This window comes from Drosophila hydei, unplaced genomic scaffold, assembly GCF_003285905.1.
Source record: "Drosophila hydei strain 15085-1641.00,03,60 unplaced genomic scaffold, DhydRS2 tig00000001-arrow-pilon, whole genome shotgun sequence".
NCBI lineage: Eukaryota > Metazoa > Arthropoda > Insecta > Diptera > Drosophilidae > Drosophila > Drosophila hydei.
In genome coordinates, this window is record NW_022045643.1 from 15,669,465 (window position 1) to 15,741,553 (window position 72,089).

Genomic DNA, 72,089 nt, shown 5'->3' on the forward strand with positions numbered 1-72,089 from the left:
AATTGTTTTTGACACTTTTAAATTGAAGGCGGTAAAATAATTATACTGAACAATGTTTTAGTTGTAAATATTCTTTTGCTTATAACATCCTCAATTTTGTGTCTACCTTTTTATAATGAAGCAATTTGGTTTTGGTAAATACGAATAGCGTGTTACAGGCTTTTTTTTTTGGTCAACTACGGTTAGATACTTATAGCAATAAAGCTGATTTTTATATTATTTTTTATGTTAAGGTCTTTTATTTTAGACGGCATTACATTTTGGTACATGTTTCAGCATAAGTTCTTAAAATAGTGGCTTATATAATTTCTATAAATAACAATATTTATGTATAATTTTCAACTTGCTCAGTATTGAAACTAAAGCAAGTGTTTTCCAGTTTTTAAATAAAGCAGTCGAAAACATCTGCGTACGACTTATACACTGTTCACAAAATAAAAAATTAGTTTTATGCATTGTCTTGCGGCTGAATATTTTAAGTGCCTATTGAAGCCACATGCTTAAAACTTTATATATTTAAAAGTATATATAATTCGGTGTTTTTTATGGTCACGCCTAGCATAAGAATCTTATATTCCACAATTTTATGACGGACTTAAAATCTTCTAATGGTATACAAAAAAAGAAAAGTTTCTAGATATTAATTTGATCGATATTATTTTGTGTCTTTGTTCATTTGAAAATTGTTTTCTAAAGTCTCACAATTAAAGACAGTGCACCTGCGAAGAGATTATGGATCAGTTGGTTGCACTCAACTACCCTGTCTTTTTTTGTCTTCCGTACAAATAATATTATTTGAATGCTAAACAATTCGTTTGTGTATTAAATTTAATACAAAAATGTATGTTTTATTTATATAGTGTCGTTTTTTTTTTCAAATCGACAATTTAAGTTGTTTATCACTTGTTAATTTTTGTTTTGTTTTATTTTTACTATTTTGAAGATTGAACTTAATGTATTTAAAAATATTTTAATAAATTAATTTGTGTTGCTTTCCTTGTTACATTTAAGTTAAATGATCTGAAGAACTACGAAATTTCTACTTACTTATGGGCGTGACAATTATTATATAGTAATTATATGCATTTACCACATTTGAAGATTACTTAATAATTCTTTTTGTTTAGTTAAGCGCTTGTTTATTGGTGTTTATTTTAACTTATTTTTATGAAAAACCCTTATAGTGTACAAAGAAAAATATCAGAAAAATGGCATAGGCTGTTGGAAATGTTATTCTAGCAATGACATCAATCGTTTTAGCCACGCGTATCGGATGCGGCGGCTCCTTTTTGCGCATCTGAACAAAACAGGTCTGAAAAGAAATAATAAATTACTTAGTTAACGTTTTTGAATAAAAATTAAGTATTATGTTCTTACTTCTGTGGCACACCCATTATTGGCCGAATGGGTACATGGGCTATTACTGCTGCCACACGTTGTGCATGCCACAATCTCATTTGGTGCTCCGACATCGCGTCGTTTTTCGCCCTGATACAAGGAATTGAAATACAAGAAAATAATGAATTTCATAAAGGTTGGTAGATAAAATTATTTTAATTTAATATATATATATATATATATATATATATATATATATATATTTCATAACATTAATTTTAGCTTCATTTGGATACAAATAATTGCGAAACACAGTTTAAGCTTGATATCTTTTATTTCATAAATAAACCACATTACAAGATTGATATGAACATCTGCCGAGGCACATATGTATTATTTTTATGTAAGAAAGAATACTATAGATTTATCTATAATGTATATGGGCCTACCATATTGGATGTGGTACATCGGAAATAAATGGGTCATCCTAGTTTTCGAGTTTTGGGACAGACTGTGGAACCCTCAAAGTTGTAGAATATACAGTTGCTATTACTATTAAATATGTAATAGTGAACGGAAATAAACAGAACAGTTTTTGAAATAAATATTGATCCTAAGGATCTGGGAAAGAAATATTTATTTCCACAGTCTAGGAATACAAACTTTGGGGTGTGCTCGAGTTTAAGTGTATAAATCTTTACTTGACTTTTTAAAAACTAAATATATGGCTTATATAATTCAGTATACTTACGGGCTGTTTTATTTTATTTTTATTGGGAGCAGCATTGGAGAAATTGAATTAGAGTATGGCATATTTATTGCTTTACATTTATTTATCGTATTATGGTTCATTATTATTATAAGCCCTTGCAGATGGGTGACTTATATGCACACATATGAAACACATTTCTACAGTATACCATATACATACACTTGATATATTATAAAATCAAAATGTGATTGATTAACTATAGTCTTTATTAATTCATCGCTTAGTTGAAAGTAGTGTATAAAATATTACATATATATATATATAATATTACATATATATATTTATATTAGGCATTCTCAGACAAAATTATGATATATACGAGGGTTGCCTTTTATACATTGTGCTTGATAATGAAATTATAGTATTATCCAATAATTTGTTCCTTTAGTTTTCAAAAACAACATTGTTGTGTCAGCCGATACATTAGAGCTCGGAATGTCTTGGTGAATGTTTCCTGGTTGTTTCTTATTCAATGATTCTTGCGGTTGGTTTATCTTAATTCTTCGAAAATATAATAGAATATATTCTGGGTCCACTTACGATCTTACGTTAGCAATTCACGCGCAGCATTGATTTTTTCTGACACAACAACAAACTTCACGAAATATATTCTGCAAGGATCGTTGGCTTCAACGCCATTAAAAATAAATTTAAAAATTACTCAAAAATGTAAAGCAATGCTGGAAAACAAAACTAAGCACACTTAGTGAAAATATTCACTATATAAATATCAACGCTCGTATTTATCTAAAAAATGGAGTTTTCTGAAATTGTGCTAATAAGAAAAATATATCACAGCTCTGCAAGGGTATTCAACCTTCGGTTCACCAAAGACAAATCTTTTTTGAATTATAAGCTATTAATATAGCTGCTATTACTATAGCTATTACTATAGTAAATTTAAATAATTTTAATAAATTACGGTTTTTCTACATGGCATGAGAATTTTACTGCTGGCTTATGAAGTTTATGAATAGAATTTTTATGAAATATGTTATTTAAAAATCATTAAACTTGAGGGTGGAAATTGCTATTGTACAAAATAGTTTTTGAAGCAATGAAAGTCAATATTAAAAACGTGCTAAAAACATTGGTTTTGCGAGTGCACAAAGCGAGGGTTGCGTATAGGGTCTTTATTTATACCCTCGGATCCATTAAAATAGTTAAAAAATATTCTTGTTCTAAGTTGCAACTTAATGTAATTGGCAAAAGGAGGAGTGACCGGTCCCTATATATATTTTTCTATACCTCAATTTTAACAAAAAAATTCAATAGAAAAAATTACTTGCGAATAAATAGTTAAGTACAAACACTATGGATAAAAAGGATGTTCATTTGTTTTCCAATTAAAAACCTCTGCATTACAGTTAAGTATATAACACGCAGGATTTCGATATTAGAAATTTAAAATTAAATTGAGAAAAAACATGTATTACTTCAGATAAGTATCTTATAATTTTTAAACGTCTTTCTGTCCTACACATCTGCGGTCCCTCTGTTTTACTAATGTTAGCAATAAATTGAACTTAATTTTTAGAATACATTTATACGGTTTGCATATCTTTTTTAACTAAAATAATACTGTCTAGTTATTTAGTTGATTAAAGCTACTTATTTAGATAAATCAAATAATAGTAATATATATATCTCGAAGTTATGAATAGATGCTGGTAAGCAAAAAATAGAAATTATTAGTTATACATTATAAATTTTTGTTTGTATATGCATATATAAGTGTATATTAAACGTTTCTCTTCTTTTGTGTCTTAAGAGCTAGGGCCTCCAAATTTTGTATTTACGTATATCTTATGCATTTTTGATTTTTGTGTTATTTTGGATATCTGCTCCCAATTTCCCCAAATTCTTAAAACTTAAGTTCAGTTGAAAATAGGGCCATTTTGTGAAGGCGTTTGTATCTCAACCAAGAAATAGGATGTGTAGATCATATGCTAAAAATTTCATTAAAATTCATTAAGTAAAACAGAAGTTATTAAACAAAACGTTTGACCAATTTGCAAAAGCACATTTTTCCTATACGTGTGCATTCTTTTCTATTCGAAGAATCGAAATTGCGATTGAACTGTGCTGAATTATTAGCTGCTTGTTGACTTAACTTCAAATTTGCAACTCTATTTGCAGGCGATGCAATGTCTGCGTTGGTAGAGGAGACGCTCGTAAGCGATTAGTCCCTGGGTTTGAGCCTAGCGGCGATGGGACATTTTTTATTGTTTTATTTTTTAATTATGAAGTGGCGGTGTTTGTGAGTTCGAAGCTTGGTGTCGTAATGTCGATTTTTATTTGTTTTTTTTTTTTTGTTTTTTTGAATACTCGATACAAACTACGGAAAATATTAAAAAACGCAGATAGGACTGAGATCGGGGTATTTCATAGTCGACTTGTTCAATTATAATCTCTATTGATGTATAAATTAAATATTATTATTATTATATTATTATGTTCCTATTACGTTCTTTTTGTTAAGTTATACCCTTTTTACCATAGAAAATGATTTAAGCCGAATTAAATACTTATTTGATTTACTAATTTTCCTGTGCATGCCTGTTTCATAGTTATGGGATGTTGTAGTAAATAGTCAGATATATAACTTGGGAAAATATAACGGGATCAATATATAATGATCAATATTAATTATTTCATCCTGAAGATCAATGCTTGTCTTTTCGCTTTTTATGATATCTATAGTTAACTTATCTGTTAGTGTAATATTCTTCCAAAAAATATTTGCGACAATATATAAATAATCAATTAGAAATAATTGTTTCATAGTCAAGTACTTTGAAGAATACTTCAAATTGATCGGTGAAATCGAGTTTTATTATTAATCCATTAGCTACTTTTCTCTTTTATGTTTTTTATATAATGCAGGGAATTCACCATAAATTATGATTTCACAAAATGAGTTTTTCGCTCTTCTGCTCAAGTGATTTTGATTGTTTGTTAGTAGAAGAAATTGATTTTCCTATGAAGTTTATTTTTATCAAATTTGTATTTTAATTTTTTTGAATTAAAGCATATTTTAATAACATTTGTATCAAATTTTTTTCTATCTGCATGTACATAAGTATAGAAAATATATATGTCGTATCCACGTTTTAAGGCCCAGTAGAAAGTTATGTAGAGACAATAATAAGGGAAGAAAAATTCTAAAAGACACTTTAGAATGTTTCGGCTTGGCAACCGGCAATTACTCACATTTTCTACTGTAGCTTCAGCTTCAGCTTTAGCTACCGCCGTTTTCATCCTGTTTATCATTTCTGATTCCATATCCGTCACGTATGTGCTGTTTGGTGAATTAGAGCGGGAAGATTTTTTGCGGGGTGGCTTCAATGGCAAATTTAATTGTCGTTTGTTATCAGATATTTCGAGAATTGGTAAAGGTTGCCCTTGCGGTTGTTCCTTTTCTTCTTCTACATCATTTTCGTCTATTCGTACAACCAATGCTGGTGTGCTTGTCGCAATAGAGCTGCGTAACAAGGGTTTTTCTTTCATATCTTCAAGCTTAATATTTGTTACAGTCAAATTCGTCCTGGTTTTATCCATTGCTGGTTCATCATAAATATGATCGGTATTCAACATAGCCAATGTCGATGATTTCGATGACGCGCTCTTTGTGGCTTGATGGCCGCTCTTATTTTTGATCGAACGTGCCCGCAAATTTTGAACTGCTGCACCAATGATTCCACCATGCGCTTCCTGCCACCGCATACCGCTTAGAAATTCAGTCTCCGGTTGCCCAATCTCGGTGCTCGCTGCGGACTTGGAGGTGGCTATGCTCATTGGAAGCGGGGTATTGGTCATCTCTGATGTGCCAACCGTACTTGCCTTTTCGTTAAAAGACGATAAAGCAGCGTAAAATTCTCTTTCGATTACTTCCTATATTTGTATATTTTGATGGGACAGTTGGGTGCTACAATTGATTTGCGAACATTGAGAGAGGAAATATTGATGTTGAGATTGAGATTGGAGAGAAAGTTGGAGAATGATTTTAGTTGGGAATTGTTTGCAGCATATACGATTTTTCAATTAGTTGCATTACTGAAACATTCAGGTTAGTTTTGATAGTTCTCAATGGCTGAGCCGATTTTAAAACAAGCTATTGTAAGTAGGAAAAGTGGAATTATGAATATATATATTTGTATTTGAGGAAACTCAATTGATATGATTTAGATCTATAATATCATATCTGTTAATTGCTCACAAATATAAAAAGTTGTCCGTTATGAGAAAAATTGTAAAACGAATGCTAATATAAGCGAACTACCTACAGAAATGTACGAAAACTTATTGAGACCCACTAATAGTTATTAAATTCGTAACAGATATACTGTTATTATATAGTAATTGGTATTCTGATTTGTTTGTTTTTTCGGACATATATCCCATAAAAAAAGGTGGGATAGGTAATTGACTGTGAAATTTGTTTTGTTAGCATAAGAAAGAAAAAGCAGTCGGTGAAAAATATACGCTAGGTTATACATATATACAAAAGCTATGTGTGCACTGAACTATTTAATATTTAACAAATATAAAAAATCAACTTTTATTAGTAATGTATTTGGCTACTTTTGAATCACATAAACAATGTAAGACGTACAATTTAAACAAAATACTGACTATTTCAGCGCATAAGGTATTTGAGGTAAAAGAAAATATTGTTGGTATTAAAAGTCTATATACTCTAAAATATTTATTTAACATTTCAAAAATGATTAATGTTAAGCATATTATTAGGTTTTGGCAGTTGGCATATCAGTAGCTTGTGGGTACATGGAAAACAACACAAATATTTGAGTACAAATATCCTACGTAAATAATCAATTTAATGTTGCAATAATTAATTTATTGCTCATTTTAAATATTTTACTTATTATTTTAAGTAGTACCGTAAGAAAAATGAAAATGTTTTGAAATGTGCACATTTTTTTGGACACTTTCTTTTAACATTTTTCCCAATTGTAAGTGATCTTAAAGTGTGTTTTTATTTTATTTTTATTTTTTTTTTACTCAATTATTACTTTGACTCTAGTTTTACCGTTTGCGAATTCTTACTGTTGTTGCTATTATTGTAATAATTATTTGTTAATATTTATGACCAGTTTGGTTGTTATTGATTTTGAACCACCGAGTGTCATTTTAAGAGTATCTTGATTGTTGGTTATGGAAAAAAATTACAAAATTAAAACAAAACTTAATGAAAACTTTAAAGAAATGATATGCCATAAAAAACTTAAAAATGCGGCTATTAAAGCATGCTCCTACGTAAAAATAATGTATTTTGATTATTGCCTTATAATTCAATTTTATTATTTCGCTTAAAATAAATAACCCGTACCATGTACATATGTATTTTATAAGCATTAAGAATTTGAAATAATCTAAAATAATAATTCTTGTATGCATTTAGTATAAAAGCAAAATTCACATGCCATTTGTTAGATTTGCTTTAACTTCATGAAATTTGAATTTCGTGTAATAGGTAGAAGTGCGATTAAAATTATGTATATATAAATTTTTTAATGTAAATGTAATTGTAATTGTAAATGTAAATGTAAATGTAAACGTTAATGTTAATGTTAATGTTAATGTTAATGTTAATGTTAATGTTAATGTTAATGTTAATGTTAATGTTAATGTTAATGTTAATGTTAATGTTAATGTTAATGTTAATGTTAATGTTAATGTTAATGTTAATGTTAATGTTAATGTTAATGTTAATGTTAATGTTAATGTTAATGTTAATGTTAATGTTAATGTTAATGTTAATGTTAATGTTAATGTTAATGTTAATGTTAATGTTAATGTTAATGTTAATGTTAATGTTAATGTTAATGTTAATGTTAATGTTAATGTTAATGTTAATGTTAATGTTAATGTTAATGTTAATGTTAATGTTAATGTTAATGTTAATGTTAATGTTAATGTTAATGTTAATGTTAATGTTAATGTTAATGTTAATGTTAATGTTAATGTTAATGTTAATGTTAATGTTAATGTTAATGTTAATGTTAATGTTAATGTTAATGTTAATGTTAATGTTAATGTTAATGTTAATGTTAATGTTAATGTTAATGTTAATGTTAATGTTAATGTTAATGTTAATGTTAATGTTAATGTTAATGTTAATGTTAATGTTAATGTTAATGTTAATGTTAATGTTAATGTTAATTTTAATGTTAATGTTAATTTTAATGTTAATGTTAATGTTAATGTTAATGTTAATTTTAATGTTAATGTTAATGTTAATTTTAATGTTAATGTTAATGTTAATTTTAATGTTAATGTTAATGTTAATGTTAATGTTAATGTTAATGTTAATATTAATGTTAATGTTAATGTTAATGTGAATGTGAATGTGAATGTTGATTTGTCAATGTTGATTTGTCAATGTTGATTTGTTTAAAGTATCTGCGTTTCAAATATGATTGATTGGTGGTTAATAGCTTACCAAAGGACTTGCAAGAATAACTCCGATCCTGCTTAGTACTGCTGGAAGTCGCTGCAAAAATGTACACAAAATAATGTTCATACTCAAAACACACTTTAAGTTTATTTGTTGTTGTTGATTTTAGTTTAGATTGCGCTCATTCTGCTACATTATATGCACAGCTCAATTGCTGTTATGTACGATTTTACATAGCACATAAATTGGGAACAATGTTTAATATGTATTTGGACGAAAAGTTTCTTAAAATATTTTCAATATATAATTAAATGAAATGTAATTAAAATCATTAAAATTATTTTACTTAAAAACTTTAAAAATTCTATAAATTTAATTTGAGACAAATATTTGTTTGACATTAATACAGTATATTTTCACGAATAAAGGCTGAGTATCAAATGAATGATCAACATTTTTTAAACATAGTTCAGAAAATATATAAGTTTTAAACAAAAATGGGAAAAAACAACAGTATTAATGTTATTCAAACATGCTAAATGAGATGTGTATCTTTGTACTTATATAAGCATTCATACATTTCTGTATACGCTGATTAACACAATATGACTTTTTTATTTTTAGTATGAATATTTGTTTTTATTTTGTACACAAATCAATTAAAAGATGATCATGCAACATTTGTGTCTTCTTATTTTAGCTTTAATTACAAAATAAGGAACTAATTAAAATGTAATACCTTTATTAATAATCTAATTTAATTAAATATACCTCTTTCTAATTAAATATATATATATATATATATATTTATTTTTGTATAATGTTAAAGCGTTTTAGACACACCAGCTCAATTTGTAACATACAACAATTATCAAAAGGAAAAACTTTTTTATGGATGATTTATTTAAAATCTGTGTTACATTCGTGTGAGTTTCAAACACAGGAGTGATTACTGCAGCGGTTAGAGTGTAGTTGCATGGAAGTGTAATGTAACAATTAGTGAGGATGAGTTATGATGAATGGATTAGCGTTGATGCGCTCTTATGAGTGGCATTCTGTTTGGTGTGTAAATAAATGCACAGGACTTAGTTTAGAGGAGTGTGAGGTTAACCCACATCTTTTAAGAAGCAAGAATAAACAATAAGCACAAAAATAAATTATAAATGTTTTTGAAACCTAACGATTTTTGATTTTTTTGTTCAGGACTCAGAAGTTGTATTCAAAGTGCAAATTGATTACTGTAGCATAAATACAAGGTGAGTTTTTAAGCGAGTATTTATATGTGATATGTAAAAAATTACCATATAGAGATGAAAGTAATAATTGGGCTAGTTTATTTTAGAGTTAAGAGTTATGTAGAAATAGAAGATGATAGTAAAAATATACACATATCATTTGGCTTTAAGCATAGAAGGAAAAAACTTAATGAATTCGTTTGATTTTTGTTGTATAACTTTAGTCGAATAGTGCTTAGATGGTTTTGGAATCCTTTTAAAGGATAGTAAATTTTGTTTTTTTTTTTTAATTGAAGATTCGTTGTTGAAAATTTATTATTATGAATTAAGTATCTAGGTTTTTCTTATCAAATCAACTCATTCATAATGGATTTAATATTTCGAAAAATTTAAATAGTAAGTACACAAATCCTCAAGAGTATGTTATATTCAACGAAATTTAAATTGCATTTTATTCGAAATGAGTCTGTGTGCATGGTATGCTTCGATAAGGTAAAATAGATAATTATTGACATGAAATGCATAATAAATGATCCACTATCCTTCTTTTACCAATCGACGTTTTATTTAGGACAGTTTGAATAATAATTTACCTGTGTTACGGGGTTTTCTCCGGGGCGATAGACGACATTGTGCAGCGGTCGCTTGCGTCCCACATAATTGACACAAACAAATTCCAGTAAAGAGGCGTAAATGAAGCACATGCAAACGCCGTCCCACACGTTCATTGCTGTTAAATTGGAGACTACGGGTAAGGTGCTGCGGAAACCATTCGAGGTAGTGAAGAAATTCAACATTGTTGTCACGCCTAGATTATGTTGTTACAAGTAGTTGGGTATCCCAAATCGAATAAAATGAGAAGAAGAAGAAAGAATCTTGCATTACGTTTTTAAAACTCATTTACCATCCATCATGTTGCATATTTTTATATGCTACCTAATGGAGTAAATATGTACTTTTGGGGCTCTTTTGTTGCAGTTGGGAATTTGTGTTTTTTATTTGATTATTGCAACTTATTTTATAAATAGTTTTGATATAAAAATATATGAGCGAAAGTTCAAATTTAATTGCAGGGGCACATTGCGGATGTACAATGCGTGTTAAATTGTAAATAGCCACTATGTACGAGAATATCGAATATCTTTATTATATTTTTATTTAATAAAATTAAAAGAAATTATACATTCTCTTGCAAAAACTTTTAGCGATCAACCAGCAATATTACATCATATTAATGATGTAACAATTTATTCGCTTATCTACTTCGAACCAGTAACACAAAAAATAGACTTAAGTACTCATTTCCTAACAACTTTTGGAGTGTTCCTAGTTAAAAGTGTCCGTGATGACGATAGACACTTACCTTATTTACAGATCCGTGAGGCCGTAATTGTTTCTTTTACTTACTTATATGTATAAACTATATACACGTATATGCATAAAGTGTGTTATACGTTGTCTATACTATTGTCTTTTTTTTTGTCTTTTACTTTTATTGTTAAAGAAAAAACTAGGTTTGTACCGTAAACATATTGAATTATATACATGTTGCGGCTGATCTTCCCTTATAATATAAATATACTTTATCTTCGTACCAACCGTCCGCTGTCTTATCAATTTGATCTGCAATTGTACTTGTGTTAATCTTTAAACACTCGAACTTTAACAAAGTGAAGACCTATGCGTAAAATGTTAAGCTATCCATCATAAATAAATAAGCCTTAATTCCAGCTGATATGGAAACCCTTGTTGAAGCTATCATTTTTAAATCGTGAAAGACATTATTCGCCATTCAGCATACGGTTAACTTTACAATTATAGTGTTTTTTGGCAAGGTCTTAGCTTTCGAATACATTGTCATTATGTTAAAGCATACCCTGTAGTGTACTTTTAATGAATACAGAGATTTAGCATATTTTGGATTTTCGATGTCTCATAGTCGAGCAAATACTAAAGAGGAGGTTCAAAGTTTGAAGTAAGTAATGGAAACATAATAGGAGGGCCTAGACTCAATTTTTGAAGACCATATCGTAAACTCAATATTTTTTAGTACGTCCCGATGCTACTTGAAAATTAAGATACATATTTTCAGTATGAAAATTAAGACGTCCTATTGAAAAAGGGAACAAAAGGGATCACTTGATGATTGGTGTTGAACACAAGGGAGATTTGACTTATTTAGAGTAGCACGGCAAAACAGAAAGCAAAAGCATCCATTTTCTCCTCCTGTACAACGGAAGTAAAATCAAAACTATTATCTCGGCAAGCTGTAAATATTAATAAGCTCGTATATATAATGAAAATAACATATCAGATGTACTGTCAATTTTCAGCTCGACTTTAACGATCGAGCTAAATACATGTGCCATTTTAATGTAGGCAGTCGCCTGTTTTTAACTGATATTGATGACATTTTGTAGGTCTAATAAAAACGACAATTACAAATCTAACAAAATTGGCTAATTTATGTTGGTTTTTAAATGCATACATCTCCAGACATCTGTTCCTTGAACGCTCAAATATAATAAAAATATTTATTTATATATATGACTAAGAGGTCCTATTTCAGAGTTTCACATGACCATGCTACATTTTAACATTTTCATTATTATTTGTGGGAAAAGTATGAGGGTACGGATGCGCACACAGACACTCTCAATCCCTTGCACATATTTGAGCATTGTTAAGCGGAACTTTTGCTGCCCGTTTGAATTACAAAAGCTTACAATTTGAAGTCACTCGTACTGCACGAACATATTTGCATATATGTATAACTGTCGGATGTCTCGCAAATCAGTAGTTTGAAGTGTAGAATGACTGTTAAATAAGCTCATAATGGAAATAGAGAATGAATTGTTGATCATTGCTTAAAGAGCAATCTGAAAGGAATTGAATTTCTGATTGGATGTATGATAAAAAAAAAACTGTAGTGTCTACACTATATCAAAATAGGATAAAAGGGTTCGAGTTGTCAATGAAGGGGCGTTGTTGGCACGGAAGGTTCAGTGTGCAGGGCCTGACCCCTCCATTCGAATGATCGGAGTACAATCAAAATCAAAATTGATTTGTCTAGGCATATTATCACTCGCTTCAAAGTCACTAAAGGGCTGACTTAAAATATGTTTTATTTTTAAAAGCTGAGATTTGACAGAATAATATATTTTGGAAATACTCATTTGTTTTTCCAAGCAATTAGGACAAAATCAACATATTTCTCCACTTACATTACATTATGTTATAACTAACAAAAACTCGATTGTTAACAGTAAATTGTCATATTAGCAACTAGGATAATGCAATAACGACAAAAATAGCGAATTTCTGTTCATACGAAAATCATACAACGACCAAGAGATATAACAAGCACTCAACGAAAGAATGTCTTGCAAAAGTTGGAAATAGCTTTAAAATACCAAAACAACTCGTATTTCATAATCCAATAACATGTTTGACAAAAAAAATAAATAAGTAACAAGTAATTGGGGGTGCCCGAATAAGTTGATATCTTAAGTGCCGTCCGATCAGCGTTTTTCAATATTTTGCATAGTTTGTATCTACAAAGAAAAACTGATATTAGGATGCGTATGGTAGACGTTGGGTCATCAATCAACGTTAACACGCACCGATTGATTTTTTTAAGCAAAATTTGGTTTGCTCATGCTATAAAGTGTTTCTTGCCCTTACCACTGTTTAATAATATAATATATATCTTATAATATCTTTACATACATACATATAGACGAGACTGTGCATCTATATGTGGATTCAAGCTATGGAGTTTATTAAAATCGCAGATTGTTTGGGGCATGTATGTATATATCGATGTTAGAGTACAACGGTTAAAATTTTTCAATGCTCTCAAGCAGCCTTTTTGACGTCATTAGTAGATGGCCGTCTATACCATGTTCATGCTTAAATATTTTTCAGCGGACGAAGACGTCACTACTTCGACTCCTTCGCCTGCAAATATGATCGATCATTTGAAACAAATATATGTATAACAGAAGTCTGATCCGACTTATCTTTTAAATTTAAATTTGTATCACAAGTAAGCCGGATAATAAATAAATTTTAAATTACAAATCTGTTTGATTTTGGTTACTATAGAAACGATCAACAGATTGTTATGATTTTTTATTGCAATTTCAGTTTCTTTCAAATAAATTTTTTATTTTAACTTACTAAATAATTTATCTTTTCCTTGAGGACATTTAAGAGGACTTATAAGCAATAATATTGAATTGAAAGGGTAAGCGCACATTGTAAAGTTTAATGCCTGACTTTTAGTGTAGCTAGTGCAATAATTTGTTAATATGTATAATCGATAAATAAAAAGACCAAGTAGTGCAGATAGGATATACATATACTAGATAACAGACCAAACTTTTAACTTAATCGAAAATCTAAGCGTCGAGCTTCAAACTATTATAATCAATACTTTGAATAGATTGCAAGCTTTTTGATATACTCTTGGGTAAGGGATAACTTCAATATTTATTAATATTTGCTGGAATTTCACTAGCAAAAGAACGTCTAAAATGTTGTAAAATTAGTAATTGGAAGTACATGATATATAATTATTTTCATATGAATTTCTGATATATTATTGATTTGGCTTAATTTTTAATGGATTTGTGTTTTTTGCAGTAAAAATTTGGTATTTGGTTTACGTACCGATCATAACCCGTGCTGGTACTGCATTCCACTCTAGCCAAAATGTGATAAACGACGAGGTGACCAATATAATGCCAGGTATGAAAACGGTTGTAAAATAATATGCACGATCACGGGTAAATGTCATTTCGACCTGTAGGCAACTGTAATTTCCTTAAAGTACAATGCCAAAATCATTGAATTTGGACCACACATTATAAATAATACACAATTGTAAGCATCTGTTAACTCAGATCAATCATAGACGAAACAGAGACACAGACAGTAATATATACAGATTTATACAGATGTTACCTCTCCTATCAAAGGTCTAAATATTTTCATTCTAAGTAGTACTTCCATTATAAAAAAAAAACATACCAATAAATAAAAATAAAAAAGTGTGTGATTCAGGTTTCTGATGGATTCAGTTCTGGTCGGTTTTGTATAAGAACGGTTGCTAGAATAGGCATATTTATATATATGTATATATATATAAATTCAGAAACCATGCATCAAACCCATAAAGCAATATATTCTTAAGGGGAAGTGTCGCATACTTTTTTTGGCAGTGTTAACGCTTGAAGTAAATGTCTCTAAATTCAATTTGTTTTTTTTTTTTGCTGATATAAAAATGTGTTTTCAAATGCAAACTACTTCAAACAGCGAAAGTTAAATTACAAATTGTAGCTTAATCAAATTAAGATATGATTATAAATTGCGGCAGTAAAATTTTTGTAAGTCTATCGCTACAAAGGCGAAATAAATTAATTTTAAAAGGATTAAAATTGGTTTACTTTTTTGGTGAAAATAGCAAGGATAAATTTATGTATTGTATATAGTTGATATTTTAAATGATATTTGTTTTATACTGGTATTTTTTATATGGTTTTCGTTACCTATCATTGATCTAGCAGGCACTGCATTCCATTCTAGCCAGAATGTTATAAAAGATGACGTCACCAATATAATGCCAGGTATAAAAACGGTGGTAAAATAGAACGCACGATCTCTCGTAAAGATTAAATCGACCCTAAGGCAGCTGTAGTTCCCTATTCGATTTTAGATAATATTTATATTTGTTTTTTTTATGATTTTTTAGTAGTAAGAGGTAGCCAAGTGTTGTTATTATAACAATTATTTTTTTGTTAGGAGTAGACAAAGATAAGACCATTAGATATGCAAAACAATGTATTTATTGATAATACAAATTTATAATTTCTAAACAAATATTGCAATAATTAAGCTTCGAACTGCATTCTAAATTTAAAAGGATCTAAAAAACTAAAGTTATTTCTTCAAATTGTAATTTTAGCTCAAAAAAAAAACAGTTAAAGAATAGGCTAATATGATAAACCTTGATTCTAATTAAAATTGCTGCTAAAAATGAACACATAAAATCATACAGATAACAAACATACAGGATTAAGGCTTGCTCATGGGTAAACTTACCTCTCCAACTATTTTGATCACAGGCTGTTGTTTGATTTTTAATCAAATATGCATTTAATGTTGTCAATGAGGGGCTTTTTCGTAATGTGTCCTCATCATTTTTCCAAACATATTTAATTTGTGCTTCTTCATAAGAAACTGGCAGCCAGACACAAGGACAATGAAAATATAGGGGGAGAATTAGATAAGTAGTAATTGAAAAATTACGTCTAAACTAATGTTATTGAGAATCATTAATAATAATAACTTAGTTTATTTTTAGTGGCTAACTTAATCGTTAATGCTAATATAATGATTCGAAATGCATAGTAAAGTTAGTGAAGGGAAAAGTAAATTCATTATTCAGTTCGACAAAATTACTTTTAGGTATTCTAATATTCTCTTGGTTCTCAATAATGTTGTGCTTTAAAGCGGACCAATTGGAATATTTTGACAGAGCACATCTACATAGTGAAGTAACTCTAATCTTTGAACAGGGTAAATGCAGTTGAAAAGCCTTATCCATTCAAGAATCATAGGCCTGAAGACTGGTTAGTAGTTCTACTCTCGCGTCCCAGTGTAGCTTGTCTCTTCACATGCATTGTAATATTGCTCTGAACAAAAGTTTTTCTTTCGAGGTGTTAGTTCGCAAAGTGTATCAAAACAATTATTAATTTTAAGTATTTTCGAAGAAGAAGATTGGATCGCGAACTTCAATTGAATTTCCACCTGTGATCACGTCGTCCACGTAAAAATCTCCCAAGATAGTTTTATGCCCCAATGGATATGACGATGATTCATCCATAACTAATGACATCATCAGAGGAATCTTGCCATAAAATGAACTGAAGCATGGAATCAGGCGTTCCGATTCTTGCAAATCAATAGATGTCACCTGTAAGTGCAATGGAAAGTGTGGGAAAACAAGAGTAGCCTTGTCATAATCACCAGAAGAGGTGACTACATAACCGTTGAGCTGTTAACCATTGGTTTTACGAATTCGAAGTTGATTTTTTAATCTAAGATTACGTGGCACGAGAAAAACGTTACAGCTCGGGTTTTGGTCAGTATTATAACAGTAGCTATAAGCACATTATCAGACGGACTGAATGATGTATAGTTTGAAACCATTGTAGTGGTATACATTGGTTTTGCTTTTAGACCTTCATGTGACACAATATATGCCAATATGTCTATTGATAACGGACTGTAATGCAATAGATTGTGAGGCTTCGACTGGTACACTGTTCGCCAGCTTCCATCTGGAGTTGAAGGTGTTTAAATCAGCATCATTTAATAGGGGACGCAGATGCTGGAGCTTCGCGTTGGAGTTCAAATCCATGTCCTTATCAATAACTGTTCTGGTCATTGATTAGAAGTGTTCTCACTTAGTTATGTTTCTACTGAATTTCGGCAACTCCAGGTGCGACAAACTTGAACGATTAGCCATAACGAGCCTTGGATAACCATTAAGTGGTTGGTCAATTGCCGAGTTCGCGCTTGTCTGGACTCTATTAAAATTTGATTGTAGTTTGCTCAGGTCGCATGCATCCATCTGTTGTAGCCTATCAATTTCCACTTCAGTACAATTACACTGAGGTTATTTCAACTGATCAATTCCCATTCAAATTACAATGTTTATGTATAATTTAATGCAGCTTGTACATTAGTTATGTACATATATATACTTATGTACATATTTATGACGTATTTATGTACGTATTTATACCGACACAGCTGTTTTTGGTATCATGCGCTATCTATGCAGAAGTCAAAAGATCTTCGGGGTCACCGAAATGTTTTAAATTGCAGAGGCAACTCTGACTCCAATGATTTACGAAGGTTAAATTAAAGGCTTTACTTAGTATAATATGATTATTGTTTATTGATATGTTGTGATAAGATTGGAAGTTTTAAAGAGAAACACACCAGAATATTATGTGAATGAGTGGACTATGAGTAAATGCGCGCGACACATTGAAAGAGACAATAAATTTAAGATAGCTAATTAGAAGAGTTTGGATAAATTTGCAGGTTAAGTACCGTATTACAGTTAAGTACCATTGAAAGCTTACAATAGACGATTAAGATATATATAGAATTGTGCCGCTTATACAAAAATGTATAAAAGAAATAAAATTTATAGAAAAAAGTCATACTTACTGCTTTCCATTGAGAACGAGCACTTCGGATCATCGAATGGGAATATATGCAGACTTCCCTGACAAGACAGTATTAAGTGTCGTCTGTAATATTTGAAACAAATTAATTAAGCTTTTTAATATTTACGGTTATTTATGTATTCTCATATATTGTGTTGGTGTTACAATAATAAGACAACGTTACTAAATGTTGCTCATCTGCGGACTTCCTGTCGGAATCCCCATCCCTGGTAATTCAAGTTGATAGTAAATTGAGCAACTAACGCACAATAGTGAGCTAATGTATGCAGCGATCTCAGAAAATAGTAAGATTGAATTCTGGACGGCGATATCGGACTACGAAAAAAAAAAACAAATAATTCGGAGTTCATTACACCTGGAGTGACAGATGTAGCATTCTAGGAGCTCAATACGTAGGTTTGATATGGAATGGCAATGGGTTCTAAGCCAATGCTGCAATGGCACCCGTCTCGTTAAAAACCTGGCAGGCGCCCAAGTACGTTCAAAGCTTGTTTTGGCGTTTGTTTCTTTTAATTTTAGATAGGTTTTTAATCTGTGCAGAATCCTGGCTGACTGACTGGATTCGTGATATTTTCTTTTATTTACTCATTTATTCATTAAATAATATATACAAGGAAATCATAATAATATTCCCAAAAAGATGGGAATATTTTGTTTGCCAGCTGGTTAGCTTTGCCTCAATTCACAACTTTATTTTAAATAACTATAAAACAAAAAATGAATAATAATAACAGTTTAAAAAGTAAAAGGAATAGATTAATACAAAAGACTAAAATGAGATATAAGAAGAAAAAATACCGGAAAATCATTAACCCATTTAAGAACATGTTCACTTTCACAGATGGCCACTGTTAGTGATTTCCCACAGATGATCTGAAAGCTTTTATTAAGGCGGATAGTTGGTAGGTGTAGGAAAAAAAATTAAGTCTCCATAAAATAAAGATCAATATTACCAATAATCAAATCATGTAAGAAAACAATATCTAGGATTTGAGTCGATGAGTAAACCAAAATCTCAGACAGATGCCTTATAAGGAGATATTGTTAATTGTATAATTATTATTTATATAATTAACAATACATATTTATCATACGATTATTTATATAATTAACAATACATATTTATCATACGATTAGAGCAGTATAAATGTAACTGGTCAGCCACACACTAAACTTGCAAGGAATTTAGATCATTTCATAGGCGCATGGATTAGGATACGAGAGACAAAGTTTTACGTCATCGGCAAACATAAATATCTTAGAATGGGAAATACAGCCAGGAAGATTGTTTGTAAAATGAGTTGAAAGTAATGGTCCCTGATGGCTACCCTGAGCTACGCCCGACGAAACGAAGACATGTTTCAAAATAGCTGTTCTCAGTAAACCTCTTTAAGTTCTACCATTTAGATAGGGTAAAATCCAGAATAAAAGCTCAAGAGAGATTTCCAATTAACCAAGCATTTGATTTATTGTCAAGGCGCACTGAGTCGAATGCTTTACTGATATTAGTATATATAGCATCAATTGCATTTTATTTAAAAAACTGTCGTTGCCTAGAGTGAGTTCCAATAAATTAGCTTAAGTGAAACGATTCTGAGGAAAACCATGCTGACAAAGTGAAACAATCGATTTGTAAAAATTTTTCAAAGTTGATGTTATTCTGTTTTTTTAAATAACTTTGGAATAGCAGATAGTTTTTGAAAATATCTGACCAGTTTTTTATGTAAATTAATGCTGACACACTCTTTCCAAATCAAAGTGAAAACATATGCTTCAAGGGATAAGTTAAACAGATTCAATATGGGATGGTATAGACATCTACAGGAGAAAAAGGGGATTGGAAAAAATTAGGAAAAAAGAACCGAGGAATCATGATAAATACAAGAGTTATCTAATCCAAGGAATAATGGGGAAGGTAATCCATAAGACTTACGCCTCAAGTTTACAAAAGATTGAAATTGCTTCACATCGCGCACAAACTGAATTTCAAAAATTGAAATTTGACTTGACAAGGAAATGTTTAGATCAGTAAGCAACTAGACTTTTTAAAACATTTAGATTTAATGTCTTATACTCTTCTAGAATGTTTTATACTCTCTTATACTCCTCATGCATATACTATCCTTTAAATCTAGCTTATCTATTGATGCTAGTATTTTCCTGACTTATTTTTGATCTGGATCAGCGCAGTCGCCTGCAACGTATCTTGTCCTTTATTTTCTTTTAGACAGTTGCTCCTGACGGCCTCTTTTTTATTTGCATCCTCGTGAAGCAAATTGTTGTAGCTTTGGTGAATTGATTGCATGTTCATTTGTAGTTTATTGCCAGTTTTTCTGAATTTCTCTAGCCTTTTTTACATGTTGCTCGTAAAGTTGCATGACTTCCGTAGAGAGTCGTCGCAACAAAATCTGCACGAATAGAACGTCAGCTTCATTACCAAATTGACATTTATCTTTGATGCTAAAAATACATTATGTTGCTGTGTCCAAGAACTTGCCAATATAGCCTGTTCGTCGGCAGTTCCATGTCCACCAGTTGGTTAACGGCGTAGCACTTGCATATAAGTTCCAGCGCTGAATTGTAGCTAGCAGACGAGTCAATTAATAAATGGTTTGCAACCATTTTTGCTTCTCCTTTAAGGCATGATTTCAGCTAGTTCAGCTTCCTTGTGTCGCTGATATCTTTCCTGTTGTGAATCACCTCGGAGAATATTTCGAAGAACGTTGGCCACTTTTTGGGACTACCATTGAAGTGAGTAGGACCACTTTCGGTAGCTGTGGAACATCTTCTTGTATATTTTGCAAGTCAAGTCCATAAAGTAAAATAGAAATTATTAATTAAAACGTTTGGTTAATTTTCAAAAGCACATGTCGAGCAGCACCAAACGTTCGAATTTTTCTAGACGAGTGCACACATACATTCAAATTCTATTCGAAGAATCGAAATTGCGATTGAATTTTGCTTGAAGTGTCAGCTACTTAAGTGCTACTTAAGCTGAGATTTTCTCTTAAGAGATTTTTCACAAAAGTACTGCAGAGGTGGTGTTGGCGACGCTCATTGTCGACAAGATCTGGGTTTGATGCCAGGCGGAGAATGGACGTTCTATTTTATTTTATTTTATTTTTTAATTATGAAGTGTCAGTATTGATAGAGCTTTTATACAAATATATGTAACAGGCAGAAGGAGGCGTGGCAGACCCCATAAAGTATACATATTATTGATCAGGACGACAAGTCGAGTCGATTGAGCCCTGTCCGTCTGTCCGTATGTGTGAACGCGTCGGCCTCAACTTCCATAAGAGCTAGAGACTTGAAATTTATTTGTAGGTGCATGTATAGCACGCGCATTTCGAGTTTATTTCAAATATTCAACTATTCGGACTTAATTGTTATCGAATAAAAACATGATTGAAACTGCAAATTTCCCTAAATTCTTAAAATTGATATGTAAAGGCGTTTGAATCTCTCCCCAGCCAATAGAATATAAAGAGCATATGCTAAAAATTTAAAATCCATTAAGTAAAACAAAACGCTTGGCCAATTTGCAAAAGCACACGTCAGCAGCGCCACGCGCACGCATTTTTCTTATATGCGTGCATTCTTTTCTATTCGAAGAATCGATATTGCAATTGAATTGTGCTGAATTATTAGCTGCTACTTAACTTCAAATTTGCAACTTTTACACAAGCAGTGCTGTGTCTGCGTTGGTAGAGGCGGCGCTCGTTAGCGATTAGTCCCTGGGTTCAATCCTCGCGGCGATGAGACATTTTTTATTGTTTTATTTTTTGTTGTAATTATGATGTGGTGGGTGCGAATCTTGGTGAGGTAATTTCAGTTTTTATTTGTATTTTTTTTAATACTCGATACAAACTACGGAAAATATTTAAAAATTCAGATAGGACTGGGATCAGGGTATCTCCTAGTCGGGCACCCCGATCAGATGTTTCTTACTTGTTTACTTATGAAGTGGCGGTGTTGGTAGAGTTGATGCGCGTTGCGTAAAAAATGGGGGGGCTCGAGTCTTGGTGTCGTAATGTAGATTTTTATTTGTTTATTTTTTTTGAATACTCGATAGAAACTACGGAAAATTTAAAAAAGCGCAGGTAGGGTTGGGAACAGGGTATCTTTTTGTCGGGCACTCCGACTAGAGTTTTCATTCCTGTTTTCATTAAAACTGTTTCAGAAGGAATCATTTTTATGTGTGTAATTTCAAATGTTCACTACACTATTCGAATAATGAAGACTGAAAACATTAAAATATACAGTATCTGTGTATGTTCTACAAGAATATAATTGATGGTTTCTGTAAATCTTAAAGCTTTGCATATGGTTACTAGCCTGAAAAAAATGAAGGATATTAATAAAAAAATAATATTTCAAGATGGCCAGCATACAATATACAAGTATATTTTTGGAATTTCAAGTTTGTAGATTTTGCGGTTTTCGAGAATGCTCAGGTGGACATAACTAAATAGATTTAGTCTGTCGACCTGATTAAAAATATATACTTCATATGGTCTGCTTTTTTTTCTTCCGAGTTGTTCCGAAAATAATTTTCTGCTCAATCATATAAATGAACAAATGCTTAACAATTCGAAGCAATCTGTATTCATTGGAACAGTGAAGTGGATGTATTGAATTCGCTACTAATACGGGATCCATCAGATTTTGTTGGCTCTAGGTAGTTTTGTTACATTTTCAATGAAGCTTAAGTTTATAGAGTTTCATGTTTTTTTTTATTAGGTACTTTACTGCGTGAATGGAATAATTCGCATAATGATCTATATTTTTAATGTTGATCAAGAGTATGAATAACGTATGCAAAAATACATTACACGCCAAAATAATTCTGATTATCAAATGCTGTTTAGTTGAATGGGCTTCGATGTCGAGAAAAAAGACTTAATTATCCAACATTTGAAGTGTTATGTAAATTCGATGTTATTACAATAAAGAATAATGACTAAATAATCTAAATCATTGAAATATGTATGTCACATCCCAAACTAATTCGTAAACAGAAATGTAGAAGTGTAATGTAGAGCTCAACTATATTTGAAGATACTAAAATTTAAAGATTGTGGAATGGTCAGCATATATACTGTTATTAGGTTAACATTTTTTGGATTGATTACCAAGTGACTATGATAATTAAGGAATTTGACATTCTTTCTAATTTCGTTATAAGGCATTTGCATTCTGCCCGAGAGAATTTGCCATTGACAGTTGGCTTACTCTAGATGCTTTGTGAAGCGTAAAACTAATTAGCGACATATTCGTAAGTGTCGTTGTTCAGGCATGAACATACTGTAGTATGTTTAATAACGTATTCATAATACCCGAAGCAATATAGAGTATTCTACATATAGATGCGTCATATGCCTAACATATGATAGTGTATACTAAATACGCATATAGTGACATTTGTCCCTACGCATAAACATAGGGCGAGCGCAAAGATAAACAAATGTAATATGATCAGCCACTTATGGTCAGACCACAGCTGCGCGGAAGATGCCGCGTACGCACTTTGCCTAAGGTCTATGCCACTTGCCTAATGTTTATGCCATATGCATATAAGTATATACAAGCTATATATATGAAGCTACACAACGGGAGAGCATAGTATGTCTCCCGCTTGGAGCTCCACTCATTACATAATGTACTTAGGCTAAGAGATGAAATACGCATGAGCCAGGGTATAAGAATTCTTGCTCAGACGAATAAAGATCATTACACAACTGAACACCACCACAGTTATTTGTAGTCACACTTGCTCAGACGAATAAAGATCATTACACAACTGAACACCACCACAGTTATATGTATTCACAGTCGTTATAATAATACATAAATTATAATACAGTATACTTATGCTACTGCTTTTAGAGCTTCAATTGGGACAAGACCACTTGATTTTAGAATATTGAAATTGGCAAACTAGGGAACGGCGATAATGTTTCTTTGCACCGAACTTCTTTTATATTCTGAGATTTACTCACATTATCCGTAAAATTGCAAGTCTTGTGAGGTTTTTTAAGAGTTCGTGCCTAAATGAAGCCTGAGTGACGTTCACTGACTACGAATATACTTCGATCTTACTGCTAAAGCACGTAAACTAAGGTAATCTCGATTAATCCGTTGTTGTGTATTGTAATATTGTATTACAAGTTGATTAGATAACGATGAAGGCTTGATACTAAAATTCCAATTTTTTTAGCTGTGAGTATCAAATCATCGCTTGTTAAAAATAAAACCCTTAAGGGTTCATTTAGAGCATTTAAAATTTATAAAGCAATGGTGAGTCACAAATACTATACAACAATTGATTATTGTACCCTTGCATGAATTGGATAGAGTATATTGATTTTGGGCACAATATATCTAGCTGTCTGCCTGACAGCAAGTCGCAAGACCCCGTTTTATAACATCAATAATATTCCTTATTTTCAATAATAGCATAAAGTGCAAAGCATGATATTGAAAGCTTGTACTTTTAATGTTAGTCAAATGTTTAAAGTTAGGAAATAAACTTAACTGGTGAAATACTCAATAAAGCTGATTCGACAACTATTGCCAACCTGGTTTTAAAATATGAAACTATTAACCCATATGATTTCTTCCATGTAATTGCCTTTAACGAATTAACTCAAATTTACTTACTACGTAATCAGCATCGGAGTATGAATCAATTTTCATTAATTATAGGCTTACCAACAATGCCAAAGTAGCCAGTTTATTTTATCACTTCAATAGCTGTGATGAATTAAAATTTGGCATGATACTGTCTTGTGGCACATCACCTAGAGTTCTAAGCTAAATTGTGATATGTTCTACTGTGTGAGGAATATAAGTTTGATATTATCTACTAATATATATTTTTTTGAGTTTATTTAAATATTCGATTTTAAGTTCAATAACTAGATTTAATTGTTTGTGTTTAGATGGCTATGAAACGCCGCATAATAATGAATTTAAGTAAACTGTGAAATTATTCAAATTACTATAACACACCTCATTGCGTATGTAATGGTCCCGTTTCGAAATATTCTTAAAGCGAAATGCATTGGTATGATGGGATCCTTGAAATCGCCATGCATAATGAAATATGTGTCAGGCGTCCAGATACTATCATGATGATGCAAAGCATTTAAGAAATCGTAGTGAGACTTATTGCCATATTGCAAGCGTGGATCGTTCCATTGCTGATTCAGTAGAAACTCCACTTCATATTTCTGCAAAAAATTAGCATTTGAGTATTACATAAAGTATATAAATATAACCCTCCTTCTTACCAAGCTGCTCTCATCGGGTGATGCCAAGCTTAAAAGCAACACATTAACATTAACCGTCAGCGTGCCTATAAAAATAATAAAGTTGGTTAAAAATTTATTGAATATTATTTTAAAAAAATATATATTCGATTTTCTTAATATTTGTGTGAAAGAAGGTGCTAATTATTATAAGATTTAATTTTTGAATAAAATCACAAAAACGAATTTGTTCAATAAATACTAGAAAATTAATATATAAGCTGAATAAATAATATAGTGATAATATAAATAAATTAATTTGTGAAGTGTTTTGTTAAAAAGTTTTCTAGATCTTGTGATTTGTATTTGAGGTTTCACCAACCGCGATTATGTGTTCTCCGTTCGTTATGATTTGTGGCCATGTCGGGCGATTGCAAACCACAGCAAAAGTCCTCATCTGTAAGATTTAATGAACATGATTTACATGCGGCGATTATAATAATATGAGCTAGATCAAGTACACAGCAATTTGAAAGACAAAAAAGTAAAGTATAATATTTTATTAACCTATTTAATGAAATTTTTTCTTAATTTAGAAAACATAAACTTTTTGTCGTTGGGATCTTCCGGCTATTATTCATTTTACAGTGAAATTTCAGCACAAAAATTGAAACTGCGAGATCAGAGTTTAAGGTTTCTTGAAAATGTAAAACAAATTGAAATAAAGATTATAAGGCAATGGAATATTCTTTTTTACGAATAAAACGATTATGTTGAGATTTTCATTAAGCAAGTCTCAATATTTATGCGATATTACGGTTTTCAGAATGCTTTTTTTTTTAATTTGTATACCCTGATCCCATTATAAATGGGAAATCAGCGTATAATTGTTTTTTGCAATTGTATGTAAAAGGCCGAAGAAGGCGTGTCAGATGCCACAAAGTATATATATTCTTGATCAGGACAACAAGCCAAGTCGATTGAGCCCTGTCTGTCTGTCTATCTGTACGTCTGTGTGAGCCCATCGACTAGAATTTTTTTGTTTTAAGTTTGTTTCAATCAATCAATATCTCTTCCCGTATTATTGTTATCGAATAAACATAACCGAAATGTAATTTTTAAATTACATCTCGTACGGCTTAAGAGCCAAAGGCTCAAAATTTTGTATTTTTATATTTAAGTTCAGTTGAAAATAGGGTCAATATGTGAAGGAGTTTGGAATTTTTCTAAGCTGACAATTACTCACATCGAATATGTAGATCATGTGCTCAAAATTTCATTAAAATCAATTAAGTAAAATGGCCAATTTGCAAAAGCACCTGGCAAAAAGCGTGAAGCGTACGCATTTTTATACCCGAATCCCATTGAAAATGAGATCAATATTCAATATTCGATAACTATTCCCGATTTATTGTTATCGATTAAACACATAATCAAAATTCAGTTATTAAATTATATCTCGTACGACTTAAGAGCTGGAACCTCCAAATTTTGTATTAAGTTGTATGTATATTTAATAAATTTTTTATTTTTATTGGATTTTGGATATCGCTTCCAAATTTCCCCAAATTCTTGAAACTTAAGTTCAGTTGAAAATAGAGCTAATATAAGCCAACAGAATATATTGATAGTATGTTGAAAAGTTCATTAAAATCCATTAAGTAAAACATAAGTTATTAAGCAAAACTTTTGACCAATTTACAGAAAAACATGTCAAGGAGCATCAAGCGCACGCATTTACATACATTGCACACATACATTCAAATGTATGTATTCTTTTCTATTTCAAGAATCGAAACTGCGATTAATTATCAGCTGCTACTTAAATTAAAATTTGCAGCGTGTTACTCAAGCAGTGCAGTGGTGGTGTTGGTAGAAGCGGTGCTCGTAGGGGACAATCTCTCGATGTTTTTTTATTGAAGTCGCGGAGTTGATGCGTTGCGAATCGTGGTCTCGTAGTGTCTGTATTTATTTTTTAATTCTCTCTACAAACTACTGAAAATATTATAAAACGCAGATAGGACTGGGATCAGGGTATCTCCTAATCGGACACCCCCGACTAGAACTTTCTTACTTGTTTTTGTAAAAAAGATGTGATCGTTGATAGATCAATTTTAAATTGTTTTGCAACCTAGGTTTTTTATTTCATTATATATGATTCACATTACTCATGCGAACGTTTATTTGACATTTTAACAGAACGAAATAACACTTAAAAAAATCATTAAAGAGAAAACAATGAAGAAAAACGATATAAAGGCTGCAAAAATGTTTGCAAAAAAATTACTGCAGCTTAAATGTCATCAAATTTCGCTTTGCGTTACGAATTATAAGAGGTTTTAAAACTAAATTATAATTTTTGATAAGTCAATATTGTTTACGTGAAACACAATACTTTGAATTAATGAGGCATAAATAGATTTTTTACGAAGTAATGCATTTTTCCAATGGGACAGAAGATTGTAAGAATTATTCAAATTTTCTATTGTATATAATTGAAGACCAGCTGATATATATTGTTGTACACAACTTGTAGATGTAGGTCTCTGCGATAAATACACAGATATTTAATATTTAAAAATTATTAAAAAATTCATTAGGGTAGGTAAAGTTAACATTCATTTTCCTAAAATAAAATAAATAAGCGCAAAGTTCAGGATACTTTGAAGTCGAACTCTCCTAACTAGAGCAATCCGACTTTTTTTTATACCCTGGTCCCGTTTAAAATGAGAAATTAGGGTCTAATTATTGTGTTAAATATATGTAATACCTTGTGCTGGCCGACCCTATAAAGTAAATATATTCTTGATCAGGACAAGCAGAGTCGATGACCGTGTTCCTTTGTCCTTCTGAGTGTCTGTCGACCCGTATGAACCCAGCGATTTTGTAAACCTCAAAATCTGGACTTCAAATATTTGTACTTAGAACAAAAGTTATTCAATATATACTATTATAGCAAAACACATACTACAGTATGCAACCCAAGCACAGTCGCAACGCAAACTTTGTCTGATCTTCTGAACGTAGCGATCCCGTTAGCTACAAAACATTTTAAATATATTTTTATTTTGATTATGAAAGTGCGAGTTCAAATTATTATATAATCGCATGCTGGATACAAGCTATGGAGCATATTTAAAAATGTAGATTACTCCAGGTTCACGATAGGTTCAACTCCGAACCTCACGACTTGACCTTTCTTACTTGTTTCTAAACATATTCAATAACAAATAAAAATATAATCACCATAGTAAATAAGATTGTAAGATGATTATGTGTAGTACAATCATCTTTTTCAATCGCAGATTTTCGCAACTTTTAATAAAAGCATTAAGATCTATTCTTAAGAAATCTTTTCTTAAGCATTGTCACAAGTCATAAATATTGAAAAAGATTTTTACACATAAATGCCCAATTTATATCTTGTTCGGAAACATCAATATATTGTTTTAAATCATGTCTAGAAAGAAACTCAATTACATTCTAGTTTCACGTAAGCTTAGCTTTAGAACCCCATTTATAGTTAGTTGGAAATGTGTGTGTTTGATTCTTAATGGCAAAATTCGTAGAGTTTCTTACCATTGACAGGCGGCAGTAATCGTTTATCATAGCGTTTTTTCTCAAGTAATAAATCCAAAATCTCTTTATCTGAACTGGACTCGTCGAATCTGCATGTAAAGAATTAAATGTAAATTGTTATTAAGCATAGTACGTAATTTTAACTCCATTGTTAGAATTGTTAGAATATTTGAACCACGAAAATTAATTTAATAAGATTGTAGTATCTTTAATAATGATATGAATATAAGCTAGAAGGTAAGGTGCATGCTATTTCAATTATTTTATAAGTCCCCATTATCAAAGCACAAAGGAATGAACAACAAGTAGCTGACTGATTATTTTATATTTTTTATACGGCTTAGTATCAGTTTGTCCATGTGAAATATATATATTGTTTTTTAGCACTTTCAAGTGTAATACATATACATATATATAAAGATTATTAAGTCCCATGAAACCCGGAGAATTGCCATAATTAGTGCCCTTAGCGATCAGTGACAACATAAAAGTCTCAATAAATTCCAACGATATTCAATTAAGTTCTACTTTCAAGTACGTCCGACTATTATATTATAATCTTAATATTACTATTACTATTACTTATATTTCTGAGTTATATTCTTCTGAAGTATCCCAATGTGTTAATAAATGTAGAATTTGTTAAAATAAAATGAAATTAAATTTGCTGATATGATGCGAAGACTTGAATACGCACGATAACGACTTGCAGAAAAAGCTATTTAGCTTTTACAAAATCTGTTTTAGCTTCGATAAATCTAGTTAACTCTTTAATTACCCTAGTGACAGTCAAAGAAATAAACAGTAGTTGCTGTTGAGCAAAACAGTAGGTATGTAAAATTTATTTCGATTATGTTATTTATATTTTCTTAGTTTTCATAATTAGTTAGTAACTATAATTATGTTGTTAGTTACTAATTTTCTATTTTTTTCAAGTGCAAAACTTACTTTGACCAATCGATGCTGTGAATGAAAGAATTTTAGAAGAATGTAAATATAATTATATATTTTGGAGTAAAATGGCTACAGGTAGTACATTGCTATATAAAGATTCAGATATATAAATATATATATATATATATATATATATATATATATATATATATATATATATATATATAGATATATATAGGGTATTTTCAGACTTATAAAGCTAGATATATATATACAGTGACTAAAAGTAATAAGTACCTAATGTCTTCCCAGGCTAATGGTAAAATCACTTACATAGGATGCTTATCGATGGCAACTGTCTCCGATTGTGTGGATGCGGCCGTCGATGGCGTCGTCAGATAGCACAACATCAGTATAACACTGGAAGCCGCATAGAAGCTGAATGATTGGCTATATTGCTTATAATGCTGTGCCAGATACTGATATCCGGCAGCTAAGGTGGTGCTCAGAGTGGATATAATTGCGGCTGACATAGTTACGGGTACTACACCTCTGGCAATATTGCTTATACATAAAGTTAGATAGGTAAATGATCGCTCCATACCTCCATTGTCTACCTTATTCTCTTGTATTTGGCGCCGTAAGCTTTGCTCTTCTGAAGCATTTGCTATGTCAGCCTGAATGTGGCAGGTGGGTATTCCAGCCAGTGATGATTCTGCAGTAATCTCATTACATTTGCCTGAGCAGCTGCCACATCCTCCGGACGACGTATAATTCTGATACCAACGACAGCGTCGGAATCCCCACTGCTCATTTTTTTTAATTTTTTGGCTGTGGCTGTAGCAATTGGAGCAATTTGTTTGCAAAGAGCTTGGCTGCGTCTGAATATTGATTGTAAAAATGGCTTTGCGTGTAGCCAACGCGCCCTTGTTGTCATGCGCTATTTGAAAAAACGATTGTTGTTGTTCCGCTAAAAGCACTTGAACTGCTGCTTTCAAATGCTCAGCGGTTGCTTTTGCCGCTTGAGTTTTATGGCTTTGTTGATAGTTATCCTTGATTTCGATGTCCTCCTCCAACATTGACGTTTTGGCAGAAAAATTGTTATGTATTTCCTTCGTTGTACTGTGCTTGTGCTGATCTCTTGCTGATTTAAAGTCCCAGCCCATGGTATGAGAACTGTAAGTAAATTAATACAGTTGATAAGCTATACAAAACACTACTATTATTAAGAAATTATTTTTCATGTTTTTAATATAAAAATATTTTGTATATTAATTGCATCATGAATGACCTCCCGACATTAAATCTGAATATATCTCTCTTTTTTGGGTCACAAAAAATACATAAATTAGATTGATAGAATTTTTATAGATATGTGTTTTTGTGCCAAACAGTGACAAGCATCTACTAGCACATAGTTTGTTATTTGCGTATAATATATAATTAATTTCAGCACTACTTTAGCCCATCTAAATGCTTTTACTCTTCTCCAGTTTTGTATAAAATCAAACTAATATTGACATTATCAGAAACAAGAAAGAATGCTCTAACCGGGGTATATATGAATGTATTTAAGCAAATAGTTTGTAAATTTAGAAAAATATTGACACATCACCTTGGCATTAAGCATCACCTCTACCAACTCTTAAAAAAGTTGCCCTAAACTAAACTAAATTAGCAACTGAAAATTCAAATCACATTCGCAATTGTAATTCTTCGTAAGAAAAAATTCACGAATTTTAATGTATTTATTCATATGTAATGCAAAAATTGTGTATGCTTGGCGCTGTTTGTCATGTGATGGTGCTAATTGGCCAAACGATTTGTTTCATAACTTAACATAATCTCAGCTTAGTAAATGCAAACTTTTTCACATATTGTATATGTTTTCATTCTAAAGTATTTTGTGAAATATAACAAAAATTGCAAGTATATAAAATACACATAAAACTAAATTCAACGTACAAGATATAATTTAATAATAGCATTTCTGTAAAGGTGTTAGACTATAAGAAAACACGGGAATACTTATCGCTTATTTTAAAAAAGTTCTGACATTTATATGTTCAAACATGACCGAAATGCAGTTATTAAATTATTTACCGCACGGCTTAAGAGCTAGAGCCCCCAAATTTTGTATTTAGTTGTATATATATTTTTTCAAAATTTCCCCTAATCCTTAAAATTTAAGTTGGTAATAGGGCCATTATGTAACGGAGCTTGCATTATTACTAATAAAATAGAATATTAAGTAAAACAGAAGCTATTAAACAAAACATTTTGATCAATTTGCAAAAGCACGTGGCAAGCAGTGCCCACGCTGGGCACTGGGCATTAATTTTTCCTATACATTCAAATGTATGTATTCTTTTTATCCGAAAAATCGAAATTGAATTGTGCTTTAAATGTCAGCTACTACTTAAGTTGAGATTTGCAACTTGTTGCGAAAGCTTCAAAATTATTGAACCTATTTGGAAAATTATTTTACCAATAGAATCCTGTATTATCCCTGATAAACATAGGTAATAGAACATTTTGAAAAGCGTTAGGGTCCGTATGAAAACTTCGATAGGGATGTCAACTGTAACTTAATATTCAAATTCTTAAATTTCTAGCTCTACATTATTGTAATATATAGACTTTTGTGTAGTTTGTATCGAGTATAAAAAAAAAAACAAAAAAATCTACATTACGACACCAAGATACGAACGCGACATTTTTTACGCAACGCGCATCAACTCTACCAACACCGCCACTTCATAATTAAACAAGTAAAAAACCCCTGGTCTGGGTGCTCGACTAGAAGATACCCTGATCCCAGTCCTATCTGAAATTTTCAATATTTTCCGTTGTTTGTATAGAGTATTCAAAGAAAAAAGAAATAAAAGTCGACATGACGCCAAGAACCCACAATTTCTACGCAACGCGCATCAACTCTACACCGCCACTTTATAATTAAAAAATTTAAACAATACAAAATGTTCCATCACTACCAGGCTCGCCCCAGGGATTAACCGCTTACGAGCGCTGCTTCTACCAACGCAGCTACTGCACCGCTTGCCAGAAGCAGTTAAGTAGCAGCTGATAATTCAAGCAGTATTCAATCGCAATTTCGATTCTTCGAATAGAAAAGAATACATGCATTTGAATGCATGTGTGCACACCTATAAGAAAAATGCATGTGCTTGGCGCTGCTTGACATGTGCTTTTGCGAATTGGCCACGCGTTCTGTTTTACTTAATGGATTTTAATGAAATTTTCAGCATATGCTCTACATATTGGCTTGGTAGAGATACAAACGCCTTCACATAATGGCCCTATTTCCAACTGAACTTAAAAGTTTAAGAATTTGTGGAAATTTGGAACAGGTATCAAAAAATCGACCAAAAACCAAAATTGTATAAGCTATACATAAAACTAAGTACAAAATTTGGAGACTCCAGCTCCTTAGGCGTACGAGATATAATTTATGAACTGCATTTTGATTGTTTTTATTCGATAACAATTAAATTGGAATAGTTATCGAATATAAAAAAATTTAAGTCGCTGAGATCGACGCGTTCACACATGCGGACAGACAGACGGACAGGGCTCAATCGACTCGGCTTGTCGTCCTGATTAAAAATGTATATATACTTTATGGGGTTGCCACGCCTCCTTCTACCTTTTGTATACATTTGCACAAAACCATTATACTCTGACTTCCCATTAGCAATGGGATCAGGGTATAAAATGATAACGTATTAAAATTGTATACCGACAATAGATATATATATATATTATTTATTATTACAATTTTTCATATGAGCTTAGGAGCTTAAATAGTTTTTTAGACTCTTAATTTATTTATAATTATTAATATTTATTCAGACATTACATATAAATAATTAACTTATATAGTATTATACTCTAGATTAATTATTAGATATATTTCATAGTTTCAGGCGTACAAACTAACAAAAAGAACTCAAGTATCTCACCGACCAATATATAATATGAAATTTGTCTTCTACTGTTTGACACTATTGAGTTTAGAAAATAAAAAGAGAGGGTATACATCTGTATGAACAAGAAACTGAGATGACATATAATGCCTCGTCCAGGAACTATGCCATGAGTTGTATTTATGAGATAAAGAATATAAATACACAGTATGTTCAATACATAAAAGGACTTTTTTTTTAACTCATGGAACATGTAACGCCATGTAATGAATGTTGAAAACATTGGAAAGGTACAGGTCGCACCTTTCAAGCTCCAACTTCACTCAACTTCATGTAAATCATCTGGCAGGTAAAAATTTGCGCGCTTTTTAATGACAGTATGTTTTGGGCTTGTGTCGTAAAATTTCAATGGAACAAAGAGAAAATACTTAATTTGTTTTAAACTTGGAAAAACATTTGATGTAAAAAGCGTATGGTGATAATTGTTTAGCTCGTTCAAAAGTTCATAAGTGGTTTAACAATTTAAAAATGTACGTGAAGAAACCAAAAAAATACGGTATCAGAATTCCAGAATCTAGGCAATGTTGATCACGCTCTACGATTTCAAGGGTATGTAGACAAGAAACTTGTTCCAGAAGGTCAAACTGTTAATGGAGAATACTATTTACAAGTTTAACATCGTTTGTGGTCAAGAATTGTTCGTGTTAGACAGGAATATCCAGAGAGGAAACAGATATCTTGACTCATGTGACTATTTTCTGTTCCCTAAACTAAAAACTGCCATGAAAGGACCGTTTTAAGATGATATTCTGTAACACAGGTATTAAAGAACATTCCTTTGGATGACATGATAAAGTCTATTCATAAATGAGTTGATCATTCCAAAGGTGTTATAGAGTAAATAGAGACTACTTCGAATAAAAAAAGCCTTTCAAACATATTATTATTTATTGAAAATACTGTGTATGTGCATGGTGGTTTAGTTTGTCATGAAGAACTGAAAATAAATCTAATATCTTCTTATAATATGTATTAAGCGACACCTCCCAGTAACAAAATAAAAAAAAAATTATAAATTTTTCCTTTCATGGAAATTTAGTTATATACAATATGTCAAATGGAAGAAAATTTTAAAAATCAGTTGATGCGCTTTTCGTTGAGTTGAATAAAAGTAAGGAAATTAATAGGAAAGTAGTTTTAAATTCTCTTCCGATTATAGCAATATAAGTTATTTTTTCTCAAAAATATCAAAAATATATTTATGATGGATACAGGACCTACATCGTATTTCTTAGTTTTGCACTCAGTACTTAAGTCCTCTTGCGCAGACAAATATACACACCCTCAATGCAACGTTACTTTCAAACAAGTGGAAGCCTCTTTTTAGCGCACAGGGCACAGAAAACGAGGACAAAGGCGAGACGACAACCATTTAAACTAATCTTCAACCAGTTTATTTATATATTTCGAGAGACACTCATATTAGCAATGCTATCCTCGAATAGTTACATAATACATACAAGCTTATTTAGCCCATAACTACGAGAGGATAAGCGGCTAGCTTACACTTTTCAGAATTTGCTTACACAAAAAAGATGCATGTGCAGGTCTTTTAACATACATATACTTGGTTTGTTTTAAATTGTTTTTGCGTTTTCAATGAATTTTTCCTATACATGCGCATGCGTTACATTCAAATTCGTGCCTCGCAAAACAGCTCTAAGCGTTCAAAGTTTTCCTATACATGTGCAACACTCACAATCAAATGCGTACATTCTCTTCATTCCAAGAATCGCAATTGCGATTAAATTGTGTTTGAATTGTCAGCTGTTACTTTAGTTTAGCTCTGCAACTATTACCGAGGAATTCTGTGTTTAACTTCAGTAAATATAATTATTTAAAATATAATTATTTAAAAATATAATTAAATAAATAACTACAATATTATTATTTATTTATTTATTTATTATTATTTGAAATTTACATTATATATACGTTAATAACTAACTGGGAGAGTAGAAAATTGGGTAAAATTGAATCTAAATCGTAAAGTTTATGCTCTATCAATGCCTCTTAAGAGTGTGGTAAATGAGTATTACGCATTTTTCAGCACTCGAATGTAAAATGATACAAAAAACAACTTGATCAAATTTAGATTTAATAAGAATGAAGGCATTTTTATATAAATATTAGAGAAGTTATATATATGCATAGCAAAGCACATATGTATACATATACATGCATATACGCACGTATAAGTAAGTCACCGCTCTGTATATACGATATATATAGTACTTTTTTCATCCCAGAAACCTACATAGTATGTTTTTGTTTTATTCAGTCTACACTAAAAAATAAAACAAGTTTAAATTTTCATCGCTATAAACGTAATGCGTTTATGCATCAGAAAATGTAACAGGTAAATTAAGGTGTGTCTGATCCCATAAAATCGATATAAATTCAATTTGGCAATTTAAATACGCTGATCTCGCATATAATAAGATTAGGTGGCTACGGTGGTTTTCCTATAGCATACAATATAACATTTATTTTAAATTTGAAATAACTGTCTCGATCATATTAAAGCTCTTTCGCACTAAAAGAAATAGAAACATCGAAAAGATTATACTAATGATGACCCAAGTTACGGGGTTTCAGATGTTACTGGTTGTACCCAGAATCCATTGAAAACTAGAATTCAAAATAATATGAACTTGTAAAATAAAAGACGTGTCAAACGGCATAAAAATATCTATGTGTCTGACTGAGAAACCTTGCCATAGAATATGTAGATCATACAGTGGACAATTTTTAAATCCGTTAAGTAACTCGAAAATTATTAAGCAAAACATTTGGTCAATTAGCAATAACACGGGGTCAAGCGTACGTAATTTTCCTGAATTCTTTTGCATTCAATTGCAATTAAATTGTCAGTTGCTTTTTTAGTTAAGACTTGCAACTTCTAGCCCAAACAGTGAAATAGCGTTGTTGGATACCAATTCCTTCAGATACTCTATCTGAAGGAATTGGTATCCAACATATCCTTCCCTCCGGCATCCCCACTTATAATATACATATACTATTTCTGATATCATACTTTTCTACAAACGAACATAGCAGCATACACTCAATTATTAATACTGTTCAAAACAGTATGTATTTTATAAAGACGGTATATATTTGTTGCGACTACTAAATTATTGAAATGCATAGAATTCTTGAATAGCAAAAAGGAAGTCTGCAAATATGCAACAAATTTTCCGCGTTTGTAAGCTCAAAGCACATCAAATGCTCTTAAAATTTTTGCTGAGCAGGCACAGGCAATGTGACACGCAATGTGAGCTAAATTAGGCTGACTCATAACGCAGTCCATTCGACAAAAGTAGTTTCAACGATTTGACTGGCTGACTGGCTGATTGGCTGACTGACTCGTACCTGGCTAGGTCTCTACACATCGCTTGTGGCTTTTAGTTCATTGCGTGTAGCTTGGTATTAACGTAATGTGGGTCACCAGTAAGTTACGCCTTGTATAGTTAGTAGCCCTGCCTAGCCAAAATTCTCAGTTAGACCATGTAATGAGTTGGCTTTTGAATTCCCTACAATACTACTGTAGCGTTTTTTTCTCATTGAGTACACTTCACTTCACTAAACTTTATGTACTTTCAAGGCTGACATCCAAAACATTTTTAAATAATCTGCGAAGAGTTCATATTCTTTTATATAGTTTACAAGCAACACATTCTTCGAGATGTTTATATGTTTGCTTTTAATCCGTTTTCCAAACTCTCAATTGTACAAAATCTATGTATACATCTCCGGATCTTGCAGAATATGTTACCATCGTTTGAGTTATTTAAGCTACGCTTAAAAAAGAAATCAGTTATTCAGTTTTCATTGATAACAACGAAATACGTTCATACAGACGGACATGACTAGACCACCACAGCTCGTCGTTCCAATCAAGAATATAAATTTTAAGATTAAATACTTGAATATTGGTTTAAATATATATAAGATCACTAGTTAGGAAACCTCTTTTGTTTAGATTGGAGCATATAGTTAAAGAGTTAATCTAATTAATACGTTTTACATAGTATTGAATTAAAACATCATAACAATCCAATGTGTTGTAAGTGTATTTCATTATTGGCACGGTTTCTTGCTTAGTTTATTGCGAATGATGCAAATTATAAATATATTTTTAGGTTCGGTGAGGCATAATACACATACATAATGTTAACGCATATATAAATCTGTTAAAGATTGTACAATTGACAAGTAAATAAAATAAATTGCCCTCTATTATTTTTTTATCGAACGTTTATCAAAGGGAGTAGAATGCCAACCGAAAAGGTCCATTGAAAATCATGAATTGTATTAATTTATGTTTAGTATTCAAATCACTTGGTAATAGTGTTGTTAATTAAAGTTATTGTTTTTTTGATGTTCTGTTTGATCTTTTTAGTCTATTTGACAATATTTCAAATCGTTTAATTTGCGGTATTTCACTTTTCGGTATTTTGAAATTTTCCCAACAACTATTTTGTCGGTGCTTACGATGGCTGCTCAAAATTTTAGCTATTTCGTATTTGTAATATAATTCTTGTTGTTTTTGCAGATAATGTAGTAGACGTTGTCGTTATAGTTGATGAGGTGTTCGCCTGGCCCCTGCTTTTCAGACTGCACCTTGACACTCATATTAACAAATAAAAAAAAAGTACATCTAAAAATAAAAATTGCGCGACGGCAATGAAAATTGATTTATAAGAGGGTTGTTCGTTGTCTATGGTGGACTTCAATACACGGTAATTATTTTATTTATATTTAAGTGATTTATAAGTAATAATCAGAAACTTTACAATATATAAGTTTCATTCATAATAAACTTATCAGTAAACTTTATTGCATTATAAAATTTAGGATTATAATATTGATTTAAAAATCAATTAATTGCTTTTATTTGCGTTTTGGTTTTAAAAACAATTGTATTTCTTTATTATTATCACATTGTTATATGTATATATCAATGAATGTTGATTAATAGAAAAAACTTCACTTTTTGTTGCCAGGGTTCTATACCGAAATACACTTTACATAATTCTATGACAGCATTCGTACGTAACAACAAAATCAAATAACCCAACTTTAGAGCAAACTTTAGCAATTCAAAACACAAGAAAATTTTTTAATTATTTAGTTGATTCGATTTTTCTTAAATAATTTCTTTACACTTTGTAAGGCTTCGATAAAACATTTAAATTTACATATACATGTCGTACATGTATGAATACACATTATATATGGCTAACGTGTCGTATTTTGTTAATTTTAAATTATTCCGTTGATCCGATTTTTGCATTAAATAATTTATTTACACTTTGTAAGGCTTCGGCTAAACATCTAAGCTTATATATACATGTTGTACATGTATGCTTATAAATTATATATGTCTACCGTGTCTTATTTTGTTGATATCCTTTAAATTAACTCTCTTATAAAGTATTCCGCGTGGAAGGAGAGAAAGAGAGTTTTATTGCGCTTATTGTTTTGACTACTGTGTTAACAGTTGAATGTTAATACCATATATCACTAAAATTTTGTGTCCGTTTTGCAGTGCTGTTGTGTTGCTAACTCGACCCGAACTGAGAGTCAAATTGGCAAAAATTTTCATTTAATGCAGCTGCCACACGCATTAATTTCGGAGAACCAGACACGGCGAACTTAGCTCCCTCTCTTAGTCAGACTTCGGCAACTAATTTTTACTCTAAAGCTCAGAGCAGGTCCTCTCGCCAAGCTTTGCAATAAAAGCTTTGTATTATATTTGATTTTCATGAAGTGCATACGCTCTCTTATTTGAGGAAAACGTTGCCTCTATTTTTTATCTGCTCTCTTTGTGGAAAACAGCCGATTTGCGTATGTAGCTACCTTCCCCAATATTTAATTGGTGCTCTACAATGAAACATGGCAACAAATGACGTAATTTTTTAATGGTGCTTCATTATCGTATCACAGAACAAAGCATTAAGCTTTAAATATAAAAGAAAACCCACCATACTTACGCTTCTGTTTCAACAATTTAAACACACTTTACATTATCGGTCCAAAAATGAATTGGTATTTTTAAGGCACACAACAAAAAAACACAACCCTTTTTACTTTCCCTTAATGCATTATTTACAACATCGCAGCCTGATATCCAATCATATCCCATTTATAAAACATACTGAAGTTTGCAAGCATCAAGCTTAGTCTTTTACATAAGATCATAATATTTGACCGAGCATAATATTCGGTCTCCAAGAAAAGCTTTAAAACTGAAAAACATCTTCATATTTGGACGGACATATGATTATCTATATCGATTCGGATATTTCTAGTGAATTTGTGATTGCTTATATCGTTATTCTAATCTAACATTAAGAAAAAGAATACTGTTGAATGCAAAAAAGTTCTTAACATTCTCATGCATAGTTCCGAAAATAAAGAAAGTCGTAAAGGTCCACCATAATTTTGACTTTGTGACATTTACACCGCAACCACAAGGCTGTCCAAATTTATTCTGTAATTTAATATATACATTTACATATTATTTGTCTGGGAGTCCTTGTTTACCAGTCTTCATAAAATTTTAAGATGTTTACTAGAACATTTTACAAACTTATCTATATTTGGTTACTTCTTTACCCAATTAAATAAACATATACATTATGTTGAAATTTAATTTACCTAATTATATTAATTTATCTAAGTAACAATTGTTAAAAAAAAAGAAATACAGCTCTCATTATTTGTATTTTCAGTTCAGTTTTAAACTTATTGGATTTGCCATATCGAATTAGTGCTTTCGGTCGACTTTATTCATTATCTCTTATTCTTTCTCCATATAGAAAGAAAATATATATATGATACAAAAAGTATGCTAAACCGCATAAATAACCTCAAAAAATCAAAAGGGCTGTGGACCCGTTAGTAAAAAAAACTTAATAAAAATATTTGTTGAAAAATATTTGCAGTGCAAAACTGTAACATTTGACTTTTTTTACTCTTTGCTATTGTATTTCTCTTATGGCTAATCAATTCAGATAAAAGAGCCAAATATTTCACTAACAAAACAAGACTATGATCATAATGATGCATAAAGTAGAAAAGATAATACAGACCGTTGAAGTGAGAACATTGCTCGTCAGTGTATGTATATGCATTAAAGTTTTGGATTTCAATAAAAGAGGATGGAGAGTGAACTATATTTTTTTTCCACTTTAACATTTATAATGAATTGACAATGCTTAAACACTAAGTCAAAATCGGTAAGGTCAAGTAATAACTTAAAATTTGTCTGGTACAAAAGAAATGTCAACTGTTGTATTGACAACTTCAGCACTAACGAGTAAGAAAGCTCTAGTCGGAGTGCCCAACTAGGAGTTTTCCTAGTTATTTCCTATTAAAAGAAAAACAAAAATAAAGTCGTTACATTACGACACCATGATTCCATCCAACCAACCCAAAACTTCTCGGCAACGAACACTGCCTAACTTACTTACACCGTCACAGCCTTGCTTTTGCAATAATAATAACAATTCAAACATTATTCCAAAGCAATTTCGATTTTTCGAATAGTAAAGAATGTATAGGAAAAATGCACACGTTTGCTGCTGCTTGCCACGTACATTTGCAAATTGGTAAAACGGTCTATTTAATAACTTCGATTTTACTTAATGGATTTTAATGAAACTTTTAGCACATGATCAACATGGAGTAATTGTCCGCCTAGAAAAAATGATACTGAAATACTGAGCTTAAATTTAAGAATTTTGGGGAAATTGGTATCAAAACAAAAAAAACAAAAATAAAAACTGTAAAAAATATAAATATAAATATAAAATTTGTGGGCTCTAGCTTTTAAGCTATACAAGATATAATTTAATAACTGAATTTTTAATCAATAATAATAAAAATGGGAATAGTTATCGATTTTTAAAAACAGACTTGATATGTGCGTACTATAGACGTATAAAATAAATATAGACCTATAAAAAATTTTAGTCCTCGCTCTGATTCTGAGATTGACGCGTTCAAGCATACAGACAGACGTAATGAGCTTAATCGACTCGGCTTGTCGTCCTGATACTTTTTCAATGTGATCAGGGCATTATAAAAACACAAAATATTAAGTAAATTACAATTGGCGAGTAAAAGCAAAATCCTTAATCTAAAATAAAACTCAAACAGTTTTGTTTATAATGCTTGTTCTGTAATCCTGTTTGACATGACATTGTAGGAGGGAAATCTATATAGGGTATCTTCACTAAAGTAAAACAAAGTTCATGGAAGGGTTGGCTAAAGACAGCGTGAGACAATCATAATTGGTGAAACAGATTTGACTTGCTTGGACTGTCTATCGCAACCGTGAGTGCTGAGAAAAATAAATCTCTTCTTCTTCATCTGGATCTCAACCGAGAAACCTAGAAGAGTTTGTTATAGGAAAAAACATCTTCCCTCACAATTTCTGCTCGCTTTTTTATTGCTTTGGAAAAAGACAGAACTTAATTTGGATTTGGAAAGACTTCTCCATATAATTCCAGAATATTGCATATTCGACTAAGATCGGATACCAATTCTGACTATCCCTGCATGGTATTCTTTAACTGAAAGAACTCTGGTAGGAAACTACTAAATTGCGTGTTGATAGTTTGTTCTTAGTACTCCCTTAAGTTAGCTATTTTCTGGAACTCGGAGACATCCCGCATGAGCATTCCCTTGCCGAATAAATGTCTATGCTTATTCTAATAGCCCATTCTTAAGCATTATCTAGATTTAGTTACAATAGCTCAAAAATTAATACGATTTACGAACGGTTTTACGAATATTTCGATTAATAGATGTTAGTCAGAGTCCGAGTCAAGCTTAAGCCACGCATCCTAGGTGTTTCTATGTGTTTCTTTTAGTCCTTGGTACAGAACCAAGACTAGGTATATGTTTATGTGGTTATTGTAAGCTTCTAGTACAGAAACGAAGAAATAGTAATTGAACCAGGTGGACAACGGAGATAAGTAGAATTAAGTGAAAGACGAGACACGGTGCTCTATTTTCAATTGATTTATTCGTACTGATTTATTTCGCAAATGTTTTATATGCAGTTTCTTAGGTTCTAAGGGTCAATAATGATTTATGACATCAGATTACATGCCTCTTTTATCTATTTTTACCGAAATAAACAAAAGGTTTTATTACGGTCAAGAGGTTATCTTAAAACTGATACATATATATATGTATATAGCGTAATGATGGGTTATTTGCTTGCCATCTGTTCAAGCTGATAACCCTTATTCCTGCTATCTTCTTTTATGTAGGGTGAGTTCTGTAGAGCGTTATACTTGGGAAGACATGAAGTCGAACACAAGGGTTACTTGAGGTGACCCTACTCGAGGTTCGTTAATCGAATCATCGACGATCGCAGCCGATGGATTATAACGTGATTCAAAACATATATAAGCAAACGGTCACTTGAGTCAGATAAACCGATAGTACGATGCGTGGTTCCCACTCAACAGATGCTTTGGCATGGAATTTTCGGAGGAATATTGATATTATGCAAAAGTGATTAGTCCAATTTGATGGTTCATCTGAAGGATTAGGAGTCCATAAATTTATCTCTAGCATTAAATCATTGACAGATGAAACCGTATACAGTGACTTTACAGGCATGTGCAAGAATATGCATGTTATCTATTTTAGTTTAGTGTTTAGTGGAAAAGATCCATTATGGTCAGACATTTGTTCATCCCTCTGTCAACAATATGACGACTATAGCTCAAATTTTATGAACATGGAGATGATCAGAGCATGTAAGCAAAAAGTAAGACAATATTTTTATTTTTTTTTAATCAGATGTAGCCTCCCTTATAGATAAATCTTCCCTTAAGATGAGGGAAGAAGAGTTTATGGAAATTTGAAAAATAATTTACGCCCGGAAACTCAGGAGAAACTAGTATACCAGCCAGTGCATTCAGTAGGAGATTTTTGCCAATTAGTATAAATGAGCGAAAATTTGTCATATGAAAATAGCTGTCGTTTTAATCAGGGAAAGTCTAAGCAGACAGTGAAACATAGATGCTATATGAGTAGCATGAGATGATGTAAAAGAAGATGACCACTACGAAGTGCCAAACTTGCATTCAACCACGCCTCTAATTCGTTTTCATCCTTACGAAGAACGGTTATAAAATTACAAAGAAGTCCGAAATGTAATAATTCAGGATATTTCACCTCGAAATAAACGAAGCGGACTCTCAGATTAAAAAAATATTTTGCCGAGATTACGAAGAACCGATTTTTAATAACGCAACAGATCTTCGTAATTATGGCTAAGTTTTGTTATGTTGGACAAAGGAGCAAATATAAGTTGCATAGGCTCGAAGTTAGATACAAAAGATTTATCAAATTTATATTTATGCTTCAATTGGATGTGATTAAACCTAGTAAAGCTGAATAAAGTTAGTTTGTGCTTAGATGCACATAGACTTAATGCACCTACAAAAAAGATGCATATCCGTTGCCTAGCATTGATGGAATTTTTTCTCGATTACCTAGAGCAAACATTATTTCCAAATTAAACCTAAACGATGTTTTTTGGCAAATTCAACTCACTAAGCCATTAACAGTATTCACAGTCCCGGGTATCTCCCAATTATACCAATTAGACACTGCGTATTTAGATACCTAGATGATGTTTATTATGTCTCTGAAGACTTTCCGTCTTAAATGGCTATTTTAGTTCGTATTGCCGATCAATTTCGACAAACTAATCTAACTTTAAATTTAAAGTATCTTGTATTGTTAATTGGCCACCGGCAAAGAACTTGAAACAGCTTCAAGACTTTTTCGCAGTTTACGGTTGGTACAGACGGCAACTTTGCTGATCTTACTTGCTCGATCACCGATATACCTTATATTAAGTTTTGGTATGGCCCCCTCGAATTTCAGGTGGCTATGGATAAGTTGAAGCAAGCATTGACAACTGCTCCAATTTGAACTAACTCAGACTTTCTTATCAACTTTCAAACAGGAATGATAAGAAGCCCATTGCATTCATGTCGAAATAAAAGTCGTGCCCAATGAATTATAGCGTTACCGAATGGGGGCCTTGCAGTGATACTGGAAATAGAACAATTTCTATGCTATTTGGAACTTTAGGAATTCGAAGTAGTAACAGTCCATTCTATCTTACTTTGGGTTATGCGGCAGAATATTTCTGGTAGATAAGCTCGATACTTTTTCCACTTACAGCTATTTAAATTTACTTTTTGCCATCGAAAATACCACGTAGTTCCAGATGCATTATCCCGGGTAAATGACAATAAAAGCTTAGAACTTGATATGAGCTCGATACTATATCTTACATCTAATGCCTTTTTGGAAGGCACTTACGTATAATTATTAAGAAATCATTCCAATCAGAAGTATAGATTCCTAGATCTCAAATTATTAGGAAACTTTTTGTATATTCGCACAGAACATGCAGACGGTGACCGAATTCGTGAAAGCTTCTCTGGGAAATTATGGGTCCCCAAAAGTCTTCGAACTATTTTTTTATGCCAGTCCACTATAGTTGCACCTCAGCACTTTCAGGAATGCAAAAAAACATAAGGAAAGTTAAGTCACCAGTTACTCTGACCTGGTTTATCAAAGGATGTGAGATACTATATTCGGTATATTTTAAAACACATTATTAAAACACATTATATATTATTAGTGATAACGGCAACCAATTTAAAGTCACTGAATCATCAATAATTACACTGTTCACTGTTCACTTTTAGTATTAAATATGATCACTCATGAATACGATATCCTATAGGTTATTGGAAAATTTGTTCTTGCTCGAGGAGCCGATTGTTTCTATTTCCTGGTCAGATAATCTGGCTCTATTGAGAAAAGATATGCAAATATATGCCGCGTGTACGAATGTAGGCTAATACAATCTGCGTTCAGAACTAGTCGACTTTTAAGAACAGAAAGTTTTTCGAAGAAATTTTGCTTTGCGTAAGTTTGCACAAAACTTTAAAGCCAAACTTGGTCCTCAGTTTCAGGATGCTGGATAAGAAAAAAAAACAACGAAATTGTTACTATCTTCTCGAAAAGGACCAGAAGTCGGTACTTATGCCAAACACATCCGCATTTAATTCCAGCTATTATTCAGTCTATCGTTGGAATCGGTTATCGGTTGTGTAATTGGCGTTCACGGCAAGAAAATAAAATTGCAAATGCGATCAAAATTTAAATAATCATCATTAAAATAAACTAGTATATAATAAATAATTATAGCATACTTTTAGCCAAGCGTATTAAAGCTAATTAAAGCTAGGTATGCATAAATTAGGCAAAGCCGCTACTAGAGCTAAAGCTAAAGCTGGAATAGACTTAATTAGCGAGCTGAAGAAAAAGCTATATTCCCTAGCTGGAATATAGACACATAAAAACGCCCATACTTTTTTTTTTTTAATTTTTGGCTACAAGCCCGAGATTTACATACTGGCACTGAGCAGTTCAAATTTACCTCATAAATTGAATGTGACACCTAGAATAATGTCATAGGCCAAGACAAGGGAAGCAGCCTACATTTTGAGCTGATGCAGCCCCAATCGATCTTTATTTGGAAACGCTGCAGTCAACTCCGGAGAAATTCACGCCACGGCTCTAGTGTACATCAATATATCTTAGAAGCAGCAAGGGACGAGCCTCTTCAAGCAGCACCTACCTGCAACGAGATCCTCATCTCGTGATTGCTAATCCCAGTCATATCTGCGTTTTTTAATACTTCTTCTTTTAATTCTTTGTATCGAGTTTAAAAAAAAATAACAAATTAAAACCGACAGTACGACACCGAGATTCAAACCAACACCACTTCATAATACAAACACCGCCACTTCATAATTAAAAAAAAAACAAGTAAGAATGCTCTAGTCGGGGTGCCCGACTAGGAAATACCCTGATCCCAGTCCTATTTGCGTTTATTAATATTTTCCGTAGTTTGTATCGAGTATTCAAAAAAAGAAAACAAAATAAAAAACGACATTACGAGACCAGGATTTGAACCCGGATTGTTTGCGAAACGTGAACCAACTCTACCAACACCGCCACTTCATAATTAAAAATAAAAAAATAAAATATGTCTCGTCGCCGCGAGGATTGAATACGAGATAAAACTCTAACGAGCGCCGCCTCTATCAAGGCAGCCACTGCACTGCTTTCGCGAGCAGTTGCAAATTTGAAGTTAAGTAGCAGATAATATTTTAGCACAATTCAATCGCAATATCGATTCTTCGAATAGAAAAGAATACTCGCATTTGAATGAATGTGTGCACACGTATAGGAGAAATGCGTGCGCGTGGCGCTGCTGACATGTACTTTTGCAAATTGGCCAAACGTTTTGTTTAATAACTTCTGTTTTACTTAATTGATTTTAATGAAATTTTCAGCAATTGATCTACATATCCTATTGGCTTGGTTGAGATCCAAACGCCTTCACATAATGGCCCTAGTTCCAACTAAATTTAAATTTTAAGAATTTGGGGAAATTTGGAGCCGGTATCCGAAATATAACAAAAACCAAATTGCATAAAATGTGCATAACACTAAATACAAAATTTGGAGGCTGTAACTCTTAAGACGTCCGAGATATAATTTATTAACTGCATTTCAATCATGTTTTTATTCGATAACAATAAAATGCGAATAGTTATCGAGTATTTGAAACAAACTTGACCTGCGCGTGCTATATATAAAAATTTCTCTAGCTCTTATAGATGCTGAGATCCACGCGTTCACACATACGGACAGACGGACAGGGCTCAATCGACTCTGATCAGAGTATAAAAAGAGAAGATTCATAATTGACAAAAAAATTATTTTTTTTAAATTGCTGTTTTTATTTGCAATCTGTCTTATACTAGACAATAAACAAATTTTTTAACAATAATATTACGTAACCGGATGGCTTGGGCTCATAATTGACAAAAAAAAAAAAATATAAAAAAATTAAATCAAAATTCAAAACCTGTCTTCCCATACATTGCTTACCATATAAGTCTCTTCGTTCGCATCGGCTACGCTGGAAGGCCTTTCAATGCAGACATAGTGTGACTGAGTCAATATCGAAAACAGCTGATCCAAATACAGTGAATATTAATAAGTAATAGTAATAATATGTAAATGTATTTGGTGATGGATTTCCTGGCCTTAACCCCAGAATAAAATTACGTCTGTGTGAAAAAAAAATAGTAAAACCGAAGAAAAATTGGGACATTTCTGTAATCCTGACATGGCATTATATAAGTGGATACAAAATCTGTTTAGGGTATCTTTACCAAAGTAAAATGAAGATCATGGCAGGGTTGGGTAAAAACAGTGTGAGACAATTGTCACCTTCGTTTCCTTGGTATTCTGTTCGTATTCAATACACATTGCATATATTATATATTAGTTTCAGTAGAAATCCTTAAATTAAAGCATGGCAAAAACCCAACCCACCGCCGAAAGAGCTAAAGGCACCACATCCACCCAGGCAGAAGGAAAGTACCGAACTAGTAACCCATTAGATTGTCACATCAATTTTTGGCGCCCTATGTGGAGCTTCAGCAATGCCGCATACGCATATACAAATTATGAATAATATAAGTGTATTTCATTAACTTCGAAAACTTATCAGCGATTCGTGTGGATCGTGCAGAGGTTCTTGTAAAACTGACTTAAACATAATTCTCTAATCATAACCTAAGCTATCGACTTCGGCAGCGATGCCGACGGCGTTCCCAATAGAATGCTGACCACCCGCCTCGGGACATTCCTCACTGGCTCGTCACGATGCATCAGCTTACATTCGCTTACGTCGCGCTGCGACTTTGGTGCACACGCATACGGTTAACCTGATTAGACTACTTTGTGTTAACTCCTCCCTCAGCTAAGTAAAGGGCGTCCTCGATCTTCTTAGAGTTTGATATCAGGTTTCCCATGATTGCGTTCCTTTCTCGAAGTTTTGCTCGTTGATGAATTTTGGACGCGTTTTGCTCAGGATGGTTTTATCGTCAAAGTTCACCAGATATGTTCCAGAGATCGGCTTTGCCGAACCTGCGTAGCCTGTTATGATCACAGTTGCGTCATTGATGATAATGGCACCGTCGTTTATCACCATTACTTCCTCCTGATGTCCGGGTCGACTTTTGCATTGTGCCAGCGTGCTGGCCACTAGTTGTTGAGTGCAACTTGGTGAATTCAGCTTCTTGCAAAAAGTAGTGCCCACCATCGCTTCACATTCTCCAACCGCAAAGATGTCTGCTCCACAGTCTGCAACGATGTTGGTTTCCTCGAAGTCTAATATTCTGCCGGAATGTTGTACGGGACAAACTTGGATTTTTTTACATACTAACTTAGTTATGCTAATATTTGTGAACTGCTTAAATGCTTAAATGCTCTTGAACATCGATATTATTTAGCATTGCAGGACTGATCAAGTTGACTTTCGAAAGGGTTATAGCAAGAATTAAATTTTGTAAGTCTGATGTGATCACCCTGTTTTTAGCCAGAATAGTTTCATATAAGTGGTTGATTTCTTTTTGGTCCGTTTTACTTATTGAATTAAGCAATATGGTCAGTTCGTTGAGTCGAGATTGAAATTTTGAGTTTAGTTCTATTTGTTCATTTTCGGAGTTTACCCAGTCATCAAGGTCAGGAGTCCCAGCTATCACCTTAAGGGCTGTTCCAAACATGTTAATGCTACGGGTCATACTATGGTTTATTTTAGGCGTTTTAATTAGCGTCTATATATGTCTAAGGTCTGTGATCAGTATTTCCCTTACATGTTGTTGTTTGAATAAGTCTATCATCTGTCTGGTTTCATCCACGTAAGTCTCGTACGATGTCAAGTTTGTCGTGTGTCCTAGGTATCCGTATTCGTTTCAAATAGTAACTTCTCCATCAGTTACAGATATGTAGTTCAACTGTGTGTAGTTCGTGAGTTTAACGGTTGCGGTTAAAAAGGTCATTAGAAGTGTCACTACTATTAATACTATCCTGAAACGAAAAACTAATTTTAATTTTTGATTGCTTACTCTCTAAGATTGTCTTTATGGACCACCCTCCCTTTAATAAGAACTGTTATGTTCATCGATAAACGCTTTCCAGCGCTTTATTTTGGCGTTTGTATTGCGATCAGATACCGCAAAGGTCAAAGGCTGATGATCAGTAAATATGTTTAGGTCTCTAACTCCGTACAGGTAACTCCGGAGATTCTTGAGTGCCCAAACTATTGCTAGTAGTTCTCGCTCGTTTGTAGCGAAATCTGCCTCTTTATCCCGCAATGTTCTTGAAATCATTGTAATCGGGCGACCTTCTTGTGAATGATCGGCGCCAATGCCATGTGCCGAGGCGTCAGTTGTTAGATCAAAACTATTTTTGAAATCCGGGTATCTTAACTACACATCCTCAGACATGAGAATGTTTTTCAGTCTATTGAAAGTTTGCAGCTGTTTAGCTGTTAAGTCAATTTTGACCTTTCTTTACTGATTAGCGCTTACCTTACCGTTGTCTCCTTTCAAGAGTTCGGTTAACGGTTTTGCTATCGCGGCGTAATTCCTTATGAAACACCGGTAATAACTGGATAACCCTAGGAACGACCTAAGATCAAACAAGGTTGAAGGTGGCTTGAAGTTTGAAATTTCCTGTACTTTCTCGGGGGATGTCTTAACACCGCCTCTATTTACGACAAAACCCAAATATTCCACGGTTTTCTTAAAAAAGCCAGCTTCGTAAAGGCTTTTTAAGACCCAGTCAATGTGTTTGACGTGATCCTCTTTATTTTTAGAGAAAATTATTACGTCGTCAACGTAGACGTAACAAGTTTTCCCTATTTGTTCTCTGAATACATCGTCTATGGCCCATTGGAATATGCTTGGAGCATTTTTCAGGCTAATGTAGTGAAGAATTGGGCCTTAACCATGTTCGACAGTATTGTCGAGATTGCGGGTATATGGTATTTGTCATTGACCGTTTTTTGATTTAGTTTCCTGAAGTCGATGACCATTCTTTTTTTCTTATTGCCCAGCTCATCAACACCCTTTTTATCCACAACCGAATGATGCCGTTTTTGAGAAGTTGCTGAACTTCCGAATTTACGAAGTCGACTACACCCATTGGGTAAGGGTATAATTTGGAGTAAACTGGCTCGTTATCCGTTCGGTTAGTGGTGTTGATGTTGTAGGGGAGAGACTCGTTTGGGTCTGCAAACGCTTTTGACCTTTTATTGACCATTGCCTTGAAAGGTTCTCTCATGACTGTCGGAACGTCAGAATCGTCAACTTGGGTAAAGTTAACTTGCGGGCATGCCTTGAATATAATTGGCTGTGTGCCGCCATTGTACTTAATCGTAGCGGTATTTAAGTCGATGTGGGCTTTGATTTTTATGAGAAAATCTAGTCCCACTATACCATCGAAATCACTTAATGTTGGAAGCAAGAAAAAGTAAGTTGTTTTATTGAACAATTTAATCGGACATTTTTGTAAAATTTGTGTGCCCCCATGAATAGATTTAACTTGGAAAGGATTTTCTACACGGGTCACATTTCTTAAATCGGACAAGAGTTTTATATAGTTTTTGGACGCTCCGGTATCAATAAGTAGTTTGAGAACTAATCCGTTCCCTACATCCTTTTCAATGTACGGGAGAAATTACCTATTCCTAAAAAATTACACAAGTCGTCGGCCACACCGTCGTCACCAGCTAATCATTATCGTAAGTGTCTGGTTCTTGAGCAGAGTAGTTGACGTTTTGTCGACTCTGAGTGGAGTTTGTTTTTTTGTTGAAATTGGCAACGTCCATGGGTTCTGGTGCCTGATATTTCTCTCGAGGCTGGAACCGTTGCCTAAAGGATTTCTGCTGGGGGCCTGTTTGAGATTGTGGTTGGCCACTTACCTTGTTGTTATTGTTGTTTTGTGAATAATTTCCCTGCTTTGTGTTGCTATCGCTATTCTGGTAACGTGGATGGCGTTGCGAAAATGATTTTTGTGTTTTTTCGTCGTTTGCTTATGCGAAACTTGCAGCGAACTGCGAATATTCATTGCAAACCTCTGCTTCCTGAGCTAGCGCTAAAGCTGTGGGTAAATCTTCAGATTGGGCAGGAAAAACTACAGCTTTAAGAGACTTTTTCAAACCAGCAACGAAGGAGTGAAGATCATCTTTCCTGAATTGTTTATTTAAAGTGACTGCTGCCGCAGTGTCATGGGTTATGTTCGTTTTATTGGTGAGAAGAGTTAATGTCTTCTCAACCTCATCGTAGTATTCTAACCGAGTAAGTTCGCCTTGTCTGAGCGTACCAAGTTTTTGTAGAATAATGCGTACGGGTGTCTTATCCGCGTACGTAAAATCGAGTCTAGTTATAATAGCTCTGAAATTTAAGACTTCATTGAAAGAAGACAGTGTTGCGCTAGCCGCGCCTCTGATCTTATTTCTGATACTATAGACAGCGTGATAGTGTTTTGAACTATCGACATAAGGTTCATAAATTTCATAAGCAGATGTTGCTGCTTCTCGCCAGGCAACGTATTCACTTTGTTTGCCGTCGAATTCCGGCAAGGATTTGACCAAATCTAAAGATTCGTCACATTTAATTTCTGGGTTAACTTTCACCCTTTGATATTCTATATCCTTTTTTTTATTTGAGATTGTATTGCATTTATCTTACTGTCAAAATTGCTTTGCATTTGCCTTATTACTGTTTGGAACCTTTGTTCCTGCTCCTCAAGGGCTAACCTTATATTTGCATCCATAATATTGATCACCTCTTGTGTCGTCATGTTCTTTTTAGTAAATTGGCTAATTCTTCGTCACTGTCACAGTGTTGTTACCTATACTTCTCGACATAAATTATGTAACTGTCTATTCTTAGTTTCTCACGACTTTTTTGACAAAATGATAAAATTTATTAGCCATAGATTCCTGTTCACTTGATCAGTGCACAACTTACTTATTTTATTTTTCAAGAGAAACACTTACCTACATGAGTTTCATTTTTGTTCTGCTTATGGCCTTAGAGGTCGAATATAAGACGCAGCGACGATGATCCAAGGGCGAGAGGGGCAGTTGGAGAAGCGAAGCGGCTTTTGTTTCAATTCGCACCGAAACTTAACTCGCGGTGTGGCGGGCGTGTGTTACGGAGTTTTTTTTATTTGCCTTTCACACGCGGCGAAGGCGGGAGTGTTTTAATTTTTGACGAAACTATACTCGCGGTGTTAACGGGAGTTGTTACGGAGTTTAATTAAGCCGTTGGGCGCCAATTATGAATAATATAAGTGTATTTCATTAACTTCGAAAACTTATCAGCGATTCGTGTGGATCGTGCAGAGGTTCTTGTAATGACTTAAACATAATTCTCTAATCTATCTACCTAGCTATCGACTTCGGCAGCGATGCCGACGGCGTTCCCAATAGAATGCTGACCACCCGCCTCGGGACATTCCTCACTGGCTCGTCACGATGATCACATACATTGTCACAAAACCGTTATACCCTCATTTCCCATCAGAAGGTGGAAAGCATGTGATAAGTGAGAAACAGAATGGGAGAAGATATGGAATGGAAGAATAGAAGGTAATAAGAGATTCAGAAAGGGTAGAGGATTTAACAGCTATTAAAACACTACCACTACATATCAATAGATATACATTTTCAATTTAAATAAGAATAATTGAATAATGATTTATGAATTTATGTTTTATAATTGTAAGCTTTGATTTGTTATAAAAAGTTATTTTTTTTAATGTGCTGTCTTCGGTATCCCAAAAACATGATACATAAAATGACATCGATCATTTTGTAATTTGCACAAAAATATTTTATTAGACATCATTAGGAATAATTAAATTAAATACTCAATTGCATTTTATTCATACAGTATCTGTTATCATTGTTTACAATACATGTATGTATATGCTACCTTTAATATTCATACAGTTGTTTAACATTGCACTTTCTGTAGTTTACAAGCATATGTGTTTAGCTCAAAACATAATAATGAATACTGATATTAAAGAAAAATGCCACAATCCTTCTTCAAATATGGTATGTACAGATATTTTAAATATATATTCAGATATTTTCTTAGTGATGTTAAGAACCTTTCAATTTACTGAAAATTGACACGTTAATTTTGTACGAAAAGTTTAACGATTTGACAGAGTCAAATCTGATCTGAATATTTGTATGAATTGTAATCGGTCCAGTCTTATGGTTATATTACTCTGCCTACTCTTTCTTTACTGACTATATAAAATTATTTTAGCCAAAGCAAAGCATTTATAAACTTTACTATGTAAATAATACAGCGTTCAGCAAAATGGCGCTAGTCATCATTATATTTCTTAGATGAGAAATATACCATTAGCTAATTTTCCTTGTAAGGGCATGGTACTCTTAGCAAATCTGCATTTTTCTCCTGTTTTCAATATCAATTCATATTTTAAAGGATGACTTTGTTATATCTAAATTATAAATTTAAAAACTAAGAAAAAAATAAATAACTATAATAATTATAAATAATAAATAATAAATTACTTTAACATGTGGATGAATATGATGGCTTATATAACCCACTCTAGGAAAAAGATTAATATATGCTAGGAAAAGCATTGAGGGTGTTATTCACATTCTAAAAGTCAATTGGAATAGTACAAATCAAAAATGCAACCAATTGCGCATTAAAGACGTTATTAAATACGATTCTTCTGAAAATAAGCTTGTTACCCAAAAATAATCGCGCAAAATTAAAAAAGTATTAGGATGTAGCTATAGCATAAATTATTTTCAATTGAATATTTGGAAATGTATTTGATTTTTTTTTTAACAATTGTAGACTTTATATTATTATATATAAATATGTATGTTAAATTAAGTATGCATATGTACTAAATATATATGTATATTGATTTATTTTCAGTTTTATACAAAATATGCTTTTTAGTGTTGATCCTTTTGTATTTGGCGTAGCCTATTTATATTTGCATATAATAGTAAAGTTAATTTACTTTCCTTACAAGCTAAAATGGTAGATGTTGTTATAATATTGCTGCTATTTACTTCACCAAACATTTCAGCTGTAGTACTGGTAGGGTAACCTGGGTTGTTCTGTACTGTATGAATATAACTTGACAGGCATATATTATTCTAAACTTTTTGAATTTTCTTAGTTAAACTGGAGAATGGACGGTTGCAGTTTGAATTTGCTTAATTTGTTTCAATTCAATTTCATTAAGTTTTAAAAAATATATATAATAATACAAATAAGAAAGGTGTTGTAGCACAAACTTTTTTTAAATTTACTATGTATGTATGTAGCATCAAAGTCTACAATCAAAATTAGCCCCATATGATTCGCACTTGAATCTTCTGCATCAAAAGAAAAAGATTCTATGTGCAATCAAGTTAACCTACATGTGGATATGTGTAAAAACTTAAAGTATCTAGGTAGGCAGATGGACGGTTGGACAGACAACCTCAGAGAACATAATAGACTCTGCTGTGGTTCCTGATTAAGAATATAGATACTTTGTGGGGTCAATCAAATCTCTTTATGCCTGTAATATACAATTTAAAACTTATTATACCCGGAATTAATAATTTAGCAAGTAAGAGTAGGAGTGTTCGACTAAGAGAAACCCTGATTAGGACATTCCCTGCGAAAAGCTGTTATTCCAATCGTTCTCGTATAAATACATATGGTAGCACTCATAATAACACATACGATACACGCACTCAAAAGCACACGCTTTGCCCACAGCGCTGTTTACGCAGCATAAATTTTATTGCCCAACAACTTTCGCTCTATCTGAACTATGGCTATAATATTATCATCCAGATGTGTCTACTTACTAAAGCTTAAGTCATAAGTATTTAGAAAACATATTTTGCGAATTGGTTGGGAATAAGAAGTATCTAAAATCCGATATATACATATCTATATATTCATTACATTAATTTTACAATATTCGGCTTTTACAGATTTCAAGCTACGTTTAAATAACAAAATCTAACTATCTATTTTTTCTATAATAAGAAAAATATGAGTTATCGAACAAAAATTAAGAAACGGTAGTGTATACGGGGACTGATGATTATAATTGTATCGACTTTGTTTGTTATCTTGGTTAAGAATCTATATACTTTATAGGGTTACATACATTTTCACAAAATCATTACAATATATCCGTTTTCATATATATTCATTTGTTGATGAAAGCTCGAAACGTAAATATTAACAGCATTACATGTGTGTGGTGTGTGGGTGTATGCGTGTGTATGTGTGTATGTTTGTGAGAGAAATGAGTATGTTAATTTTCTGCTAGGCATAATTTTATCATTTTGTCAACCCATTACCATATATTCTGGCGACAGTCAGTAGGCTCTACATTTAATCTTAGGTCTTGAGATTTTGAAAGCATATTCGAGAATACTTATATCAGATAAAGTTTCAATATAATATATAAGGTATAACATATCGAGAGTAACAATATTTATTATCTGTATAAACACTTTTAGTTTTGATATTAGAACTTAAATGAATATCAGAAGATTACATTTCCATTACTGATCAAATTAAGACTTGAAACTTTTTAAATATTCTAGGGTATGCCAGAGACAAATAAAAAGTTACAAAAAAAAATTGGGCTGTTAAAATATTAAGTGAATATTACTGAAAAGATGTGTCTTATAAAATAAATCTTAGTAATACCATGTTCATATTTCTGATACATCCATAACTTGTATGAATTAGGCAGGTTTTAGGGCTCTATTTTAATCTCGTAATAGACGAAGATTCACTCTTCCACAATATACTGTTATCTTTGGAAGCAAATTAAAGGACATTTAGTCGATATATATTATATATTGTGGTTAATGTCTTTAGTTTGTATGGAACCTGGGCTCGGATCACGTATGGTAGTGCTCAGACAGAGCATACAAGGGTTTCGCCTTGAAAGTTAATGCGGGATAGTCCCTGGTTTTAAGGTGGAATGCAGCCAAAAAAAATAAGATTTTCTTAAGTCGATAAGCAGTAATTTTTATGTACTATATTTGGTCATAAGAGACCACATATTTTTTACTTTTGTTATTCATTCATACGACTTACTGGAATGATCTAACGATTGTATTAAGCACTATTATTTAAGAAACGCTGGTATAGAATTTGAAGAGATATCAGACTTTCATCATACAAACGTGGTCAAGTAATGAACATTTCTCTCTATATAATAGTACTGATCTATATATCAAATTAGTAAGTTTTTACTGAACGACTGTGCATGATTAAATCTGTGTGTAAAAAATCCACGGCTTCTCTGTTTCGTTGAAATACTAGGCTAATAAAAGAGTATATATGTGTCCTTCAATTCTGGTATTTATTTCTCTGATTTTTTATTGAAACTTAGAAAAGATAAGCCTTTACAATACATTATCTTCAGAAAGTAAGCTTAAAGTATTATGTCGATAATAATAGTCACAATAGTTGCTTTTGACAAACCATGTGTTTTAGTGTTTACTATATTTTATTAAACGTGAATAGGCTTCCCAAAATTTATTGATTTATATCTCGATCTTTGGATAATTCAAGATAAGTTTCGTTGAACAAAGCAAATCAAACATTACATAAAGCCGAATCTATTCGATCATTTTTGTATATGTGCCTATAAAGTATTTCCAGACCTATTGTTTATGTTTTCGATGGTACCAGACAATTTTTTTTATTTTGTATTTATTGTATTTTTACTGAGTTTTCAACCAGGCTATAGGATGCCCAATCATAGAAACTCAGATTTCCTTCAGCGAATATTTCCTTTGCAGTAAATTATAATTTAATAAAGTAACAGCACAAAACATAGGTTTTATCTGCAAGGCCAAGTCTTAATAGTCCGTTTACAGTTTCTGTATGGTGTATGCATGTGCTAAAAGCACATATATATATTTTTTATTACTTGTTTTCGTATATATATGTGAAGCATGATTTTCATATAAGACGAGCAATATGAAGCCTTCTGTACTTAAAAGTTTTTTTTTTAATAAGTATTATTAAATTGGCATATCTAATATCAAAGTTAATAGTATTACTATACTATATTATTCTATAGTTTAACATTGGGACTTAAGCTGGGGCTTATTAATTAGCAGTTGGTAACATTTTCAATATTTTCTGATCATATTTTTTAATTGTTAGTTTTACATAGTTTTTTAGTTGTATTTGTAAGCTTGATTAGTGCGGCGGCAACAGTGTACATAAAAAACCTTTATATAAAATATTGTTTATTATAAGCAATTAAATTAAAATAATTTATTTAAATACGATTAACAGCAAAGAAACCCATTTTTTCGCTTGAGGAGGCGTATGCACGTTTTTTTAATTATCAAATTATTCCTCCATTTCGGTTTTTCCACAAGCTATGTTTCAATGTAATGCATATTCAGTTGTTCGAATTAATAGCTTACTTATAGAGTGTAGTTCATTATGTAAAAGATAAATGAAAATAAATATCATTGGAAAAACGCAACTAAATCAGAGAAATAATTCTCATGCAATTGAACTTCCGGACATCGTTGTCGCCTGTCGGTTGCGATCATGCTCAGCTGTTTCAGAACTGTGAAAAATCCAATATAATTTTCATTTAGTTAATTCAGATCGTGCAATTAGTTACTTTGATCGGACTGCAATGGGACTGCCGGTTATATCCACTGGATTCGGATTGTTGTTATTCGTCGTCGAAGCGCGGCGACCACTTCCAGATTTGTATGAAAATATGGAATCACTTTCCAAATCATTTTCAATCTATAAACAAAATTTAATAATAATTATCCGTTATTAGGGAAATCTTTTTAATAGGAGGCTTACCACCTGTCGCTTATAGGATAACCGTTCGCTCGACACTGATCCACATGAGGAGCTTTCTGACACCGCTTGAGTGACTGAAGCTACTGTTGGAGGACTGCTTGGGCCCGGGAAACGTTTTGAACAAACCTGAGATTGAATGTGCTCACAAATACGTCGAAAACGCCGGATGTTACCTATATAAAAAATGGAGAGAGTTGTTAGTTCAGTGAGCTTTTTTTAGGATATTTTATTTAATTTTACTTTAGTACACGCAATCTCTAACATTGTACCAAATCAGTAACCCCGGGCTCCATCTCATCATTTATAACAGTTCGTAATAATCTAGTTACTTCTACTTCAGTTACTTCAGCCAATGATGTTGAGATTCCATGTGTTAAATTAACTCTCTCATGCTCACTAGTTCCCCCACAATTAAATTACTGAACAACTCTTCGTTCCTTGTTATAAATCGGCAACAAACCATAAATATTTTGACCTTCTATGTTTCCAAATCAATGTCAAGTCATTTAAATCGAATGCTTTGTCTTGCGTTTACTAATATTAGTCTATTATATCGTGTATCTCCTTGTATGTTTGCATGTCATTATACTTTATGGAGTGTTATCGTCAAATATTTCACTGATTTATTTCTTTCCCAGACTGTTAAACAAGTGGTAATATTATTCTACATTGCTTAGTGAAGCTTACTGTAACTGATTGATTTATTTTATATGGAGGAAGGAAAGATAACCTAGTAGTATCACAAACGGGTGCTATTTGTAAGCTATTCTGTAGAAATTGAATAGTATTACTCACCTGATAAGAGTGTAAATGTTAAAGCGAATAGCATATCCGCTATATCGCCTTGCTTGCATATAGGACTGATGTCAACCTATTTCATAGAAAGCATAGTATTGCTTGCGTAGGTGACAATAATTTGGGATACATACCTGAAACTTTACATGGCGTTGAAACATTACAGAGCCATTACCGTTGCGTTTGTACTCTACGCGGAACGATGTGGGTGATACTACACTATGTGATAGCTCTGCCATCTGTAAGATTTGAATATAATTAGAAAAATACATATGCATCTTTAAACTGTGCAAAAATACATATTCCATCGGATTAAGTATAAAAATATGTTTGTAATGTATACGTAGGTCAGTTTTTGCTAATTCACTTGAATGTAGCCAGCGTTTTGGCAGATAATAAACATTTGATACTTAAAGAAAACCAAAATAAAACATATTTTATTTTAAATCTATCAGTATTTTGAATATATAAATTTCCATATAAAACTCAGGAGGGCTTTTTGTAAAAATGTCAGTCCGCCCTTATTAAGCAGTGATCTCGTTATCCACAAAAGGTAGAGACTTGAAATTTTAAATATAATTTCCTGTTTTCTATACCCAGGAAGAGTCTATCATATTGTTTTGATAACTTATCACGTTCTTCCTTTTCCATATGTAGATTTGTAAATTTGATTTTATAGTTAGTTTATTTATTAAGTGTATTTTTTTCTTATTCCTTAAAATATACATTTTGAGTAATTTTCGCTTCAAAGCTAATTATAAGGCAATGCAATTGAAAAACGTACATTAAAAAATTACGATTGGTTATACATGAAACGTCTATAAATGTAAATATCCAGTTATATTCGTTTTAAATATTTAAAGAGTAGAAAAACAATCAAGTAAGAATATTATCGTAGCGCACGACCATCTGCATAATATTCCTTTACGATTCTGAAACAGTTAGGAGTATTTAAAAATCGATATTTTCGAATTCGATATGTTCCAATAGGAGGAAAATTAAAATTTTTTGTCTGTTGAGAAGGTCATCAACCGGCAATATGATATTTTATGTGAACAAATTCGAAATAAATATTTTCCAAACTTACTACGCCCTAAGTCATCATCACTATGAAATGAAGTCTCCAGTAACGTAATTATTAAATTCACAGCTAATGCTTTGTGCAAGATACGTTTTTTGATTTGCCATTTTCCTCTGAACTCTGCTAAGAAGTACTATTCCAATTATTCCTTGCATTTTGCATACATATATATATATCAATAAACACGAGCGCGTGGCAGGAAAAGTTTCTTTTGAAGTTATATGCACTTGAATTCTTGCTGGAATTATCAGTTTCCGTCAATATTATTCAAATAGTATCATATATAAAAAACATAAATAAAAAACTTTCTCTGCGTAAAATAACAACTACTTAAAATATCAAGTGTCTAGCACCCTAATGATTTTATGGTACACAAAAAAGATCGGCTAGTAAAAAACAATACTTGCAGGCTCGTAAAGAGCAATGCTAAGACAAGCTTGCATACTAATAGACTTATAGTCGAATATGGCAAACTTGTTTCAATTACGGATTCTTTTTAAAAGTATAATCACTTAATTTTACGGAACTGCACTATATAATGAACAAACTTAATCAAAGTACATTATTATAGTTTTTTAATTTCCAAAATCATAATCGGTAAATGTTAGGATAATTAGTTGACTAGTTTTTTATTATTTAGGTTATAAGGGTCTTACGGATAAAAATGCATGTATCAAATGTGCCTTGACTGTGGCAATAGGTTTGCCTTTTACCAATATGGTAAATGTCTCATCCTTCTCTGTAGTTATTAAGTTTCCAAACCAAGACCGTTTAGTAAGCTCTGGTGATGATTCCGGCGTTAAATGCACCTCATCAGCGGAGACTGAAATATGTAAATATGTAAATCGATCAGTTTAAAAACCTAAACTTGAATATAATTCAAAAATACCCTGCATTTTCCTTCGATGAAAACGCGGACTGCCAAGAAAACTGTTTTTGATATTGGTCAGTCGCGTTTTCCAAAGTTGACCCCCAGGCGTATTGCAGGGTGAGCCAGAGATGCCAGGATTACTATTATTGAGCAACGGCGAAACATTTGGATTCACAACTGTTAATAAATTAATAGAAATAATGTGAATGCTTTAAATCAAAAAGGTCTAAGAAACGTAATTTTCAATCATACCAATGGCTATTGTCGGACCAGAATTAGCCCGATGATGCACCGTTGGTAATGCTGTAGCGGAATTCCCACACGAATCGCCGCCTGGACTGCTAGACAACAGCGCGCATTCGCCACGGTCGCGAGGAGAACCACTGCCACTGCGTTCCTGAGTCTGGCGTGCTGAATCACGGCGCTCCAGGCGCGGCTCCCTAACGACTATTACATCTCCCTCAATGCTTTTCTGTGAATTATGAGACGGGGTTCGACTGACCGTTGAATGATGTACCGCTCCGGAACGGTCTCTATCACCATAAGTTGAATGACGTGAAGCTGTGGCAGGTGAGGTAGGCCGCGATATAGCATTAACCTGCTGTTGCGCTAAGCTTATTGGCGAGTTACAACGTGTTGGGCTGTGATATGAGGAGCTGCGTACTGACGTTGAGACCGTCGTAGGTGAGCGTCGTTGATGGTTACGTGTGCTGCTGTATGATCTAAAGCTATTGATTAATAATTAAAACAACTAAAGTGTAATGAACAAATTTCAATATTCTCACTTAAAGGCCTGTCGTCGAGGTGTAAGTGGTGAGCCCTCAGAAATCTGTCCGTAGCTCGGCGCGTTGGTGCCGTTGATTCGACATTTATCCAGCCTTTTACGTGGTGGATCCACAGTATCAAGTTCATTGCGTGATTTTTGTGCAATTTCATCATCATCTTCGAGAGCAGGGCGCCTGCGCTTTCGTTCCAGGAGCAGGAAATAAATAACCTTTTCTGTATTATGGCTGTAAGTAAAGAGATGTTAATCGGTTTTTCATACAACATGATTGACTCAGCACCTAGCGCTTAACAGCTCTTGTAAGAGTTTTTCCTTTTCCTTAAAGCAACCCAGCGAGCATATAGCGTTTAAAACGTCAGGATCTACAGCGGTAGCTGTGGGGATAACATGTGTTTGCACCACCTCCATCATGGGCAGTTCCAGCTCCAACTCACCTTTTCCACCAGCCGTGACCCAGGCATGTCGATTTATTTCGGCCAACTAAATAGCATATAAATATCACAAATAATAAATACAATAGATCTTAGAAACTAAAAAGATAGATATTATTTAAGTTTAGTTGGCATTTGAGTATATTGATTCTTTATATATGGCCATCTTTCTTGTTGTTATTGTTCGCCCATAGGTCTCATTTCGAAACTATTGGAAATATAGAAATATTGACCATATACTCGTTAATACGTCTCGTCTTAAAATGTGATTAGATTTTGCCGATACGAATACTGGAAGCGTATTAAATTGGGAAATACTATATCTAGTATAACAAAATCTATATTATTTGGAGTGCCAGCTATTTGTAATATAAACTCTTGTAACCATAGATCAAAAGGCGGGTAAAACTGTATAACAAGTATTATACCGTCAGAGACTTGCAATTTTTTTTTGTCTATAACCCTACAGATCAACTTTGATTCAAATTATATTACATTATATATCATATCATTTTTATCATTTTTATGTTAATAATTAAAAATGTTATCGAAACGTTCTCAGTTATTAAATTATAGCGTGTACATCTTTGAAGATAAGGTCTGTAAATGTTGCATTCAGTACAATTCAATCGCAATTTCGATTCTTCGAATAGAAAATGATACACGCATTTGAAATTATGAGTGCATAGGAAACAAGCTTGATATGCGCGTGCATATCGATTTTTATTTGTTTTTTTTTATACTCTTGCACGCGAATATCAAGTTTGTTTCATATGTTCGTTAACTATACCCATTTAATTGTTACCGAATAACAACATGATCGAAATGCAGTTAATAAATTATAACTTGTACGTCGTAAGAGCTAGAGCCTCCAAATTTTGTATTTAGTTTTATGTATATTTTTTGCACTTTTAATTTTTGTTGGATTTTGGATACTGGCTCCAAATTTTCCCAAATTCTTAGAATTTAAGTTCAGTGGAAAAAAGGGATATTGTGTGAAGGTATTTGCATTTCCAAAATCAATAGAATATGTAGATCATAAGCAGAAAATTTCAATAAAATTCATTAGGTAAAACAGAAGTTATTAAACAAAACTTTTGGCCAATTTATAAAAGCACATGTCGGTATTCAAAATATACAAAAACATAAATACAATATTTGGAGGTTCTAGCCCTTAATCCGTATGAGCGTGCTATACACGGACCTCCAAATTTTAGTCTCTAGCTCTTATAGATGCTGAGATTGACGCGTTCACACAAACGGACAGACGGACGGACGGATAGACAGGCGGACAGGGCTGAATCGACTCGGCTTATCGTAGTGGTCAAGAATATATATACCTTATGCGGTCTGCCACACCTCCTTCTACCTGTTTCATACATTTGTACAAGTCCATTATACACTGATTTCCCATTTTTAATGGGATCAGGGTATAAAAAGAAAACAAAAAAAATAAGAAAACCCAACATTATGACACCAGAACTCGAATTAAAACTTCCTCAACAGCGAGAATCACCTCTACCAAGAACACCACGTCAACTAGGAGCCCGATGGATCTGCATTTTAAATATACTCTATAGTTTTAATCTATTTATATATCCAGCATGTTTATAAAATAAATAAAACAAGTAAGAATGGAGAATGTCCTGCATTTACGTTTTTTCGTACTTATATATTATGACTCACCGTTAGACGTCTATCTGGATTAACCTCAATCATGCCACGAAGCAAACTCTGGCAATCGGGTGGAACAAAGTGCGGAATATGAAATACGCCCCGTTTAACTTTCTCGAGCAACTGACGCAAGTTGTCATCGTCGAAAGGTAACGCACCCACAAGTAGAGCATAGAGAATGACACCACATGACCAAACATCCGCCTTACGTCCATCATATTTCTCACCCTTGTGGCAGCAATGAAAAGAATAAAGTTGTTTTTAATATAATTTCAGACTTTAAGAAAGTAATAAAACATATATATATATATTCTATAAAAATAAAAAATCTTTAAGAACAAAATGATCTACTGCACAATATTGTAATCATATATATATATATAAATATATATATATATATATATATATATATATATATATATATATATATATAAATATATATATATATATATATATATATATATATATATATATATATATATATATATATACATATATATCCGCTTTACAGTTTTAGTTATTCTAATTTTTTTACGAAAAATTCAAAACATCTTCATTTCATAAACTTCATATCAAAGATTATTTTTTTGTAACTATATCATGAAAGTACATCAGAAAACATTTATCAATATGAAATTTAACTAATCATGTAAGTTATGTTATATGTATAAGAGAAGTGTAGAATTATTGGAATTGCAGGTTTTTGCGAAGTTCAGATTGTCTCAGTTGCGCACTCCAGCTCCACCTTAAAGTTTCCTTCTTTATTGTTTGATGAAATACATTATTGTATTATTATTGTAATGTATGCTACAATTATATATATAATTGGTGGTATATTTAGCTGTTTACCTATTACAATAGCATAATTACTAAAAACAAATATTAAATTGTGTTTCATAGTAAAACAAAAACAAAAACATAACAAAAATATTTTCCCATAATGGAAAATAAAAACCCATTAGTCTCTGCGTTTCAAAAACTCACCCGTATTACTTCTGGGCATGCATAATGTGGAGATCCACATGAGGTTTCCAACATGCTCCCAGCTGGTTGTAGAGAGGCCATACCAAAATCCGCTATCTTAATATTGTTTTTCTCATCCAGCAGCAAATTTTCGGGCTTTAAATCGCGATGGCTGCAAGTGTATGTAAATCAAAAACAATTGAAAATGACCTATTCTTTAATTAACTAGTTACCATATTGAATGTGAATGGCAAAAGTCAAGTGCGGATATGATTTGCCTGAAGAACTTCCGCGCCTCTTTTGGTGTTAGCCGTCCTTTTTTAACAAGATAATCGAAAAGCTCGCCGCCAGAAACGTGCTCCAGTATCAGGTATAAATATTTCTTATTCTCATAAACATCGCTCAAGCCCAGAACGTGCGGATGATCGATTAATTTCATGATGGCAATTTCTCGTTCAACCTTAAATAAATATCATTGTGGTTAGAGCAACAATAAGCAACAGGCAGCTGTTAAACTGAATACTTAAAAATTTATTGTATTATCTTACAAAAATAAATTGTGGTGATACGAGCATGCAAAAATTGTTCAAATGTACTAATCATTTATCATAAATATAACAATCAATCAATCAATTAGATAGAATAAACTTCCCCTTTATATAACAAGGGTACCTAGATCACTAAGACTTTTAGTTGTGTATCCCAACTAACGTTTACAAAAATTGACTACTTTACGGAAAATGCACGAAACTAGCATAGTAGTAGGCAATATAATATAATTGTGTAAAAGGTAAGATGAATACTGCAGTGTACAAAATTTAGTTTCACTACTCATATAACATTTTATTTTCAATTTGCTAAAGTAAAATAGGAATTTTTACATAATTTTCTGTCACACTAACAAGGAACTCTACAGTAACATATCAATCAAATTATGAAGTTCTAGCTCCAAAACTTTGAGCTTTGAACACATTTTCCTGAATTTCCACGTCTTCAAAGGGAGTATACAATAAAAGTTCCTAAGTCGTCCACTTATTTATTTTTGATTTTCAAACGGACATCTAGGCGGACATCACAAAATCAATATGATATTTAGAGTATTTAAACTTTGTGAAGTCGGGCAGACCCGACTCGAAAATACCCGACGGACCTACGTTTTAAGTATAGTCTGTAGCTTGTATCAATGGAGAGATACATAAACCACATGTAGTTCCGCTTATAAAACTATTGAAACATAACAATTTTAAAATAAAAATCATCAAGTAAAAAAGCTCTAGTCGGGGTACCCGACTAGGAGATACCATGATCGCAGTCCTGTCTGAGTTGTTTAATATTTTCAATAGTTTTTATACAGTATTAAAAAAACACATAAAAACCGACATTACGATACCGAGATTCAAGCCAAAGTTGCCTACGGTAACGCGCATCAACTCTACTAACACCGCCACTTCATAATTAAAATAATTTAAAGTACCTTCGCTGCCTGGCCTCGGAACCTAGAACTTTCAGTAACGAGCGCCGCCTTTTCCAACACCGCAACCGAACTGCTTGCGGAAAGAGTTGCAAATTTGAAATTAAGTAGCAGCTGATAATGCAAGTGCAATTCAATAGCAATTTTGATTCTTCGAATTGAAAACAATATACGGATTTGAATGTATAGGACAAATGCGTGCGCTTGGCGCTGCTTGACATGGGCTTTTACAAATTGGCCAAACGTTTTGTTAAATAACATCTGTTTCACTTAATAGATTTCAATGAATGGATTTCAACATATGATCTACTTATTCTAGAGGCTTGGTAGAGATGCAAGCTCCTTAATATAAATGCCCTATTTTCAAATTAACTTAAATTTTAAGAATTGGGGCATTTTTGGAGCCGTATCCAAAATATCACAAAAACAAAAATTGTAGAAAATATACATAAACATAATTACAAAATTTGGAGGTTCTAGATCTTAAGCCGTGCGAAATAAAATTTAAAAAATGCATTTCGATTTTGGTTTGGTCTAGCTCTTATAGATGCTGAAATTACAAAAATGACAGAGCGATAGATAAAAATCAAGTAAAAATCAAGTAAACACTGCAGCCGGGCCTATTATATTCATTCTCACAGATGCTATGGAAAATATTTAAAAACGCAGATCGGAAAGTGCATCTCCCAGTCTGGCACCACGACTTGAGAGGTAAAGTTCCATATTCAACTGGTTTGGGATCATAAATGGTTCTCATGCAATCGGTAACACCCGACTGCAAAAAAACAATAAACTTTAAGCAAAATATAAAAATTTGTAAGTCTATAATGAATTCTATAAGAAAATTAATATTTTAATTCTAATTTATATGATTGGGTTTCTATTACTTAGTAATACTTAGTAATACTTATAATAAACAAATATATATCAAACATATACATTTGTAGTTAAATATATATAATACTATTAATCAAGAAGGTGCCTAATTATTTACTTACCTTCATAAGAACTGATTCGCTCAGTTTTTCACGATTTATTATTTTGATTGCTACTTTTTTCCCAATCACACAATGTACGCCCAATTTTACAAGACCTATCAAAATTAGTGATAAATAATATTATATTTGCCAAGTAGTTTATTTTAGTTACTTACCTGTTTGACCTTTGCCCAGTGTTTTCTCCAAACGATAAGGACCGACAAATTGACAGTTCTCTGCCATCATATTGTTCTCCTTTTGCATTTTTAGCTTTGCTAATTTCTGACTGTAAGCTGTATCTATCTCTAAAAATTATTTTAAGCCGGCGTGTGGCCATTCGCTCAAATTCGTGCTTCTTTTTTATCGAGGTTTTAAATAGATATCGTTTCGATCTTCAATGTTGTATCATTACTTTTAATTATTATTTATTATTATTTATTAAGTTTAATTAACTGTTTTAGGAGCATATGAACTGATAATAACTCCTTATCATTCTTGTTTATTCCTAATTACATAATGCCGCTATAACGACCGTGAAATCTGCAAAAGTGGATAAAAAGTCCATGATTAAGTTAATGTCAAAGGAACTTCACGGTCTATTCTAGACGTTCAATGTATTAATCGATGGACAACATCTTTCTGAACTACACAAAAGGATATTCCCCCAAGCATTGTTTATTTGGGAGCTTGTTATAAACATTTTTTTAATTTTAATCTATATTATTACATACCGTAATAACTTATTGATTAAAATCGGAAATCTACTTTTACGGAAGAACTTTAAGGCTGAAAACAGCAAATTTTTCAGATGTGAACTTAAATTTTAGAACAGATAACATATTTATTTATAAAAACAATAGGCAAATTTTCTCAGGAAACACTAAAAATTATTTTCATATTATTTTAATTTAAATTCTTGGTTCTCTTATGTAAAAGAGAAGATCTACATACTAAAGTTTGTGAAATTTACTCATAAAAACTTAAAACTTATTGAATCAAGTATGAAAGATATAATCTAGGGTGTTTGACTAGGATATCCCCTGAGCCCCAACCAGTCTGCATTTTTAAATATACTACTACTTAATTGTTAATAACTTTTCTTTTAAATAGACTTTCATAATTTTCGGGTCACAATTATGACACTCGTTGGTTTTACTAAAGTACATATTTCTAGTATTTGTTTGTTGTGAATTTGGGAGTAGGGGGATGGTATCCAAAGAGAAACCTACACAGTAGAGCTGAAGTCTTTTCGTAAATACAAAGCCAAATTATCGATTTGTTTCGATAACAAGGAAATGGGATGAGTGATCAAAAAAAGAAAGGCTTGTACTGCGTATGGTATACACGAGTATACATTTGAAATTTGAAGTCTCTAGATTTAGTGGTTTACGAGATCGCTGAGTTTATAAAGGCAGATACTCAAACGGAAAAAATCAGACAGCTGATATCCATATTGTTCAAAGATATTATATCCTTTACAATAGTTTAAAAATCAACGATCTAAATTTACAATGTTTAATTAAAATTGAAGAAGCGGAGATAGTCTTGAATTAGGTGTTGACTAGCAACTTCTTCACTATAAGAGATTGCTACGCAGTCTCAAGAATAAAACGTCAAATAAGAGGAAACGAAGAAGTAAGAGAGGCAACGAGCGCAAGATTGTAGTGTTTGGAATACACTACGTATAAATGGTGGTTGTGTGACAAAGAATTATAAGGGTTGTTTTTCACATTTTTAAAGTTTTGTTCGACTGTCCAACCTTTCCCATCCAATCCGATCTAAATTTACTAGTTTACTACTTGGAGTCGATTTTTGTTCAACAATTTTTTTACAAGCAATAATGATGAGCTTACGTGAACATAACATATATATATCATATAGTTGCCTCATCTTCCATTTATCGTTTTTTAAATTTTACTGTATGAAAATAAGTGCCTATATGAAGTTTCATGCCGAATATTAACATCTTGTAGATTTTTATTTATTATTTTTTTGTACATATTTCCATATTTAAATATGTTTATATAGTGCAAATATACAAAATATTTATATTCTTCATCAGAAATAACAGCCTAGTCTTAACCTGTCCACCGGTTTATCTGCCCGTCTCTGAATGCAGAACATTTTGCCGTTATTGAAACTAGGGACTTAACAATTTGAACATATACTTATTGGTAAGTGGTAAGATTTCGCAATACGCCCTAGCGAAGTAGCAACCAAAACGCGTCTACGGAATCGAACTATGAGACCCGTATATAAAAATATTTAATTTATATGCCTACGCCTACACATTGTGTGACAAATCGGAAAAACCGATAGTTTAAAAAATTGAGATCTAGAACTTCTCTTTGGGGTCGACAGAAATAAAAAATGAGCTTTCCCACAATTTTGAAGCCTAAATCACAAAATTTGGTAGTTTCGTTGCTATTGACGTCTTCTAATGCTAAGACCAAAAGTTAAAACATAAATATACGTTTACTATTGAATACCTCATTGGGAAAAACGACGTCCTTAGTATGGTTATAGTAAAGATAAGGTTACTGTTTACCTGCACTGCTGACTAAAAAAACTATATATATTGATCTCTTGATGGTTTGGCGAATTGGCAAAGCTATATCTTCCAATATTTTGAAGTTAGAGCTTAAAAATTCGATAGCAAAATTTCTACAGACTCTTTCTTGAGATTCACCAATATGATTCAACTGGTTTTGGACCGGGATCCAGTAATACTTACATTTTTTACATTAAATTATTTAAGTAAGGAATCTAGCTATTAAACAGATTATTTCGGTCTTCGGTGCTCAAATTACGACTGATAATAACTTTTATAATATGCAGCCATAAAAAATACAATATGTATATGAATACATATTATATAATATAAATATTTTTACTTAACATTAACAGTTTACTTTAACCATTCGGTTATATATATCTGTATATTAAAATTTAAGACCTGACGATTTCAAATACGAGCATCATGTTTAAAAAATTAAATAATTTTGTATTTTCAAACCAAAAAATATCAAATCTACACGGCATTAAAATATTTGGTAGCTTCACATTTTTCGTAAGTTTTCAGTATAATCAAAGTCATTGAGGTCAGATGTTTAAATATTGCCTATTTTAATTTTTCTTTTTCAATTCTTTTTTAAATAAACCAATAATTTCCACTGTGCCATTTAAAATTATATTATTAATATATTTATTTTGATTCATGTATGACAATTAATTGATTGATTTATATATATATATATATACACTATTCGAAGTTAGATCAGAAAACAGAAAAGTACAAGACAGGAATATCTTTGATAGTAAAAATATGTTCCAATAAAGAATTATTAATTGAATAATTAGCAATATTTACGATTGAAAGATATTGTCAAACATTAGAGTAATTTAAGTACGAATAGTTGACATCAAACAAAATTGACATTTATATTGATACATAAATTTTAATAATCGTCCACGATCTAAAAAAAGTTTATCAAAGTAGTACATGATATCACCCTATACGGGTAAGCTTTAAATTATCGTGGTGGGCAGAAGAAAATACTCCACTGAAGACGGTGTGTATTACGCCCGTATAAATTTGGGTTTGTCAACTAAACTAAATTAGTTAAGATTAACCAAATCTGAGCACATCAATAGTGGATAATTTTGCAATAATTTGATATATCTAAGCATCAATTAAAAGAGCTTACCATTGGAAAATAACAGTAAACAAAAAAGGAAATTTGAATATATTTCTTAGATTGAAGATTGGACAATATGTAAAATAATACTTAATTAAGATTTATTCGAAACATTAATTACAAACGAGAGTCAATCGTTTAGATTTCGTTTATAATATTTTAACCAATTTTAAATATTCCGTAGGTATCGAGACGTACGTATCAAATATAAAATGTATTGAAAATACTTAAGATTACAATATGCAGCTATATTCGGTATTCGTATTTAGTATCGATTCTGATGGCATTTTAGTTCAAACCAAAAAATATGAATCAGACTGAAAACACCAACACAATTGGTATTCACAAGAGGTTTTGTTTGTCCAGGAATGAATTTAAATTTTAATGATATATATAATACACATAATATAATAAATTATAATCATATAAGCCTCCAATAGAATTTATATGTTTTAAATGATTATAAAAAATGTATTAAACGATGAGGAGGAAATGAACAATTTAACTTCAGCTTCAACCTATTAAATAAATATCAGAAAATCATTAACTAAAATGTATATAAACTAAACTAAAAAGTTTTTGTTATTATTTAGTGCACATAGTTTCATCAGGTCTCAATTATGAAGAAACTGTAGAAAGCATATGCTGGCCTGAGCTCCTCTGTCTGTGTAAAATCTATATATATCGATTGCCAGCGTAAGTTTTCGGCCACGTTTCAGCT

At 32.2% G+C, this 72,089-nt stretch overlaps 2 protein-coding genes across 33 annotated transcripts; both read right to left on the reverse strand.

Annotated features, from left to right (window-relative positions):
- Window positions 1–1,038: 1,038 nt before the first annotated feature.
- On the reverse strand, window positions 1,039–39,367 carry LOC111593544 (glutamate-gated chloride channel). 30 transcript variants are annotated; one of them, XM_023306368.2, is made up of 17 exons: window positions 39,284–39,352; window positions 39,158–39,194; window positions 30,093–30,935; window positions 29,814–29,828; window positions 28,866–28,954; window positions 25,669–25,743; window positions 25,329–25,393; window positions 25,048–25,268; window positions 18,014–18,096; window positions 15,872–16,009; window positions 15,319–15,471; window positions 14,441–14,593; window positions 10,360–10,574; window positions 8,577–8,627; window positions 5,324–5,953; window positions 1,378–1,488; window positions 1,039–1,312 (listed from the first exon to the last, which is right to left on the reverse strand). In XM_023306368.2, exons 3-17 carry the CDS (start codon window positions 30,923–30,925, stop codon window positions 1,166–1,168), a joined length of 2,979 nt encoding a protein of 992 aa, XP_023162136.1. In that variant the 5' UTR covers window positions 30,926–30,935; window positions 39,158–39,194; window positions 39,284–39,352; the 3' UTR covers window positions 1,039–1,165. The 30 variants fall into 30 exon arrangements, with proteins under 30 accessions (XP_023162136.1, XP_023162135.1, XP_023162151.1 ...); XM_023306367.2 differs by lacking the exon at window positions 39,158–39,194 and having other exon boundaries at window positions 39,284–39,367; XM_023306383.2 differs by lacking the exon at window positions 5,324–5,953 and adding an exon at window positions 2,090–2,092 and having other exon boundaries at window positions 39,158–39,355.
- An 18,712-nt stretch (window positions 39,368–58,079) lies between these two features.
- LOC111593529 (serine/threonine-protein kinase BRSK1) lies at window positions 58,080–68,110 on the reverse strand. 3 transcript variants are annotated; one of them, XM_023306325.1, is made up of 15 exons: window positions 67,847–68,110; window positions 67,692–67,786; window positions 65,456–65,682; window positions 65,244–65,394; window positions 64,272–64,487; window positions 62,435–62,634; window positions 62,156–62,380; window positions 61,623–62,092; window positions 61,389–61,547; window positions 61,156–61,322; window positions 59,553–59,657; window positions 59,419–59,494; window positions 58,624–58,796; window positions 58,430–58,560; window positions 58,080–58,372 (listed from the first exon to the last, which is right to left on the reverse strand). In XM_023306325.1, exons 1-15 carry the CDS (start codon window positions 67,932–67,934, stop codon window positions 58,306–58,308), a joined length of 2,550 nt encoding a protein of 849 aa, XP_023162093.1. In that variant the 5' UTR covers window positions 67,935–68,110; the 3' UTR covers window positions 58,080–58,305. The 3 variants fall into 3 exon arrangements, with proteins under 3 accessions (XP_023162093.1, XP_023162092.1, XP_023162090.1); XM_023306324.1 differs by having other exon boundaries at window positions 58,627–58,796; window positions 61,623–62,098; XM_023306322.1 differs by having other exon boundaries at window positions 61,623–62,098.
- Window positions 68,111–72,089: the final 3,979 nt, after the last annotated feature.

Coding starts and splice junctions, on each gene's coding strand:
- LOC111593544 (XM_023306367.2), bottom strand. CDS start 30,925: ATGGGCTGGGACTTTAAATCAGCAAGAGATCAGCACAAGCACAGTACA. Junction 25,394..25,668: donor ACGGAGAACACATAATCGCG/GTTGGTGAAACC, acceptor TTATTTTTATAG/GCACGCTGACGGTTAATGTT. Junction 1,489..5,323: donor CTGAAGCTACAGTAGAAAAT/GTGAGTAATTGC, acceptor TCCTTGTATCAG/GGCGAAAAACGACGCGATGT.
- LOC111593529 (XM_023306322.1), bottom strand. CDS start 67,934: ATGCAAAAGGAGAACAATATGATGGCAGAGAACTGTCAATTTGTCGGT. Junction 61,323..61,388: donor TCATCGAAGGAAAATGCAGG/GTATTTTTGAAT, acceptor TACATATTTCAG/TCTCCGCTGATGAGGTGCAT. Junction 58,373..58,429: donor CCCATTGCAGTCCGATCAAA/GTAACTAATTGC, acceptor GATTTTTCACAG/TTCTGAAACAGCTGAGCATG.